At 41.0% G+C, this 72,089-nt stretch overlaps 1 protein-coding gene across 5 annotated transcripts; it reads left to right on the forward strand.

Moving 5' to 3' along the window:
• The first annotated feature begins 23,339 nt into the window (after positions 1-23,339).
• Positions 23,340-50,513, forward strand: LOC110534375 (mucin-5AC). 5 transcript variants are annotated; one of them, XM_036933482.1, is made up of 15 exons: positions 23,340-23,474; positions 23,830-23,915; positions 36,989-37,374; positions 37,980-38,041; positions 38,240-38,400; positions 40,320-40,621; positions 41,226-41,287; positions 41,487-41,647; positions 43,568-44,016; positions 44,615-44,676; positions 44,875-45,035; positions 48,826-49,067; positions 49,209-49,270; positions 49,430-49,584; positions 49,942-50,513. In XM_036933482.1, the coding sequence occupies exons 2-15, from the start codon at positions 23,864-23,866 to the stop codon at positions 50,040-50,042; spliced, it is 2,418 nt and encodes an 805-aa protein (XP_036789377.1). In that variant the 5' UTR covers positions 23,340-23,474; positions 23,830-23,863; the 3' UTR covers positions 50,043-50,513. The 5 variants fall into 5 exon arrangements, with proteins under 5 accessions (XP_036789377.1, XP_036789378.1, XP_036789380.1 ...); XM_036933483.1 differs by having other exon boundaries at positions 40,323-40,621; XM_036933485.1 differs by having other exon boundaries at positions 40,341-40,621.
• Positions 50,514-72,089: the final 21,576 nt, after the last annotated feature.

Below are 72,089 nucleotides of genomic sequence, written 5' to 3' on the forward strand. Positions count from 1 at the left end.
GGTGGCTATTGATTTGTTTAACCCTTTTTTGGTTACTACATGATTCCGTATTTGTTTTTTCATAGTTTTGATATCTTCACTATTATTCTACAATGTAGACAATAGTAAAAATTCAGATGTTTTAAGACTTTTGACCGGTAGTGTATGTATGTCAAATTATTGTATTGATAGAACGTAAGTGGCCTAATCAAAATAATTTGGAAATCTGATCTGAATTCCACAGTCTAAATTAAACAACTACAAAGCTGGACTATTGTGAGACATGTTATTAACATTAATAAAACCATAAATAATCATGTCCCCTGAGGTGTCACAACTTGCGTCATGGATTTTGCATAGGCATTTCTGCTCTAACAGAGGGCAGCAGAGAACTATTTAGAGCAGACAACCTGTTCATCGCCCTTGCTGTCTCTGCCTGGCCGGCTCCTCTCTCTCCACTGGGATTCTCTGCCTCTAACCCTATTACAGGGGCTGAGTCACTGGTTTACCGGTGCTCTTCCATGCCGTCCCTAGGAGGGGTGAGTCACGTGAGTGGGTTGAGTCACTGACGTGGTCTTCCTGTCTGGGTTGGCGCCCCCCCTTGGGTTGTGCCATGGCGGAGATCTTTGTGGGCTATACTCGGCCTTGTCTCAGGATGGTAAGTTGGTGGTTGAAGATATCCCTCTAGTGGTGTGGGGTCTGTGATTTTGCAAAGTGGGTGTGGTTATATCCTGCCTGTTTGGCCCTGTCCGGGGGTATCATCGGATGGGGCTACAGTGTCTCCTGACCCCTCCTGTCTCAGCCTATTTCTCCTGTCTTATCCGATGTCCTGTGTGAATGTAAGTATGCTCTCTCTCTCTCTCTCTCTCAGGACCTGAGTCCACCTGGCCGTGCTGCTGCTCCAGTTTCAACTGTTCTGCCTGCGGCTATGGAACCCTGACCTGTTCACCGGACGTGCTACCTGTCCCAGAACTGCTTTTTTCAACTCTCTAGAGACAGCAGGAGCGGTAGAGATACTTTCAATGATCGGCTATGAAAAGCCAACTGACACTTACTCCTGAGGTGCTGACTTGTTGCACCCTCGACAACTACTGTGATTATTATTATTTGACCATGCTGGTCATTTCTGAACATTTGAACATCTTGGCCACGTTCTGTTATAATCTCCACCCTGCACAGCCAGAAGAGAACTGGCCATCCCTCATAGCCTGGTTCCTCTCTAGGTTTCTTCCTAGGTTTTGGCCTTTTCTAGGTAGTTTTTCCTAGCCACCGTGCATCTACACCTGCATTGCTTGCTGTTTTGGGGGTTTTAGGCTGGGTTTTTGTACAGCTCTTTGAGATGTCAGTTGATGTAAGAAGGGCTATATAAATGTAATTTGATTTGATTTGATCGAGGTGACACCCAGTAAGGCTGAGTCCAGGTGTACTGTAACCTAATATTTAGTGAGGGATTTTTATATTCACTTACTTACACATAAGCTAAACAATAAGTAGGCCTATATGAATATTATATTATCTTATTAGTGAAAGTAAAACCCCTTACTCATCCCTCACTGAAAAAAATATTTGCCTAAATAGAATGTGTTGTATTGACATCAGCTCATAGTTTCCCAAGTGGATAAAATTAATGAAACAATTGTTGTCCGAATTGCATAAGAGCGGTTAATAAACAGTCAGTCCACTTGTCTGAAGGCTTGTCTTAATCTCAGCACATACCGCCAGTAGTGATGAACGCTCACACCCATATCTATATTTAGGTGCGTTCTCCAGTCACACAAAATGCACCAACTCACAACATACAGTATCGCTATCACCACTTTAGGTATATCATAGCATAATTGCTTCATATACGGAGCTAGGATAGGGAAGAACCGTGACGAAAGTAACACTTGTCTTTTTCCTGAAGCGATAAAGCTAGAGACACCTTATTTGATGACAAACTATTTATATACCGTAGGTCCTCTACTATTAGTAACTGTAATTTCATTTTTGGCGTAAATTAGTTGAAATTAAATTTACAATAAACATATTTACTGCATTGTTACTTTTGCACCTGTCAGCGGGGCGAGAGTAACATATCATTGGACGGAAGTAACAGCTGCAGAGAAATGCACAATATCTGTCTAATCTCCATGTTTCTGGTTTGTAATGCTAGTTTCTTTCAGCAAACGTTCTATCAGCCATAATGTCATGTTTGTGTTGATTTGAATAATTCATGAATATTATGGAATATTATGGAAATTAACCACGCGTCAACATGCAATGTTGTGCAATTATGGATGACTAAATAGATATATTCGATATATTAGATATAGATATATTAACCATTATTTTCTCATCTCACTTTAAGGGGAATGTAGTAGGAGATGTTTTTCACCATTTTCAATGACTCTTCATGCTTAGCCCTACCAATTAGGTGCGCTCCAGCTGTCCTTCTCATGTGCACTCCACTCCTCAAGTCTTGATGGTATAAACTGCTTCAAGTATTTAGACCTTTTGCTATGAGACTTGAAATTGAGGTCAGTTGCCATTGATCATCCTTGAGATGTTTCTACAACTTGATGGGAGTCCACCTGTGGTATATTCAATTGATTGGACATGATTTAACTAGACGATACTATAGTGGTAGGCTTGATTACCAATATCGACGAGATGGCCTACAGGGAGGAGGTGAGGGCCCTCGGAGTGTGGTGTCAGGAAAATAACCTCACAATCAACAAAACAAAGGAGATGATTGTGGCCTTCAGGAAACAGCAGGGGGAGCACCCCCTTATCCACATCGACAGGACAGTAGTGGAGAAGGTGGAAAGTTTTAAGTTCCTCGGTGTACACATCACGGACAAACTGAAATGGTCCACCCACACAGACAGCGTAGTAACGAAGGCGCAACAGCGCCTCTTGATCCTCAGCAGGCTGAAGAAATTTGGCTAGTCACCTAAAAACCCTCACAAACTTTTACAGATGCACAATCGAGAGCATCCTGTCGGGCTGTATCACTGCCTAGTGAGGTCTGCACAACGTATCACCGGGGGCAAACTACCTGCCCTCCAGGACACCTACACCACCCGATGTCACAGGAAGGCCAAAAAGATCATCAAGGACAACAATCACACGAGCCACTGCCTGTTCACCCCGCTATCATCCAGAAGGTGAGGTCAGTACAGGTGCATCAAAGCAGGGACTGAGAGACAGAAAAACAGCTTCTATCTCAAGGCCATCAGTCTGTTAAACAGCCATCACAAACATTGAGTGGCTGCCGCCAACGTACTGACTCAAATCTCTAGCCACTTTAATATCTACTAATTGGATGTAATAACTTATCACTAGTCACTTTAAACAATGACACTTTATAAAATGTTTACATACCCTACATTACATCTAATATGCATATACTGTACTCTAAACGATCTACTGCATCTTGCCTATGCTGCACCACCGCTCATCATTATATTTAAATGTAGATTTTCTTATTCATTCTTTACACTTGCGTGTATAAAATAGTTGTTGTGAAATTGTTAGATTACTTGTTAGATATTACTGCACGGTCAGAACTAGAAGCACAAGCATTTCGCTACGTTCGCAATAACATCTGCTAACCATGTGCACGTGACCAATAAAATTGAATTTGAAAATTTGAAAAGGCACACACCTGTCCATGTAAGGTTCGACAGTTGACACTGTATGTCAGAGCAAATACCAAGCCATGAGTTCGAAGGAATTGTCTGTATAGCTCCGAGACAGGAATGTGTTGAGGCACAGATCTGAGGAAGGGTACCAAAAAATGTCTGCAGAATTGAAGGTCCCCAAGAACACAGTGGCCTCCATCATTCTTAGATGGAAGAAGTTTGGATCCACCAAGATCTTTATAGAGCTGGCTGCCCGGCCAAACTGAGTAATCGGGGTTGAATGGCATTGGTCAGAAAGGTGACCAAGAACTCGCTGGTCACTCTGAAAGAGCTCCAGGGTTCCTCTGTGGAGATGGGAGAACCTTCCAGGAAGACAACCATCTCTGCAGAACTCCACCAATCAGGCCTTTATGGTATAGTGGCCAGATGAAAGTCACTCTATAGGAAAAGGCACATGACAGCACGCTTGGAATTTGCAAATAGATACCTAAAGGACTCTGACCATGAGAAACAAGATTCTCTGGTCTGATGAAGCCAAGTGTCACATCTGGTGGAAACCTGGCACCATCGCTACAGTGAAGCATGGTGGTGGCAGCAGCATCATGCTGTGGGGATTTTTTTCACCGGCAGGGACTGGGAGACTAGTCAGGATCGAGAGAACGATGAAAAGAGCAAAGTACAGAAAGATGCTTGACGATAACCTACTCCAGAGTGCTCAAGAACTCAGACTGGGGCGATGGTACATATTCCAACAGGACATCAACCTTAGCACAGCAAAGTTAGTGCAGCATTGGCTTCAGGTCAAGTCTCTGAATGTCCTAGAGTGGCCTGCCAGAGCCCGGACTTGAACCCTATCGAACATCTCTGGAGAGACCTGAAAATAGCTGTGCGGCGACGCTCCTCATCCAACCTGACAGAGTATGAGAGGATCTGCAGAGAAGAATGGGAGAAGCTCCGCAACAAACAAAAAATATATTTGTTTGTTTTGTCATTATGTGGTATTGTGTATAGATTTATGAGAAAAAAGGCTCCTTGAAAAAGTCAAGGGGTCTGAATACTTTCCGAATGCACTGTATGTTTGGAACCATAAACAACTAAACAACTCTACAACTGAAAACACTTCAGACTCTGTTTTTTACACACATCGCTAAATTTGAAAACGCTGTGCATACATGCTAACATACAGTTGAAGTCGGTTACATACACCTTAGTTAAATTCATTTAAACTCAGTTTTTCACAATTCCTGACATTTAATCCAAGTAAAAATGATCTGTCTTAGGTCAGTTAGGATCACCACTTTATTTTAAGAATGAGAAATGTCAGAATAATAGAAGAGAGTGATTTATTTAAGCTTTTCTTTATTTCATCACATTCCCAGTGGGTCGGAAGAATACATACACTCAATTAGTATTTGGTAGCATTGCCTTCAAATTGTTTGGGTCAAACGTTTAGGGTAGCCTTCCAAAGGCTTCCCACAATAAGTGTGAAGTGGGTGAATTTTTACCCGTTCCTCCTGACAGAACTGGTGTAACTGAGTCAGGTTTGTAGGCCTCCTTCCTCGCACGTGCTTTTTCAGTTCTACCTACACATTTTCTATAGGATTGAGTTCCGGGCTTTATGATGGCCACTCCAATACCTTGACTTTGTTGTCCTTAAGCCATTTTGCCACAACTTTGGAAGTATGCTTTTGGTTGTTGTCTATTTGGAAGATCCATTTGCGACCAAGCTTAATATTCCTGACTGATGTCTTGAAATGTTGCTTCAATATATCCACATAATTTTCCTGCCTCATGGTGCCATCTATTTTGTGAAGTGCACCAGTCTCTCCTGCAGCAAAGCACCCCCACAACATGATGCTGCCACCCCCGTGCCTCACGTTTGGGATGATGTTCTTCGGCTTGCAAGCCTCCCCCTTTTTCCTCCAAACATAACAATGGTCATTATGGCCAAACAGTTCTATTTTTGTTTCATCAGACCAGAGGACATTTCGCCAAAAGGTACAATATTTGTCCCCATTTTCAGTTGCATACCGTAGTCTGGCATTTTTATGGCGGTTTTGGAGCACTGGCTTCTTCCTTGCTGAGCGGCCATTCAGGTTATGTTTATATGGGACTCATTTTACTGTGGATATAGATCATTTTATACCTGTTTCCTCTAGCATATTAACAAGGTCCTTTGCTGTTGTTCTGGGATTGATTTGCACTTTTCGCACCAAAGTACGTTCGTCTCTTGGAGTCAGAACGCATCTCCTTCCTGAGCGGTATGACGGCTGCGTGGTCCAATGGTGTTTATACTTGCGTACTATTATTTGTACAGATGAACGTGGTACCTTCAGGCGTTTGGCAATTGTTCCAATGATGAACCAGACTTGTGGAGGTCTACAATTTTTTTTCTGATGTCTTGGCTGATTTCTTTTGATTTTCCCATGATGTCAAGCATAGACGCACTGCTTTTGAAGGTAGGCAATGAAATACATCCACAGATACACCTCCAATTGACTAAAATTATGTAAATTATACTATCAGAAGCTTCTAAAGCCATGACATCCTTTTTTCCCCCCAAGCTGTTTAAAGGCACAGTCAACTTTGTGTATGTAAACCACTGACCCACTGGATTTGTGATACAGTGATTTTTAAGTGAAATAATCTGTCTGTAAGCAATTGTTGGAAAAATTACTTCTGGGTAATTACCGCTGGGTTGGTTATAGCATTTCTTTCACATGACCCATTTCTTTCATATGACCCATACATTTATTAAATTGTGTCTGAGTGAGCATAATCTAATAATTAAAAAATATTTACAAAATATTTTTATCTTGACACTTTAGAGTTTTTATATTGCTACTAAACCATTTCTCACCTTCAGTATTATTTGCATGTGGCAAATAAAACACACATTTATTTGATTTAGTCTGTGTTTACCAGAGACGATAATGTGAAGAACAACATGAACTGCACCAAAGTCAGATTAGGATATAGGCCACAGACTAGATATAGTGTATTTATACCTGGAGTTGTACCTTATTGTAGGCTACTACTTTCACCACTTTTAGTCTTGAAATCTTTGGTTGTTTACAACACTACCTTACTCGCTCTGTTTAACACATGTTCTCACATGTGAATCCTTAAAGAGATGGGAGGGGCTAAAGCTTAAGAGGGTGTGAACGATGCTGAATAGGTGTTGAAGAGGAGCTCTCCAGTATGTGTACCAAAACATTCATGGGCAATTTAAAAGTGGGGATACAAGTTTATCAACTTTCAAAGCGGAATGTCTTTCCCATTGTTCCTCAACTGCATTGTATGATGTATCATTTACTATCTCTGTCTCTACTTTTATAAAACAACAATGCATTCGGAAAGTATTCAAACCCCTTGACTTTTTCCAGTTGTGTTACCTAACAGCCTTGTTCTAAAATGGATTAAATAGTTGTTTTCTATTTTTTTGTGAATTTATAAAAAATTAAAAAATTAAATGAAATATTATGTTTAAGTAAGTATTCAGTCCATTTACTCCTTTGGCAATGATTATTGCCTCGAGTCTTCTTGGGTATGACGCTACAAGCTTGTCAAACCTGTTTTGGGGAAGTTTCTCCCATTCTTCTCTGCAGATCCTCTCAAGCTCTGTCAGGTTGGATGGGGACTGTCGCTGCACAGCTATTTTCAGATCTCTCCAGAGATGTTCGATAGGGTTCAAGTCCAGGCTCTGTCTAGGCCACTCAAGGACATTCAGAGACATGTCTATAAGCCACTCCTGCGTTGTCTTGGCTTTGTGTTTAGGGTTGTTGTCCTGTTGGAAAGAGAATAACGCCGCTCTGGAGCAGGTTTCCAACAATGAACTCTCTGTTTTTTACTATTTTCATCTTTCCCTCGCTCCTAACTAGTCTCCCAGTCCCAGACGCTGATAAACAGTCCCACAGCATAATGCTGTCACTGCCATGCTTCAACGTAGGGATACGTGACATTCAGGCCAAAGAGTTAAATCCTGGTTTCATCAGACCAGAGAATCTTGTTTCTCATGGTCTGAGAGTTCTTTAGGTGCCTTTTGGCAAACTCCAAGCGGGCTGTCGTGTGCCTTTTAGTGAAGAATGGCATCCATCTGGCCACTCTACCATAAAGACCTGATTGGTGGTGTGCTGCAGAGATGGTTGTCAAACCTGGAATGTTCTCCCATCTCCACAGAGGAACTCTGGAGCTCTGTCAGACTGACCATTGGGTTCTTGGTCACCCCCCTGACCAAGGCCCTTCTCCCCGGATTGCTCAGTTTGGCCGGATGGCCAGGTCTAGGAAGAGTCTTGGTGGTTCCAAACTTCTTCCATTTAAGAATGATGGAGGCCACTGTGTTCTTGGGTTACTTCAGTGCTGCAGACATTTTTTGATACCCTTCCTCAGATCTGTGCCTCAACACAATCCTGTCTAGGAGCTCTACAGACAATTCCTTCCACCTCATGGCTTGGTTTTTGCTCTGACATGCACTGTCAACTGTGTTACCATATACTGACAGGTGTGTGCCTTTCCAAATCAAGTCCTATCAATTTAATTTACCAGAAGTGGACTTCAATCAAGTGATATAAACATCTCAAGGATGATCAATGGAAACAGGATGCACCTGAGCTAAATTTATAGTCTCATAGCAAAGGGTCTGAATACATATGTACAGTGCCTTGCGAAAGTATTCGGCCCCCTTGAACTTTGCGACCTTTTGCCACATTTCAGGCTTCAAACATAAAGATATAAAACTGTATTTTTTTGTGAAGAATCAACAACAAGTGGGACACAATCATGAAGTGGAACGACATTTATTGGATATTTCAAACTTTTTTAACAAATCAAAAACTGAAAAATTGGGCGTGCAAAATTATTCAGCCCCCTTAAGTTAATACTTTGTAGCGCCACCTTTTGCTGCGAGTACAGCTGTAAGTCGCTTGGGGTATGTCTCTATCAGTTTTGCACATCGAGAGACTGACATTTTTTCCCATTCCTCCTTGCAAAACAGCTCGAGCTCAGTGAGGTTGGATGGAGAGCATTTGTGAAGAGCAGTTTTCAGTTCTTTCCACATATTCTCGATTGGATTCAGGTCTGGGCTTTGACTTGGCCAATCTAACACCTGGATATGTTTATTTTTGAACCATTCCATTGTAGATTTTGCTTTATGTTTTGGATCATTGTCTTGTTGGAAGACAAATCTCCGTCCCAGTCTCAGGTCTTTTGCAGACTCCATCAGGTTTTCTTCCAGAATGGTCCTGTATTTGGCTCCATCCATCTTCCCATCAATTTGAACCATCTTCCCTGTCCCTGCTGAAGAAAAGCAGGCCCAAACCATGATGCTGCCACCACCATGTTTGACAGTGGGGATGGTGTGTTCAGCTGTGTTGCTTTTACGCCAAACATAACGTTTTGCATTGTTGCCAAAAAGTTCAATTTTGGTTTCATCTGACCAGAGCACCTTCTTCGTGTCTCCCATGTGGCTTTTGGCAAACTTTAAACACTTTTTATGGATATCTTTAAGAAATGGCTTTCTTCTTGCCACTCTTCCATAAAGGCCAGATTTGTGCAATATACGACTGATTGTTGTCCTATGGACAGAGTCTCCCACCTCAGCTGTAGATCTCTGCAGTTCATCCAGAGTGATCATGGGCCTCTTGGCTGCATCTCTGATCAGTCTTCTCCTTGTATGAGCTGAAAGTTTAGAGGGACGGCCAGGTCTTGGTAGATTTGCAGTGGTCTGATACTCCTTCCATTTCAATATTATCGCTTGCACAGTGCTCCTTGGGATGTTTAAAGCTTGGGAAATATTTTTGTATCCAAATCCGGCTTTACACTTCTTCACAACAGTATCTCGGACCTGCCTGGTGTGTTCCTTGTTCTTCATGATGCTCTCTGCGCTTTTAACGGACCTCTGAGACTATCACAGTGCAGGTGCATTCATACGGAGACTTGATTACACACAGTTGTATTGTATTTATCATCATTAGTCATTTAGGTCAACATTGGATCATTCAGAGATCCTCACTGAACTTCTGGAGAGAGTTTGCTGAACTGAAAGTAAAGGGGCTGAATAATTTTGCACGCCCAATTTTTCAGTTTTTGATTTGTTAAAAAAGTTTGAAATATCCAATAAATGTCGTTCCACTTCATGATTGTGTCCCACTTGTTGTTGATTCTTCACAAAAAAATACAGTTTTATATCTTTATGTTTGAAGCCTGAAATGTGGCAAAAGGTCGCAAAGTTCAAGGGGGCCGAATACTTTCGCAAGGCACTGTAAATATGGATTTTCAGTTTTTTTTTATTTATACATTTGCAAAAGTTTCAAAAAAATTGTTTTCGCCTTGTCATTTTGAGGTATTGTTTGTAGATTGACGAGGAAAACATTTAATTTAATCAAATGTAGAATAATGCTGTGATTTATCAAAATGTGGAAAAACTCTAGACATCTGAATACTTTCCGAATGCACTGTATATGGAGACTGTTTAGTGCCAAAAGTAAGAGGTTAATTACAAATGTTTACTGATGTTTCTCATGCTTCCAGATATACGACAGACACCTCCGTTAGATCATTTTTGGGCCTATCTGTCGTTCCTTGTAGTAAATCTGTTATTCAACGCGTTTGTATGGGCTAATAGCAGTAAAGAACAAGAAGGCCCGCACACTGTCAAAGCTCCCAATTCACCACTTTATTGACAACGTTTTGAGCTGAAACAGATCTTCATCAGGTCAAACAAACAAACTGAGTGCTCACATCCCAAAAAATGACACTTTTCAACATACATGACCATTACACAAATGACGCATGGTGAGTGAAAAAACCATGGGTGTCTCTAATAATTTGATTTTAAATGAGATTGGCACATGTAGTAGTTCCATAAAGTTATACACATTTACAAAAAGACCAAGACTAATAGCAGTAAGGCCCCAAATAATGTTTCATAAAAAAATGTATATATTTTTTTGTTATATGCCAAGGGGTCTTAAAATTCAAATGATCCTTGGTATGACCTTTTTAAAACAATTCCAAATAGCTTTAAAGAACCCCCCCCCCCCCCCCCCCCCCACGCCGGCTTCAACATGGCTTAGACTCTGTGTTAACCTAATTAACAATTAACGTCCCTCCACCCACTACATGGTAGGCAGGTAGGTAGGGCACACTTGAATCCTGACCTAGAGTCTAATGTGTGTTTGAGTGACATCGGCAGAATGGTTGAGGCTAGAAACAAAACATGCATGGGATCGTTCAGCAGACTCTCCCGATGAACGCAAGCCTAAATCGGAACATTGGAAATAAACTCTTCACAGTGAAAACTTGGTCCCACAGACAACAAGGCGTTCCTCCATAGAAAAGCATTACATACAGCCCTCAAAAAACCATATCACCCCCGTTTACTGTGATCCCCCGTTGACTAGCTATCCATCCTGGCACACATCCAATCGTGACCTTATAGGGATGCCCTGTTTGTAGGTTCAGCTTCCTGTTTATGTGACAAAACAAGCAAGTTTAGTGTAGAGAATCATTGTGCCATCTAAACCACTGTTAAATATACACTGCTCAAAAAAAATAAAGGGAACACTTAAACAACACAATGTAACTCCAAGTCAATCACACTTCTGTGAAATCAAACTGTCCACTTAGGAAGCAACACTGGTTGACAATAAATTTCACATGCTGTCGTGCAAATGGAATAGACAACAGGTGGAAATTATAGGCAATTAGCAATCAGCCTGTAGTGTGGTTTTCCACTTTAATTTTGAGTGTGACTCCAAATCCAGACCTCCATGGGTTGACAAATTTGATTTCCATTGATCATTTTTGTGTGATTTTGTTGTCAGCGGATTCAGCTACATAAAGAAAAAAAGTATTCAATAGAATATTTAATTCATTCAGATCTAGGATGTGTTATTTTAGTGTTCCCTTTATTTTTTTGAGCAGTGTATTTTCCATAACCAAACATATTTTATTTACATCTGTTTGAAGCTGGTGTAAAAAGTTAAAGAAGCAAAAACTAAACTTAAGAACAGGAAGCATAGAAATAACGCGCATAGAACAGATCTACCGCTTCTAAGACTTGCTTTCAATGAGAATGATAGAGCAATTTTTTTGTTCGTGTTGCCCCAAAAAATACATATTGCAGCTGGGGGTAATAGGGACGGCTTCAAATGGTGAAAAATATGTAATCTTCTCAAATGTTACATATTTGTGAACCGGGGGGGGGGACCAGGTATCGTAAATTTGAAAGTACTTTGACCTCCATTGGACAAAATGGTCGTGCAGTTCTAGAAACTAAGAGCCTTGTTATGAATTCTTGAATGAATTCTGAAGATTTGTTTGTTTTAGATTGACTTGAAAATGTCTGTGTCTGTCTGTGTCTGTTTTGTTTGTCTGTGTATAAAGTGTAGGGTGAGAGAGAGGAGGGAGAGGGATAGCGAGAGATGAAAGGAGGGGAGGCATGGAAATAAGGAGGGAGGAGGAGGGAGAGAGAGAAAGAGGGAGAGTGAGGGAAGTGGAGAGAGAGAGGGGAGGGTGATAGAGGGACAGGGAGAGAGGAGGGAGAGAGGAGCGAGAGGGGGAGAGAAATGAAAAGTGCTGGAGGGGGAAGGAGGGTGAGAGACAGAAGGGGGTAGAGGGGAGAGAGCAATGGAGAGGGTGAGAGAGGGGGAAGGGTGGAGTGGTGGGGGGTGAACAAAGGGGGAGGGAGAGAGAAGAGAATGAACGGGGGATATTTTTGTTGTCATTGGCGCTATTACTTAGCATTGCTGACGCAACTCACGTGGTACACAGAGAAGGAGAGCTGTGACACACTGGTCTGGACAGGAGCCCGTTGTTAGTGCAGTATTTGTGCAGGAGAAGGCATAAGCTTCAATTTTTATCTGGGGGGTTGAGACATTTCGTTGTATTGAAAATCTAACAGTTGTATTGGAATCGGGCAGTGCTATGGGGCTTGTGTGTGTGGCTGTCCATGTGGGTGTTTGAGTGAGAAAGACACAGAGAAGACCATCACTGAAACAGCACTGCCCCATTCATTATCAACACACCTTGCCTACATCATAATCGAGCCTTTCCAGACTCTCAGGTTAGGAAGATTTCAAGTTAGGTGTCAGCAAGACTAACTATTACTGGCATTAAGAACATGTAAAATGGTTCCCATATTGTAACTTACACATCTAGGCCTACTGTACCATTGAGCAACTAGGAGTGACTAGGAGTGTTCTTTTTATGACATACAATGTCTTCGGAAAGTATAATTCTAAAATTGATTAAATATAATTTTTTTCCTCAGCAATCTACACGAAGCGAAAAAAACATTTTTTTAGAGGACCTTAATTACATAAGTATTCAGACCCTTTGCTATGAGACTCGAAATGTAGCTCAGTTGCATCCTGCTTCCATTGATCATCCTTGAGGTGTTTCTACAACTTGATCGGAGTCCACCTGTGGTAATTTCAATTGATAGGACATGATTTGGAAAGGCACACAATTGTTTATATAAGGTCCCACAGTTGACAGTGCATGTCAGAGCAAAAACCAAGGCATGCAGGGGAAGGAAATGTCCGTAGAGCTCCAGGACAGGATTGTGTTGGGGCAAAGATCTGGGGAAATGTACCAAAAAATGTCTGGTCCCCAAGAATATAGTGGCCTACGTCATTCTTAAATGGAAGAAGTTTGGAACCACCAAGACTCTTCCTAGAGCTGGCCACCCAGCCAAACTGAGCAATCCGGGGAGAAGAACCCAATGGCCACTCTGACAGAGCTCCAGAGTTCCTCTGTGGAGATGGGAGAACCTTCCAGAAGGACAACCATCTCTGCACCACTCAACCAATCAGGCCTTTATGTTAGAGTGGCCAGGCGGAAGCCACTCCTCATTAAAAGACACATGACAGCCAACTTGTAGTTTGCCAAAAGGCACCTAAAGACTCCCAGACCTTAAAAAACAAGATAATCTGGTCTGATGAAAACAAGATTGAGCTCTTGAACTGAATGCCAAGTTTCACTTCTGGAGGAAACCTGGCACCATTCAGTGTCGTGCTGTGGTGATGTTTTTCTGATGCAGGGACTGGGAGATTAGCCAGGACTGAGGCAAAGATGAACGTAGCAAAGTACAGAGAGATCCTTGATGAAAACCTGCTCCAGATCACTCAGGAACTCAGACCCGCACACAGCTAAGACAAAGCAGGAGTGGCTTCGGGACAAGTCTCTGAATGTCTTTGAGTGTCCCAGCCAAAGCCAACATGAGGCAGCAGGGTAGCCTAGTGGTTAGACTGTTGGACTAGTAACTGGAAGGTTGAAAGTTCAAACCCCCAAGCTGACAAGGTACAAAGCTGTCATTCTGCCCCTGAACAGGCAGTTTATAACAGTTTACACTGTTCCTAGGCTGTCATTGAAAACAATTATTTGGTCTTAACTGACTTGCCTAGTTAAATAAAGGTAAAAAACAAACAAAAAACAATAATGAACATGAGCCTAATGCATCCTCTGGTTTCACCATACAGTCAAAATAAATGATTGACTGTATAGACCTGCAAAACTAAGTTTAAACCAATCTTACATGGACCTGACCCATTTATTATCAATGTTCATTAGGCCTATCCAGAGTGTTCAGACCTATATTCAGAGTGTTCAGACCTACAGTACCAGTGAAAGGATTGGACACACCGACTCATTCAAGGGTTTTTCTTTATTTTAACTATTTTCTACATTGTAGAATAATAGTGAAGACATCTAAACTATGAAATAACACACATGGAATCATGTAGTAACCAAAAAAAGTGTTTAAAAAAAATCAAAATATATTTTATATGACTTATTTATATTATTTATATAACTAGCCACCATTTGCCTTGATTGCAGTTCTGCACATGTCACGCTGGTATGAAGGGATTCAGGAGACAGGTGCAGGAATGCGCAATAGGGGTTTTTATTTCCCAAATTACAGTGTGCCGAGTATGCACGGGAATGAAGACCAAACAGACATATATTCAAAACACGGGGTTGAAACCCAAACAAAAGAGCAAGGAGTACCTTGAATACATACACCGGAGCGAGACCCGTAACATATACGCACATAATGATTATCCCACAGGAGGAGACCCGTAATCATCTGCGCAATCCACAAGGAAACGAAAGCCCAAAAACACAGCACAGGTTCTCACACCCACCAACAGACATAGTAACAATAACCGACAGCAAAAGGTGAACACAGGGCACACTTATACAATTGCTTATCACTGGGAATAGGGGGCAGGTGTGCTCGATGAAAGTTCCGGAGGCAGCATACTCCTAGCATTCTCTCAACCAGCTTCATTAATTAGTCACCTGGAATGCATTTCAATTAACAGGTGTTCATTTGTGGAAGCTCTTTTCTTAATACGTTTGAGCCAATCAGTTGTTCTGTGACAAGGTGGGGTTGGTATACAGAAGATAGCGCTGTTTGATAAAAGACCAAGTCCATATTATGGCAAGAAAAGCTCCTCACAGTCCATCATTACTTTAAGACATGAAGGTTAGTCAATCTAGAAAATTTCAAGAACTTTGAAAGTTCCTTCAAGTGCAATGGCAAATACCATTAAGCACTATGATGAAACTGGCTCTCATGAGGACTGCCAAAGATAAGGAAGACCTAGAGTTACCTCTGCTGCAGAAGATGAGTTCATTAGAGTTAACTGCACCTCAGATTGCAACCCAAATAAATGTTTCACAGAGTTCAATTCACAGACAGATCTCAACATCAACTGTTCAGAGGAGACTGCGTGAATCAGGCTTTCATGGTCAAGTTGCTGCAAAGAAACCACTACTAAAGGACACCAATAAGAAGAAAATACTTTTGGACATTAGACTGGTGGAAATGTCTTTTGGTCTGATCAGTCCAAATTTTTGATTTTTGGTTCCAACCACTGTGTCTGTGAGATGCAAAGAAGGTGAACAGATGATCTTTGCATGTGTGGTTTCCACTGTGAAGCATGGAGGAGGAGGTGTGATGGTGTGGGGGTGCTTTGCTGGTGACAGTGTCAGTGATTTATTTAGAATTCAAGGCATACTTAATCAGCATGGCTTCTACAGCATTGTGCAGCGATACGCCATCCCATCTGGTTTGCGTTTAGTGGGAACATAATTTGTTTTTCAACAGGACAATGACACAAAACACACCTCCCGGCTTTGTAAGGGCTACTTGACCAAGAAGGAGAGTGATGGAGTGCTGCATCAGACGACTTGGCCTCCATATTCACCTGACCTCAACCCAATTGAGATGGTTTGGAATATGTTGGTCCACAGAGTGAAGGAAAACAGCCAACAAGTGCTCAGCATATGTGGGAACTCCTTCAAGCATTCCAAGTGACTACCTCATGAAGCTGGTTGAGAGAATACCAAGAGTGTGCAATGCTCTCATCAAGGCAAAGGGTGACTACTTTGAAGAATCTCAAATATAAATGTATTCTGATTTGTTTAACACTTTTTTGGTTACTACATTATTCCATCTGTATTTTTTCGTTGTTTTGATGTCTTCACTATTGTTCTACAATGTAGAAAATAGTAAAAAAATAAAAAAAAAACCTTGAATGAGTAGGTGTTTCCAAACTGTTGACTGGTATAGTGGTTCATTTCTTTACTATCAAATAAGGAGAGACAAAATTATCACACAAGTCAGAGTTAAACTTAAACTAAGTCTTTAAGAGTGAGATCTTTGCAATAGTGAAGGCTGGTTGATGAATTACCGTCTCTGATGATCCGTTGAGAGCGCCGAGACAAAGGTACAAAGGTCTTTTATAGCCAAGATACACCCCATTCAACCTACATGACAAACAACCAATATATAGAATGGGTCACAAGGTTAAGATTTATATGAAAGATACCTATAATACATAGCAGACAGTATCTGCTGTGTCAACAGTTTTCATTGTATATACCAGTGTCTGGCCCTCCGACTCCAAACTGGAACAATCTCTCCCTGGTATGCTATAGAACAGAAACATTGACTCATGCTCTGGAATGCTCGTTAAATTTTATCTCCCAAAGTACATCGTTAATCTCCTAAAATGTGTTATCTCCCAGAGGCCCATCCTCAGTAGAACACACAAACAATAGTTAAGAATACTCTATTCTGTTGAAATAAAACAACCATTTGATGCAATAAAAGTATTATAACATAATCTTGCAATTTTTGCCACCAAACTGGTACTGTATATTCCTAGACAAGTGCTTATTGTTTCCTGTGAGACTTACCGACAGTGAAAACAATGACTTGAAAACAACTCCGTGCCCATAGGAATGAGGAACGGATCGGTTTCAGTCGATAAGAAAGCAGTGTTCATGAGATAAATATTTCCTGTTGCTTTCCTGCAAGTCATGGAGGGGAAAACTGGTACTGTGCTTGATACATTTACTAAAGTATTACTGGTATGGAACTCTGTAATCACCACAACCATTACCATCATCAATTCTGCCTCTACCATCCAACTTTGCTGCCAGAAGGATGCCTTCACCAGGAGCAGACAGTCTCTGATACTAGAGCACTAATGCTTCCCATTAATTTTTTCTTCAACTGTTCTCTCTTTTTATTTTTTGGGGGTGGAAAACTGCAATTCTTTTGCTGTGAATATGTAAAAGATATGAGTTGGAAGTTTACATACACCTTAGCCAAATACATTTAAACTCAGTTTTTCAAAATTCCTGACATTTAATCCAAGTAACAATTATCTGTCTTAGGTCAGTTAGGATCACTACCTTATTCTAAGAATGTGAAATGTAAGAATAATAGTAGAGAGAATTATTTATTTCAGCTTTTATTTCTTTCTTCACATTCCCAGTGGGTCAGGAGTTTACATATACTCAATTAGTATTTGGTAGCATTGCCTTTAAATTGTTTAACTTGGGTCAAACGTTTCGGGTAGCCTTCCACAAGCTTCCCAAATCAGTAACTGAGTCAGGTTTGAAGGTTTGCTTGCTCGCACACGATTTTTCAATTCTGCCCACAAATTTTCTATGGTATTGAGGTCAGGGCTTTGTGATGGCCACTCCAATACCTTAACTTCGTTGTCCTTAAGCCATTTTGCCACAACTTTGGAAGTATGCTTGGAGTCATTGTCCATTTGGAAACCCATTTGCGACCAAGCTTTAACTTCCTGACAGACTGATATGTTGCTTCAATATATCCACATAATGATGCCATCTATTTTTGAAGTGTGCCAGTCCCTCGTGCAGCAAATCAACCCCACAACATGATGCTGCCACCCCCCGTGCTTCACTGATGGTATGGTGTTCTTCGGCTTTTAAGCTTCCCCCTTTTTCCTCCTAACATAACAATGGTCATTATGGCCAAACAGTTCTATTTTTGTTTCATCAGACCAGAGGACATTTCTCCTAAAGTACAATCTTTGTCCCAATGTGCATTTGCAAACTGTCGTCTGGCTTTTTTATGGCGGTTTGTAGCAGTGGCATCTTCCTTGCTGAGCGACCTTTCAGGTTATATCGACATAGGACTTGTTTTTACTGTGGATATAGATACTTTTGTACCTGTTTTCTCCAGCATCCTCACAAGGTCCTTTGCTGTTGTTCTTGGATTGATTTGCACTTTTCTAGAACAAAGTACGTTCATCACTAGGAGACAGAACATGTCTCCTTCCTGAGCGGTATGACGGCTGCGTGGTCCCATGGTGTTTATACTTGCATACTATAGTTTGTACAAATGAACGTGGTACGTTAAGGCATTTGGAAATTGCGCCCATGGATGAACCAGACTTGTGGAGGTCTACAATTTTCTTTTTGAGGTCTTGGCTGATTTCTTTTGATTTTCCCGTGATGTCAATCAAAGAGGCACTGAGTTTAAAGGTAGGCCTTGAAATACATCCACAGCTACACTTCCAATTGACTCAAATTATGTCAATTAGCCTATCAGAAGCTTGTAAAGCCATGATATTATTTTCTGGAATTTTTCAAGCTGTTTAAAGGCACAGTCACCTTAGTGTACGTAAACTTCTGACACACAGGAATTGTGATGCAGTTAATTATAAGTGAAATGATCTGTCTGTAATCAATTTTTGAAAAAATGACTTGTGTCATGCACAAAGTAGATGTCCTAACCAACTTGCCAAAGCTATGGTTTGTTAACTTCTTTGTGGTACCCCCCCCCCCCCCCCCCCCCCCCACCCTTCTTCTCAATTTCCCGCCAATTTCCCGCCTACCCAAATCTAAATGCCTGTAGCTCAGGGCCAGAAGCAAGGATATGCATATTCTTGGTATCATTTGAAAGGAAACACTGAATTGTGTGGAACTGTGAGTTGAATGTAGGAGAATATAACACAATAGATCTGGTAGAATAAAATACAAGGAAATAAACATACGTTATCTGTTTTTTATTGTTGCTGCATCATCTTTCAACTGGCCAAGAACAGCCAAACATACATATAGGATGCTGGGGATGATTTGAATGAAGAACATAAGATGGCAACAATAGCTGAGCAAAGTTTAAGACAGATAATCAAAAATGAGCGAGCTACATGACATTGAGTATGAAGTCACCCAGGTGTCCCACACAAATGTACCCAAATGTACCACCCCCCCCAAAAAATCTATATGAAATAAATAATTAAATAAATAAATAATAATAATAAACAAACATAACAAGGGTAACTATTTACACATTTTCTATTTACAATATTGTGAAGTCCCTCAGTCCTCTACACAATATTGTGCTGCTGGTGCCATGGCCCATAGCAGTCTCTTTCTGTTGTAAAGCAGAGGCTTACTGAACAGGTGGTGCAGGTGATGGGGCATTTCCTGTGACAAAGGGCACAATGACGTCTCCCTACTGTGCCCTTTTTGCCCTGAGGCACATTCATGCCTGCAGAGATTAATCTGGGCAGGTGAACACCACTGGTTGGAGCAGAAGGTGCTGCAGTGGACTTGCTGTAGCTAGCAAGCTCCTGGATGAGCAGCTCCTTGAAGGCTAGCTGTGAGATGGTGGGCTATCCACAGCTCTTGGCCATTTCCTTCTTGAGAATGAAGGAATTCACCACAGCAATGTCAATGAAATGATAGAAAAATATTTTGTACCATTTCATGGTCTTGTGGATACTGGAGCACATGACAACCTCTCTGGTATCCATCTACTTCACAAACAGCAGGACATCTTCACGGATCCATCGCATGGTACCCCACTCAGCCCGCTTAGGCATGTCGTTCACCTTGGTCTTTGGAAATCCCACCCCGTTGGTACAAACTCCATAACGGAATCATAACTCAGTCCATTACCGGTAGCAAAACAGTTTTTCCCCTCATAAACAAAAAAATTGCAAGTGTAGGCACACACAGAATCAGCCAAAACAAACAGCTTGTAGCCCCATTTGGTTGGTTTGTTACGCATGTATTGTTTGAGGCTGATTCTGGCCTTTGAGGCTACCATCCTCTCATCGATGGACAAGTTCTGGGCGGGCTGAAAATAAGTCTTGCAGGCATCAATGATGCTGGGGTAGAGAGGCTTTATTTTACAGAGCCTATCAAACCTTGGTGTGCCTCTCTTCTTGTCATTCTCCCCATCAACTTCTGGGTCACTGTTGTGAAGTGCCCGTGAGATGGTCAGAAACCTTTCAGAAGACATGACAGTCATGGGGAAAGGCACTTGATAGAGAGCTGACGTTTTCCAGTAGTCCCTTAGAGTTTTCAACTTCACCAGCCCCATGTAAATGACCATTGAAAAGTAGCAGAAAAGGTCTGACATGGAAATGGTCTTCCATGCCTCTTTCTTTCCTGCCTGCTTCTTAGCCCCGTACTTATTGTTGTTCGCCACCAGGGAATCAACAACTGACGAGGTGAAAAACAGTTGAAAAAGTTGAAGGGGGCTGTACTTTGCAGTCATGTCTAGTGGAGGTCCTGGCTGCCTTTTGGGTCTAAAAACTGGTGGATTTGGTTCCGCATCATCTTCTAACACAGAGTGCCAACGACCCTCTGGCCCTCTGTCTGCAGGTTTCTCTCTTCTCCACCTCCTCTTCTTTGTCACTGACTTCACAACTCTAGATGGCCGGGTAGGTGTGGAGCCGGAGACAGCGAGGTTCTGGCTGGATGAACCAGCTTCAGAGGGAGATGGACACCTAGACATTGGCGGCTCATAATCAGAATCACTGCCACTGTGAAAGATTTAAAAAATCAGTAACAATGCTTTCACGTGTGAGCCCTGTATCAACACGTAAAATAAACAGATATATATATAGAGTACAGGGAACATAATCACTATGGTGAAGAGCTGTTCCATTCCATGTTTATGTCAAATAAAAAATATATATATATCACACACACACACAGTATTGCCAATGTGTACTTTACACATTTCATTACAGATGATATTTTTATATATTGCAAATAAAATAAGAAAATCTAAAAAATAATCTCAAATGAATAATATTTCTTATTCATTTCAAACAATGACATTAGCATTACAGTTTACCAATCCAGCATGGCATCCTCGCCATGCAGAAACATTTCTTCCGCCTGGGAGTCAAAACTAGCTTCGCTGAAAGATTCATCTTCCTGAAGAAACTCGGTCTCGCTGTCTCGATCAATTTCCTCTATAATTGGGTTAAATCTGTATACCTAGACTTTGTTTTAGCTTTTCCTGATTTATTTGCCATAATTTAAATATATAAACTTGTTGAAAATGCTATTGAATATGTACTGCTATGCGTAACACTCGTGGCTCCGTCAAGTAGGATTTGCAATGGCGAATGAACCTCTTTTACGCCAGAGTTTACGCCAAAGGCTGGTCTTCGAACGTATAACCATTGCATATTGCCGTTTACCTCAACTCATTGGCTATCTTCCAAGCTAGATTTCAAGATGATCAGTGGTCATTGGGCCAAAATACAGTCAATCAACGATAGACCGGTCCTACCATTGAGGTCATTGATTGGTGTCTTCAAATCGTTTTGTTTTGGTCAATACTTCCTGGGAAAATAACCCTCATGTATGGTTGTGTTAGTAACAACCAGAGGATTGCAATGAAATCAACCATGACTGGAAAAGTTTAGTGTGTGTAATTACCATGAATGCTTTGTCCAAAGTTGAATGAGACGGAAATCACGACGCAACGGCGTTAACAAATGTTTCGTGTTTGATTTTATCAAACAAAACGAACATACACTGTGTAGTTAGGACACTTGGCATTGCCACCAGAGGAAGATCTTCAATGCTTGGTTGGAAAATGCTCGTAATACTTGTGTGTGTGGGGCGCCGTCCTCAGAAAATCTTGTGTTTCCTTTTGCAGTAAACCTTTTTGAAATCTGACACAGCGGCTGGATGAATAAGACGTTCATCTTTTAAATGATGTAAGATACATGTATTTACAAAAATGTTTAATACGACGAATGGTGTATTTAAATTGTTAGCTCTCTGCAGTTTCGCCGGATGTTGACCTGGTGGGACGTTAGCGTCTCCCCTACCCTAGAGAAGTTAACAAGAAATTTGTGGAGTGGTTGAGAAACGACTTTTAATGGGTGTATGTGAACTTCCGACTTCAACTATAAGTTGACGGTGCACGTCATGAGAAACAAAGTTCTCCGATCTGATGTATCCAATATTGAACTCTCTGGCCGACACGTCTGGAGGAAACCTGGCACCATCCCTACGGTGACGCATGGTGGTGGCAGCATCATGCTGTGGGGATGTTTTTCAGGGGCAGGGACTGGGAGACTAGTCAGGACTGAGGGAAAGATTAACTTAGCAAAGTACAGAGAGATTCTTGATGAGAACCTGCACAAGAGCACTCAGGACCTCACACTGGGGTGAAGGTTCACCTTCCAAAAAGACAACAAGCTTAAGCACACAGCCAAGACAATGCAGGAGTGGCTTTGGGACACGTCTCTGAATGTCCTTGAGTGGCTCAGCCAGAGCCCAGACTTGAACCTGATCGAACATCTCTGGAGAGACCTGAGAATAGCTGTGCAGTGACACTCCCCAACCAACCTGACAGATCTTGAGATGGTCTGCAGAGAAGAATGAGATATGGGACCTCCCCAAATACAGGTGTGCCAGGCTTGTAGCGTCATACCCAAGATGTCTCAAGGCTGTAATCTCCGCCAAAGGTTCTTCAACAAAGTACTGAGTAAAGGGTCTGAATAATTATGTAAATGTGATATTTTATTTTTTCAAATGTAATTCATTTTAGAATTAGGCTGTGACATAACAACATGTGGAAAAAGTCTAAGGGTTTCAATACTTTCCGAATGCACTGTATCCCCATTGACTCCTGAAGAATATAACATTTAAATGCCTCATGAGCGTACTTCCACTGTCGTACTCAATCAGAACACAAAATATAAGCTTGTTTTACTCCAATGTTTGTAAACAAAGTAAATGTTAACAAACAACGTATAGCCTCAGAACATGGTTAAAACACAAATGTTGATTTCATGGATGGGATCCTGCTCTGTTTATGAATTTCAGACTGCTTACATTTCTCCAGCCCCATCCCTAAATGTTTTACCGAAACGTTGGGCGGAGAAATGTGTTAGGGAATGCTTCTGATAATCAGCTACTCTTTCTGGTGTCTGATGTCACACAGATGTCTAGACCTTTAATTAATCAAATGACATGTCCTTTTTTGTAATTCACCAGGGTTTCCGCGTTGTTTTGCCAGTTTGTTGAGAAACTCTGCATAAAAATGTTGTTTGGCCATTCAGGTTTTAGGAATGATGAAGTGATGGGAGTGTTTATGTCATAACCCAATTACTTCCTCTCCTTAAATGCTCCCACATCTACACTCCCAAGTTAGTTGTTATTTGGCTGCGAGGCAGATAATTCTACATCTAGAAATCAGTCAATTCATTATCATTCTATTGTGGAAAGAAAGTAACAGGACTCCTCTACGTGGTAAACATAGTTATATTTCTAAAGGTGAGTGATGGATGTCATGATATCTGTTCTTTGATTGAACATTAATAGTCTCTTCTCACACACCTGAATGCATGAGAGTTGGTCTGCTCTTTGGTTTGACTATAGGCAGTCAAGCATATGAACACTTCTGACTACCGATGCATGTGTTGATTGATTTTACACTTTCAAATCACCTAGATTGTTAAATTAGCCAACATCGATAACATTTTTTTTTAAAACTACATTTAAAATACAATATTGGCTGGTTATTTCAGTGATCAAATTCCACAAATCTTCCTTTTAATTGTCTGGTCCTATAATATTTTATTTGATAATTTGCTTCCAACTCTTCAATTTGTTCTCTACTCATTTGTAGGTGTTTCCAGGTAGCGGTAGCATTAAAAGGTGACATGTATTGGAAGATTTTGACAGCAGTTCTCTGCTTCTATGCAGTTGTTCCTGGTAAGTTTCTCCTGTTATTTACTCCTCTCTTGAGGAGCCATGTAATGCATCTCCTCTGTCTCCTGTGTGACGGCAATGACATCAAAACAAGTTGATGGTGTTGAAAGTTACTGTGTCATCAATATTGTTATTGCCAATCCCTGTCAATGTCAATTAAATAGTTGTTACTGGTGAATTACTGTATATTTTATTGCGATTTTGTTCAAAATAAAACTGAAATATCACAGTCCTGTTGGAAGGTGAACTATCGCCCCACTCTGAGGTCCTGAGAGCTCTAGAGTAGGTTTTCAACATGTATCTCTATCTCTATGTACTTTGCTCCGTTCTTCTTTCCCTCAATCCTGATTAGCCTCCCAGTCCCTGCCAATGAAAAACATCCCCACAACAAGATGCGGCCACCACCATAATTCACCGTAGGGATGGTGCCAGGTTCCCTCCAGACGTGAAGCTTGGCATTCAGGCCACAGAGTTCAGTCTTGGTTTTAACAGACTAGATAATCTTGTTTCTCATGTTCTGAGAGTCTTTAAGGTGCCTTGTGGCATACTCCAAGTAGGCTGTTGTGGACCTTTTCCTGATTAGCGGCTTCCGTCTGGCCACTGTACTATAAAGGCCTGAAAGGTGGAGTGCTACAGAGATGTTTGTCCTTCTGGAAGGTTCTCCCATCTCCACAGAGGAACTATGGAGCTCTCTCAGAGCTAACATTGGGTTCTTGGTCACCTCCCTGACCAAGGCCCTTCTCCCCCGATTACTGTTAGGCTGGGCAGCCAGCTCTAGGAGGAGTCTTGGTGGTTCCAAACTTCTTCCATTTAAGAATGATGTAGGCCACTGTGTTCTTGGGGAACTTCTCGTTAAGCATTCAGCAGGAGGAGGTCTGGCCGTGCCCAGTTGTATGGGCTACAGAGGAAGTGAGTCGAGAGCCCTCTGTGATTTCCGAGGGATCGCGGGTGACATCGGCTTCTCCCGGGATCTTCCGGGATTCCTTGGAGGCGAGGTGGGTGCTGTGGATGAGCGAGTGTGACCGGGAGCAGATTTCCTCTCCCTCCTACGTTCCCGTAGCCGCCCATCAATCCGTATGGTCAATGCTATGAGCGAGTTGAGATCCATGGGAGGCTCCCCGGCTGAAAGCACGTCTTTAACCACCTCCAATAATCCATGCATGAACGTGTCGAACAGAGCTTCCGGGTTACAGGCACTCTCGGTGGCCAAAGTGCGAAAATCTACTTCGTAGTCTGCCGCACTACGGGAGTCTTGACTCAGTTGCAGTAGCTGACGATCAGCCTCTCTCCTGGACAATGGAGAATCAAACACCTTTCTAACCTCCGCCACAAACTCCTCCAGACTGAGGCAAACGGTGGATTGTTGCTCCCACACCACCACTGCCCAGGTGAGAGCCCTCCCAGATATCAGCATTATCATGTACGCTTTCCTTGAGCGAACCGAGGGAAACAAAGAGGGCTGCAGCTCAAAGATGAGAGAACATTAGGAGAGATACACCCGGCTGGATCTCCAGCGTAGTGCTCCGGAGGAGGTAAGCGGGGTTCTCGGGAAGCCGGGGTATATTGGGGAGAAGTGCTGTTGGTAGAGGGGTAACTGACAGTCGGGGGGGTTACTGTTGTCGCTTGCTGCTTAGTAGATAACCTATGGAATTGCTCCAGCAATGTGATGAAAGCGTGGTCGTGACATTCCACCAAGGTCTGCGTTCTTTCCATAAGATCTTGAAGTACTTCCTCGTGTCCACCAATGGCAACTCCTTGGACGGAGACAGCGTTGTGGAGCTGGTCTGAGTCTGCTGGGTCAGTCATTGCCAGTTCATACTATCACAACTCAGGATATGACCCAGATGCAGACACAGGAGGTGGATGGTTCAGTTCTCAGATAATTTATAATAACACGGGGCAGGCAAAGGGCAGGTTGAGGACAGGCAGAGATTCGTAATTCATAACTAGGTCAGATTCCGACAGGTACAGGACGTCAGGCAGGCTCAGGGTCAGGGCAGGCAGAATGGTCAAAACTGGGAGGACTAGAAAAGAGAAACTAGAGATACTGGAAAACGGGAAAACATGCTGGTAAGACTTGACAAGACAAGACGAACCTGCAACAGACCACCAGAAAATGTGGAGATAATGGGGGAAAATGGGAGACACCTTCTGGGGGGTGGAGACAAGCACAAGACAGGTGAAATAGATCAGGGTGTGACATGTTGTATGCTGCATAAGTCAATACATTGTATTCAAAGCAAAAAAGTTAGTAATAATGCTGCAAAGTGTAAACAAACAAGACAGACAGACAGACATATATCAAGCAGATAGACAGGCAGACATGTCTGTCGGTTTTCATATCTGTTCTCTCTCTGTTCTCTCAGTTCTCTCTCTCACACTCTCTTCTATAATCCCTCCTCTCCCTCTCTCTATCTCTCTAACTCTCTACCTCATAGTTATCCCCCTCCTTCTCTTCTCTCTCCCTCCCCCTTCTTTCATCCCCTTCACCCTCTTTGTCCTTTCTCTCTCACTCTCTATGCTCTCTCACTCCCCTCTCCCCCTCCCTCACTCTACCCCTTCTCTCACCCTCCTCCCAGGACAGACAGATAGACAGACTGACCGACTGACAGACTGCCAGGCAGGCAGACATATCCACTCACAGACAGACATGTCTTTTGGTTGTTATAGCTGTTCTCGTTCTCTCTCTATTATCTCTCTCTCTCTCTCAGATATTTTTTCAACCTCTGCCATATTGTGGATTCAGCGCTATCTATCTAATAGAACTCAAAGGGTTCTATTCAATGGAATCTTCTCTAATGTCAAACTCTTTTCTATTTTTACAAGTGACCTGCCACTGACATTACAGTTTTTCTCAATTGCTAAAAAACTAAAACCCATTGGCTGAACAAAGTTCTCAGTTGCCTGGACTCATTGAGCTAATTATGCAGACTGTTGTCAATACCTTAAACCATTTCACATGGTAAAACACAATTTCCAGATCTCACTTAGACTTTTTTACCAAAACTCTAAACACATTCTCATTCTCAAAACACATTCTGCGCTCTAATGCACATGTCATCCATACTGGTAAACACAAGTGGCCACAATCAAATACAAATAGGGAACATACAGTGGGGCAAAAAAGTATTTAGTCAGCCACCAATTGTGCAAGAGAGGCCTGTAATTTTCATCATAGGTACACTTCAAATATGACAGACAAAATGAGAAAAAAATATATCCAGAAAATCACATTGTAGGATTTTTTATGAATTTACTTGCAAAGGATGGTGGAAAATAAGTATTTGGTCACCTACAAACAAGCAAGATTTCTGGCTCTCACAGACCTGTAACTTCTTCTTTAAGAGGCTCCTCTGTCCTCCACTCGTTACCTGTATTAATGGCACCTGTTTGAACTTGTTATCAGTATAAAAGACACCTGTCCACAACATCAAACAGTCACAATCCAAACTCCACTATGGCCAAGACAAAAGAGCTGTCAAAGGACACCAGAAACAAAATTGTAGACCTGCAGCCGGCTGGGAAGACTGAATCTGCAATAGGTAAGCAGCTTGGTTTGAAGAAATCAACTGTGGGAGCAATTATTAGGAATTGGAAGACATACAAGACCACTGATAATCTCCCTCGATCTGGGGCTCCACGCAAAATCTCACCCCGTGGGTTCAAAATGATCACAAGAACGGTGAGCAAAAATGCCAGAACCACACAGGGGGACCTAGTGAATGACCTGCAGAGAGCTGGGACCAAAGTAACAAAGCCTACCATCAGTAACACACTACGCTGCCAGGGACTCAAATCCTGCAGTGCCAGACGTGTCCCCCTGCTTAAGCCAGTACATGTCCAGGCCTGTCTGAAGTTTGCTAGAGAGCATTTGGATGATCCAGAAGAAGATTGGGAGAATGTCATATGGTCAGATGAAACCAAAATAGAACCTCAACTCGTCGTGTTTGGAGGACAAAGAATGCTGAGTTGCATCCAAAGAATACCATAACTACTGTGAAGCATGGGGGTGGAAACATAATGCTTTGGGGCTGTTTTTCTGCAAAGGGACCAGGACGACTGATCCGTGTAAAGGGAAGAATGAATGGGGCCATGTATCGTGAGATTTTTAGTGAAAACCTCCTTCCATCAGCAAGGGCATTGAAGATGAAACTTGGCTGGGTCTTTCAGCATGACAATGATCCCAAACACACCGCCTGGGCAACGAAGGAGTGGCTTCGTAAGAAGCATTTCAAGATCCTCGAGTGGCCTAGCCAGTCTCCAGATCTCAACCCCATAGAAAATCTTTGGAGGCAGTTGAAAGTCCATGTTGCCCAGCAACAGCCCCAAAACATCACTGCTCTAAAGGAGATCTGCATGGAGGAATGGGCCAAAATACCAGCAACAGTGTGTGAAGACCTTGTGAAGACTTACAGAAAACATTTTACATATGATACAAATTATAGGCCTCTCTCATATTTTTAAGTGGGAGAACTTGCACAATTGGTGGCTGACTAAATACTTTCTTGCCCCACTGTATGTCATTGATTGAACACAACCACTCAAAATTGATTTAACCTGTTTCAAATCATGCGACACAACCAATATAAGCCATTTCAGAGAGCACACAGGTTGTTGAACGTGGGAAGGAGAAAGTCTGAGAATGGATACTGTAGTACAGTGCATTGTAGGCTGTATACTGTACAATGGACAAACTGTATGGCCCTGAACATTGTGCTTTCCATTTATTAACAGTACTGACTGCTCAATAGATTTTGACTGGTTGCGGGTTCATATCAACAAAGAACAAGAATTACAGTATCACAAGGACATCACAAGTAGAGGCGTTACACAAGTCAGAAATAACGATAAAATGAATCACTTACCTTTGATGATCTTCACATGGTTGCACTCACAAGACTCCCATTTACTCAATAAATGTTTGTTTTGTTCTATAAAGTCCCTCTTTATATCCAAAAACCTCAGTTTTGTTCGCACGTTCAGTATTGTTCAGTATTCCACAGGCTCAAAGGCAGTCACAACAGGCAGATGAAAAATCCGAAAAGTATCAGTAAAGTTCGTAGAAACATGTCAAACGATGTTTATAATCAATCCTCGGATTGTTTTTAGTCATAATAATCAATAATATTTCAACCGGACAAAAGATTTGTCAATATAAAAGAAAGGTGCGCTCTCGGTCGCACGCATGAAAAACCTCATTCAGAGTGGGCTTAGTCCCTCAATTTTCAGAATACAAGCCTGAAACAATTTCTAATGTCTGTTGGCATCTAGTGGAAGCCATATGAAGTGCAATTTGAGTCCTAAGTCATTGGAATCTGTATAGGCAGTCAATGGAAAACTACAAACATAAAAAATTATTATCAGGTTTTTGCCTACCATTTCAGTTCTGTTATACTCACAGACATTTTTTTAACAGTTTAAGAAACTTTGGATTGTTTTCTATCCAAATCTACTAATTAGGCATATCCTAGCTTCTGGGCCTGAGTAGCAGGCAGTTTACTTTGGGCACACTTTTCATCCGGAGGTGAAAATAGTGCCCCCTACCCTAGTTGTAGTCTGTTTTGGAATGGGTGGCCAGTAATAAACTGGTCCTGAACATCTCTAAAACTAAGAGCATTGTATTTGGTACAAATCATTCGTTAGGTGCTAGACCTCAGCTGAATCTGCTAATGAATGTTGTGGCTGTTGAACAAGTTGAGGAGACTAAATTACTTGACGTTATCATAGAATGTAAACTGTCATGGTCAAAACATATACAGTTGAAGTCAGACGTTTACATACACCTTAGCCAAATACATTTAAACCCAGTTTTTCACAATTCCTTACATTTTATCCTAATAAAAACAATTGGTCAGTTAGGATCACCACTTCATTTTAAGAATGTCAGAATACTAGTAGAGAGAATGATTTATTTCAGCTTTTATTTATTTCATCACATTCCCAGTGGGTCAGAAGTTTACATACACTAAATTAGTATTTGATAGCATTGACTTTAAATTGTTTAACTTGGGTTAAACGTTTCGGGTAGCCTTCCACAAGCTTCCCAAAATACGTTGGGTGAATTTTGGCCCATTCCTCCTGACAGAGCTGGTGAAACTGAGTCATGTAGGCCTCCTTGCTCGCACACGCTTTTTAAGTTCTGCACACACATTTTCTATAGGATTGAGGTCAGGGCTTTGTGATGGCCACTCCAATACAGTCGTGGCAGAAAGTTTTGAGAATGACACAAATATAAATTTTCACAAAGTTTGCTGCTTCAGTGGTAGAAGTTGCTCTCGGAGGATGTGTTGGTACCATTCTTTATTCATGGCAGTGTTCTTGGGCAAAATTGTGAGTGAGCCCACTCCCTTGGCTGAGAAGCAACCCCACACATGAATGGTCTCAGGATGCTTTACTATTGGCATGACACAGGACTGATGATAGTGCTCACCTTGTCTTCTCCAGACAAGCTTTTTTCCGGATGCCCCAAACAATCGGAAAGGGGATTCATCAGAGAAAATTACTTTACCCCAGTCCTCAGCAGTCCAATCCCTGTACCTTTTGTAGAATATTAGTCTGTCCCTGATGTTTTCCTGGAGAGAAGTGGCTTCTTTGCTGCCCTTCTTGATACCAGGCCATCCTCCAAAAGTCTTCGCCTCACTGTGCATGCAGATGCACTCACACCTGCATGCTGCTATTCCTGAGCAAGCTCTCAGCCCCGATCCCGCAGCTGAATCAACTTTAGGAGATGGTCTTGGCTCTTGCTGGACTTTCTTAGGCACCCTGAAGCCTTCTTCACAACAATTGAACCGCTCTCCTTGAAGTTCTTGATGATCTGATAATTGGTTGATTTAGGTGCAATCTTACTGGCAGCAAATTCCTTGCATGTGAAGCCCTTTTTGCTCAAAGCAATGATAACGTCACCTGTTTCCTTGCAGGTAACCATGGTTGACAGAGGAAGAACAATGTTTCCAAGCACCACCCTCCTTTTAAAGCTTCCATTCTGTTATTTGAACTCAATCAGCATGACAGAGTGATTTCCAGCCTTGTCCTCGTCAACACTCACACCTGTGTTAACGAGAGAATCACTGACATGATGTCAGCTGGTTCTTTTGTGGCAGGGCTGAAATCAGTGGAAATGTTTTTGGGGGATTCAGTTCATTTGCATGGCAAAGAGGGACTTTGCAATGAATTGCAATTCATCCGATCACTCTTCATAACATTCTGGAGTATATGCAAATTGCCATCATACAAACTGCTGCAGCAGACTTTGTGAAAATGTATATTTGTGTAATTCTCAAAACTTTTGGCCACGACTGTACATTGACTTTGTTGTCGTTAAGCCGTTTTGCCACAACTTTGGAAGTATGCTTGTGGTCATTGTCCATTTGGAAGACCCATTTGCGACCAAGCTTTAACTTCCTGACTAATGTCTTGAGGTGTTGCTTCAATATATCCACATAATTTTCCAGCCTCATGATGCCATCTATTTTGTGAAGTGCACCAGTCCCTCCTGCAGCAAAGCAACCCCACAACATGATGCTGCCACCCCTGTGCTTCATGGTTGGAATGGTGTTATTCGGCTTGTAAGCCTCCCCTTTTTCCTCCAAACATAACAATGGTCATTATGGCCAAACAGTGCTATTTTTGTTTCATCAGACCAGAGGACATTTCTCCAAATAGTATGATCTTTGTCCCCATGTGCAGTTGCATACCGTAGTCTGTCTTTTTTATAGCGGTTTTGGAGCAGTTGCATCTTCCTTGCTTAGTGGCATTTCAGGCTATGTTGATATAGAACTTGTTTTACTGTGGATATAGATACATTTGTACTTGTTTCCTCCAGCATGTTCACAAGGTTTGTTGCTGTTGTTCTGGGATGGATTTTCACTTTTCACAACAGTGTGCATTCATCTCTAGGAGACAGAACGCATCTCCTTCCTGAGCGGTATGACGGCTGCGTGGTCCCATGGTGTTTATACTTGCATACTATTGTTTGTACAGATGAACATGGTACCTTCAGGCGTTTGGAAATTGCTTCCAAGGATGAACCAGAATTGGTCTTGGCTGATTTCTTTTGAATTTCACATTGATGTCAAGCAAAGAGGCACTGAGTTTGAAGGTAGGCCTTGAAATACATCCACAGGTACTCCTCCAATTGACTCAAATTATGTAAATTAGCCTATAAGAAGCTTCTAAAGCCATGAAATAATTTTATAGTATTTTCCAAGCTGTAAAGGGCACAGTCAACTTTGTGCATGTAAACTTCTCACCCACTGGAATTGTGATACTTTGAATTATAAGTGAAATAATCTGTCTGTAAACAATTGTTGGAAAAATGACTTGTGTCATGCACAAAGTAGATGTCCTAACCGACTTGCCAAAACGTTAGTTGGTAACAAGAAATTTGTGGAGTGGTTGCAAAATGACTCCAAATTGTGTATATGTAAACTTCCGACTTCAACTGTAGATAGAATGGTTGTAAAGATGGCCGTAATAAAGAGATTCTCTGCTTTTTTGACACCGTACTCAAAAAAGCAAGTTCTACAGGCTACAGTTGCTTTTTATTGTAATCAGAGGGCTGTTATAAGTACTATGCACATCAGTCTCTCTAGGCTAAGAGTTGAGGAGAGACTGACTGCATCACTTCTTCTTTTGATAAGAAACATGAATATGTTGAGATTGTTTTTGCATAGTCAACTTACACACAGCTCTGACACACACACACTTAACCCACCAGACATGCCACCAGGGTTCTTTTCACAGTCCCCAAATCCAGAACAAATTCAAGGAAACGTGCATGGAACTTCCTTCCATCTCGTATTGCTCAAATATACATCAAATCTGGTTTCAAAAAACAGACAAAGCAACACCTCGCGGGCACAACGCCTCTCCCTTATTTGTCCTAGATAGTTTGTGTGTATGCATTGATATGTAGGCTACGTGTGCCTTCATTTTTTTTTTACGTAGTTCTGTCCTTGAGCTGTTCTTGTCTAATGATGTTCTGCATTATGTCATTCTTTATTATGTTTCATGTTTTGTGTCGACCCCAGGAAGAGTAGCTGCTACTTTTGCAACAGCTAAAGGGGATCCTAATAAAATTCCAAATACCAAATACCCCGACAGACAGGCAGTTTCAAGTTTCAAGATCTTCTCAAAATATTTGACTGATATTCTCTTCAGAATTAATTCTAACAAGGCAGTTTGTTTATTGTGTTATTTTTTGCCCCACTGTAAATTTTTTCGGCCTGATTGACTTAAATTGTCATATGCTGGTGATTTGGAAAGGTTCAACCTTTTTAACCCCTCAAAACTGTTCCAATGACCCCCAATTAACTCACTTCCTATAATCACAGGAAGCTGATATTGAATGTATGACTTCCTGGGGACACCTTTTAAAAATGTACCGAATTTGAGTCTTTACGTTAAGAATTGACTGTTCTACAGACGATGGAAGACAGTATTTTTGTGTAACCTCAGGGAGAGAATGAAGGACCATGTCGAGAATGAATTAAGTCACCTCCTATTTCCACAGAAGCTGAACCTTAACACAGGCAATCCCTATACAGTCAGAATGGATTTTGTGAAAAGACAGTTAGCTAGCTCAATCGAGTCCACGGGGCGTCATGGATATGTAAGGGATGTAGGGAATGCTTTTCTATGGAAGAAAGGCCTTGTTCTCGCTGTAAAGAGTTCATTTCACATGGTCAGCTGTAATCTTGCGTTCATCGAGAGCTTCTGCTGAACGATCCCAAATGTGAATTGTCTTTCTAGTCTCAACCATTCTGCAGATGTCACTCACAGCCCTAGCCCTAACCACTAGCAGACCGGACACTCCCGCATCCCCTGCAAGGCCGGGCCCATGCGCCCGTCATCTATGTCTATTTTCTTTTATAAATAAATATTTTTTTGTTTCATACAGCTTGTTTCACTCCAGATACAAATGTATTCATACGAAAAACAACTTACATAAGCACACAAACAATGACTACATTTCATCAGCCCAGACGTGTATGCTCACACCCCCATCCCTAGTGCCTGCATTATTGTTAGCCACATGGCCTTAAATTGCACAGATTTGTTTTTCCTCTGTCAACCATGCTTTTTCAATATTTTAATACTAATCATTTGATTTTACATTGTGTTAATGATGGCGGATTGATTGATTTCCAAGTTTTTAGTCTAACGTTTTCTTGAAATGTGTAACGATCGTCGTTGGAATGAGGTGAGGACCAATGTGCAACGTCGTAAGTGTCCATCGTTTTAATAAAGTAAATGAACACAGAACAAAAACAACAAAGTGAGCGAACGAAACCAGAAACAGTTCTGTCTGGTGCAGATACAAACACTCAACAGAAAACAATCATCCACAACTCAAGGGTGAAAACAGGCTGCCGAAGTATGGTTCTCAATCAGGGACAACGATACACAGCTGCCTCTGATTGAGAACCATACCAGGCCAAACACAGAAATACCAGATCATAGAAAAAGAACATAGACCGCCCACCCAACTCACGCCCTGACCATACTAAAACAAAGACATAACAAAATAACTAAGGTCAGAACGTGACAAAATGAGTGATGAGAAGAGAATCGTCCAGCCCATTGGGTATCTCACTATATCCCCATATGCCATGTCTTGAAATATGTAGACAAACAGATTAAAAGTAAGTTTACAATGTAATACTTCTGATAGTCAACTTTCTAGCTCCGCCCATAATTGTTGGACTTCATAGCATCCCCAGAAAACAGGGATATTGAGTAATTATTAGTTTTACACTTAAGACATAACTCTGCCGTTCTGCTGTAAATCATTTTGAAAGTAACCCTCCAAAAAGTAATTCATAAACCTTTTTATTTTATACGTAGGAAGTTGTGTTTTTCAATAATCTACATGGGTAGTAGGTGCATCAGAGACAATAGGCCTATCATTGCCATGCATCTAATTGGCCTCTTGCTCAGCCCCGGCCTCCTCACTTAATTGGCTATCAAGTTTTTTTTTAAGTAAATTGGATCAGCAGGTCGGACTCGGATACGGAGAGTGAGATGGATAAACAAAAGGCGAGACCAAGTGGTGCACAAAAATGGCAAGAAAAAGTATTATCTGATTAAGCTCGTACCAAACTATCGAAGATCATTCAGACCAGTCAGCGAAGCCACCTCGTCCTCGACTGACGCAACACCATTGCATGTGGAAGAAGCTAGTACTTCTGCAGCAGCTTTCGATAGCAGCCCCCCAATCCCAACAGATACCTCACTGCCAGCAATGACAGCAATGGCAGTGGCCTTGCTCCTCTTCCTCTCCACGAGAATAGTCACAGTTCATCTAGTGAGAGCACTGGCTCTCCATCTCCTCCTCCTTCTCTCCCATCAAACCAAGCTGATGACCAGAGACCCTGCAGTGCTAGTGAGTGAGATTATCCTTCTCTGACCATTGGTAGGCCTGCTACGAGTGAGTTATGTACTGACAGGGTCAATTTCCCCATTGATGTAAATTATGACAACATTAAATCAGTGTCAATATAAATAGTCCGGGTGGCCACTTGATAAATTGTTCAGCAGTCTTATGGAATGGGGGTAGAATCTGTTAAGGAGCCTATTGGTCGTAGACTGCATGCCATGCGGTAGCAGAGAGAACAGTCTATGAAGTACTGGAGTCTGACATTTTTTTGGTCTTTCCTCTGACATTGCCTAGTATATAGGTCCTGGATGGCAGGGAGCATGGCCCCAGCGATGTACTCGGTCGTACGCACTATCCTCTGTAGTGTCTTGCGGATGGAGGCCGAGCAGTTGCCATACCAGGCAGTGATGCAACCCGTCAGGATGCTCTCAATGGTGCAGCTGTTAAAACTTTTGAGGATCTGAGGATCCATACCAAATCTTGTCTGTCTCCTGAGGGGGAATAGGTTTTGTCGCGCCCTCTTCACGACTGTCTTGGTGTGCTTGGACCATGTTAGTTTGTTGCTGATGTGGACACCAAGGAACTTGAAGCTCTCAACCTGCTCCACTACAGCCCCGTCGATGAGAATGGGGGAGGGCTCGGTCCTCCTATTCCTGTCGTCCATAATCATCTCCTTTGTCTTGATCACATTGAGGGAGAGGTTGAGTCATTGCACAACACGGTCAGGTCTCTGACCTCCTCCCTATAGGCTGTCTCATCGTTGTCGGCTATCAGGCCTACCACTGTTGTATCATCAGCAAACTGAATGATGGTATTGGAGCCTGAATGCCAAGCGTCACGTCTGGAGGAAACCTGGCACCATCCCTTAGGTGAAGCAAGTGGTGGCAGCATCATGCTGTGGGGACATTTTTCAGTTGCAGGGACTGGAAGACTAGTCAGGATCGACAGAAAGATTAATGCCGCAAACTAGAGAGAGATCCTTGATGAAAACCTTTTCCAGAGCACTCAGGACCTCACACTGGGACGAAGGTTCACCCTCCAACAGGAAAACGACCCAAAGCAAAAAGCTAAGACAATGCAGGAGTGGCTTCAGGACAAGTCTCTGTATGTCCTTGAGTGGCCTAGCCAGAGCCCGGTCTTGAACCCGATCGAACATCTCTGGGAAACCTGAAAATAGCTGTAGAGCGAAGTTCCCCATCTAACCTGACAGGGCTTTAGAGGATCTGCAGAGAAGAATGGGAGAAACTCCCCAAATACAGGTGTTCCAAGCTTGTAGCGTCATATCCAAGAAGACGCGAGGCTGTATTTTCTGCCTGAGGTGCTTCAACAAAGTACTGAGTAAGGGTCTGAATACTTTTGTAAATGTGATATTTTTTTATTTTATTTTTAATACATTTGCAAACATTTTTAAGAACATGTTTTTACTTCGTCATTATGGGTGTTGTGTGTAGAAATATTGCGTGGGGAAAACTATGTAATCCATTTTAGACAAAGGCTGAAATGTAACAAAATCTGGAAAAAGTCAAGGGGTCTGAATACTTTCCAGAAGCACCATAAGATTTCAACACTATGCTGCACCAATGTGTGTTGTCATCAGCAAGAAATTAGTTTTCTACTGAAAAAATATTATGCACGAGATTATTACACAAATGTAATACAGATATTGGTTCATTATATAAATGCATTCACTGTTTTTCAGTAGAACCTACTGCATCCCCAGCAGCTCCCACAACAACTGGAAATGCAACAACAACAGCCACAGCTGCCAACACCACAATCACAGCTGCCAACAATATCACCAGATCTGCCAACACTACAACCACAGCTGTCCCCACAACAGCCACAGCTGCCAACACTACATCCACATCTGCCAACAATATCACCACATTTGCCAACACTACAACCACAGCTGTCCCCACAGAAGCCACAGCTGCCCCCACAACAACCACAGCCGCTCCATCTACAACGCCCTCGCCCCCAGTTGTTTTGGACCTGGTATTCAGCTCAGATGATGTTTTCAGTCCTGCTCTGACAAATACCTCTTCACCTTTGTTCCAGAGTCTTGTAACGAAGACAATTCAAGCGGTAAGATCCTCGTTTACCATGCAATAGGAAAGTACCAGGTATCTACAGTAATGATTTAAATTAAAGGCAGCTAATCTGGGCCACTGAGCTTGCTTTAACAACCAATTTCAAATTAAATTAAAAATAGGAATTTTGTTTGGCACATTTTGATAATCTCAACAAATTACTTTTAGTGAAATTATCATGTGGATTTCATTATAGGAACCCTGTATTTTTTAAACACACATTCAAAAATTCATACCATGAAGTGAAAGTTTGCTAAACAGAATATAATTTATCACAGACAACAGTACCAATTGTGCATAACATGGGAAATCACAAGACTATAAAATGTTGTTGACCTCTAAAACAGCATTTTAGAATAATGAAGTTATTGAAATATTGTTTTATATTTTTTAGAATTTCTTGAAAAATATCCTCTACCAGGCGGATGAGTTGCCCATTAATTAGAGGAATGCTGTTTAGTCAATGCTAGCTTTTATGGATAATGGAGAAATGTTGCTCTGGGATTTGTTTTGGACAAATAGAACAATATTTTCATATTCATATCAGTATTTACTGTCTCACATGTCACTGAATCACTCTTTATAATTTTTGTTTTTCAGCTTGAGCCTCTGTTTAAGGAAAATTTCCCAAACTTCATAAGAATGATTGTGGTGGGTTTCAGGTCAGTAAGCTGTAACACTCAATATACCAAGTCAGTAACATTTATAAGCCTTTTGTATACCCAGTGTAATTTATTTCTAAATCAGTATTACCATTAAACAGTGTTAAATAGCCAGTACAACAGTTTACTGCTATCAACAACCACCAAACTAATAATAAAAATAAAATATTCGGTCTATGCCTTGTTTTGTCATCCCAGGAGGGGTTCCATCATCACAGACGCCCAGCTGGAGTTTGCTGCCGCTAACACAACTGCTAATGCGACCACACCTTTTGCTGATGCAGTGGCTACTACTCTGAAGGCTGCGATCACCAATGGAAGTTTGAGTATCAACATCTCAGCCAATTTCAAGATTACTGGTCAGTTCTTGCACACTTCAACATTATGCATTTAAGCAATAAGGCACGAGGGGGTGTGGTATATGGCTAGTATACCACGGCTAAGGGCTGTTCTTAAGAACAACGCATCGTGGAGTGCCTTGACACTGCCCTTATCTGTGGTATATCAAATTCAAATCAAATTGCATTTGTCACATGCGCCATACAGTGAAATGCTGTAAGGCGCCGGTACAGAGTCAATGTGCAGGGGCACCAGTGTTGAGGTAATATGTAAATGTAGGTAGAGTTATAGATAATAACAGAGAATAGCAGAATTGTTCCAGGGGTGGGGGCAATGCTAACAGTCTGGGTAGCTATTCAATTTGCTGTTCAGGAGTCTTATGGCTTGGGGGTAGAAGCTATTTAGGAGCCTCTTGGATCTAGACTTGGCACTCCATGCCGCTTGCCATGCGGCAGCAAAGAGAACCGTCTATGACTAGGGTGGCTGGAGTCTTTGAAAATTTTTAGGGTATTCCTTTGACACCGCCTGGTATAGAGGTCCTGGATGGCAGGAAGCTTGGCCCCAGTGATGTACTGGGCTTTACGCACTATCCTCTGTCGTGCCTTGCGGATGGAGGCCGAGCAGTTGCCATACTAGGCAGTGATGCAACCCGTCAGGATGCTCTCACTGGTGCAGCTGTTAAACCTTTTGAGGATCTGAGGACCCATACCAAATCTTGCCAGTCTCCTGAGGGGGAATAGGCTTTGTCGTGCCCTCTTCACGACTGTCTTGGTGTTCTTGGACCATGTTAGTTTGTTGGTGATGTGGACACCAAGGAACTTGAAGCTCTCAACCTGCTCCACTACAGCCCCGTCGATGAGAATGGGGGCGGGCTCGGTCCTCCTATTCCTGTCGTCCATAATCATCTCCTTTGCGTTGATCACGTTGAGGGAGAGGTTTGTCATTGCACAACACTGTCAGGTCTCTGACCTCCTCCCTATAGGCTGTCTCATTGTTGTCGGTGATCAGGCCTACCACTGTTGTATCATCAGCAAACTGAATGATGGTATTGGAGCCTGAATGTCAAGCGTCACGTCGGGAGTAAACTTGGCACCATCCCTTAGGTGAAGCAAGGTGGTGGCAGCATCATATTGTGGGGATGTTTTTCAGCGACAGGGACTGGAAGACCAGTCAGGATCGACAGAAAGTTGAACGCCGCAAACTAGAGAGAGATCCTTGATGAAAACCTTCTCCAGAGCACTCAGGACTTCACACTGGTACGAAGGTTCACCCTCCAACAGGACAACGACCCTTAGCACAAAGCCAAGACAATGCAGGAGTGGCTTCGGGACATGTCTCTGTATGTGCTTGAGTGGCCCAGCCAGAGCCCGGTCTTGAAACCGATCGAACATCTCTGGGAGACCTGAAAATAGCTGTAGAGCAAAGCTCCCCAACTAACCGTACAGAGCTTTAGAGGATCTGCAGAGAAGAATGGGAGAAACTCCCCAAATACAGGTGTTCCAAGCTTGTAGCGTCATATCCAAGACAAAGCAAGGCTGTATTTTCTGCCTGAGGTGCTTCAACAAAGTACTGAGTAAGGGTCTGAATACTTCTGTAAATGTAATATTTAAAAAAAAAAAATTTAATACATTTGCAAACATTTTTAAGAACATGTTTTTACTTCGTCATTATGGGGTGTTGTGTGTAGATAAATCGTGTGGGGAAAACTATGTAATCCATTTTAGACAAAGGCTGAAATGTAACAAAATCGGGAAAAAGTCAAGGGGTCTGAATACTTTCCGAAAGCACCACAAGATTGCAACGCTATGCTGCAACAATATGTGTTGTAATCAGCAAGAAATTTGTTTTCCACTGAGAAAATATTATGCACGAAAATGGTGTACACGGAAATGTAATACAGATATTGGTTCATTATATAAATGCATTCACTGTTTTTCAGTAGAACCTTCTCCATCCACAGCAGCTCCCACCACAACTGGAAATTCAACAGCAACAGCCACATCTGCCAACACTACAACCACAGTGGTCCCCACAACAGCCACAGTTGCCAACGCTACAACCACAGCTGCAAAAACTACAACAGCAGCTGCCCCCAAAACAACCACAGCTGCTCCAACTACAACTCCCTCGCCCCCAGTTATTTTTGACCTGGAATTCAGATCAGATGATGTTTTCAGTCCTGCTCTGACAAATACCTCTTCACCTTTGTTCCAGAGTCTTGTAACGAAGACAATTCAAGCGGTAAGATCCTCGTTTACCATGCAATAGGAAAGTACCAGGTATCCACAGTAATGATTTAAATTAAAGGCAGCTCATCTGGGCCATTGAGCTTGCTTTGACAACCAATTTCAAATTAAATTAAAAATAGGAATTTTGTTTGGCACATTTTGATAATCTCAACAAATTACTTTTAGTGAAATGATCATGTGGATTTCATTATAGGAACCCTGTATTTTTTAAACACACATTCTAAAATTCATACCAGGAAGTGAAAGTTTGCTAAACAGAATATTTTATCACAGACAACAGTACCAATTGTGCATAACATGGGAAATCACAAGACTATAAAATGTTGTTGACCTTTAAAACAGCATTTTAGAATAATGAAGTTATTGAAATATTGTTTTATATTTTTTGAATTTCTTGAAAAATATCCTCTACCAGGCGGATGAGTTGCCTATTAATTAGAGGAATGCTGTTTAGTCAATGCTAGCTATTATGGATAACGGAGACATGTTGCTCTGGGATTTGTTTTGGGCAAATAGAACAATATTTTCATATTCATATCAGTATTTACTGTCTGCCACATGTCACTGAATCACTCTTTATAATTTTTGTTTTTCAGCTTGAGCCTCTGTTTAAGACACATTTCCCAAACTTCATAAGAATGATTGTGTTGGGTTTCAGGTCAGTAAGCTGTAACACTCAGTATACAAAGTCAGTAACATTTATAAACCTTTTGTATACGTAGTGTAATTTATTTCTAAATCAATATTACCATTAAACAGTTTTAAATAGCTAGTACAACAGTTTACTGCTATCAACAACCATCAAACTAATTATAAAAAATAAAATATTCGGTCTATGCCTTGTTTTGTCATCCCAGGAGTGGTTCCATCATCACAGACACCCAGCTGGAGTTTGCTGCCGTTAACACAACTGCTAATGCGACCACACCTTTTGCTGATGCTGTGGCTACTACTCTGAAGGCTGCGATCACCAATGGAAGTTTGAGTATCAACATCTCAGCCATTTTCAAGATTACTGGTCAGTTCTTGCACACTTTAACACTATACATTTAAGCAATAAGGCACAAGGGGGTGTGGTATATGGCTAATATACCACGGCTAAGGGCTGTTCTTAAGCACGACGCATCGTGGAGTGCCTTGACACTGCCCTTATCTGTGGTATATCAAATTCAAATCAAAGTGCATTTGTCACATGTGCCATACAGTGAAATGTTGTAAGGCGCCGGTACAGGGTCAATGTGCAGGGGCACCGGTGTTGAGGTAATATGTAAATGTGGGTAGAGTTATAGATAATAACAGAGAATAGAAGCATTGTTCCAGGGGTGGGGGCAATGGTAGAAGTCTGGGTAGCCATTAGATTTGCTGTTCAGGAGTCTTATGGCTTGGGGGTAGAAGCTATTTAGGAGCCTCTTGGATCTAGACTTGGCGCTCCATACCGCTTGCCATGCGGTAGCAAAGAGAACCGTCTATGACTAGGGTGGCTGGAGTCTTTGACAATTTTTAGGGTATTCCTTTGACACAACCTGGTATAGAGGTCCTGGATGGCAGGAAGCTTGGCCCCAGTGATGTACTGGGCTGTTCGCATTATCCTCTGTAATGCCTTTCGGATGGAGGCAGAGCCGTTGCCATACCAGGCAGTGATGCAACCCGTCAGGATACTCTCAATGGTGCAGCTTTTAAACCTTTTGAGGATCTGAGGACCCATACCAAATCTTGTCAGTCTCCTGAGGGGGAATAGGTTTTGTCGTGCCCTCTTCACGACTGTCTTGGTGTTCTTGGACCATGTTAGTTTGTTGGTGATGTGGCCACCAAGGAACTTGAAGCTCTATACCAGCTTACACTACTGCCCCGTCGATGAGAATGGTGGCGGGCTCGGTCCTCCTATTCCTGTCGTCCATAATCATGTCCTTTGTCTTGATCACGATGAGGGAGAGCTTGTGTCATTGCAAAACACGGTCAGGTCTCTGACCTCCTCCCTATAGGCTGTCACATCGTTGTCTGTGATCAGGCCTACCACTGTTGTATCATCAGCAAACTGAATGATGGCATTGGAGCCTGAACGCCAAGCGTCACGTCGGGAGGAAACCTGGCACCATCATTAAGGTGAAGCAAGGTGGTGGCAGCATCATGCTGTGGAGATGTTTTTCAGCAACAGGGACTGGAAGACTAGTCAGGATCGACAGAAAGTTTAACGCCGCAAACTAGAGAGAGATCCTTGATGAAAACCTTGTCCAGAGCACTCAGGACCTCACACTGGGACGAAGGTGCACCCTCCAACAGGACAACAACCATTAGCACAAAGCCAAGACAATGCAGGAGTGACTTCGGGACAAGTCTCTGTATGTCCTTGAGTGGCCCAGCCAGAGCCCGGTCTTGAACCCGATCGAACATCTCTGGGAGACCTGAAAATAGCTGTAGAGCAAAGCTCCCCATCTAACCTTACAGGCATTAGAGGATCTGCAGAGAAGAATGGGAGAAACTCCCAAAATACAGGTGTTCCAAGCTTGTAGCGTCATATCCAAGAAGAAGCGAGGCTGTAGTTTCTGCCTGAGGTGCTTCAACAAAGTACTGTGTAAGGGTCTGAATACCTCTGTAAATGTGATATTTCAATTATTATTATTTTTATACATTTGCAAACATTTTTAAGAACATGTTTTTACTTTGTCATTTTGAGGTATTGTGTGTAGATTGATGGTGGGGGGAAAACTATGTAATCCATTTTAGAATAAGGCTGAAATGTAACAAAATCGGGAAAAAGTCAAGGGGTCAGAATACATTCCGAAAGCACCACAAGATTGCAACACTATGCTGCAACAATGTGTGTTGTAATCAGCAAGAAATTAGTGTTCTACTAAGAAAATATTATGCACGAGATGGTGTACACGAAAATGTATTACAGATGTTGATTCATTAAATACATGCATTCACTGTTTTTCAGTAAAACCGACTCCATCCGCAGCATCTCCCACCACAACTGGAAATGCAAAAAAAACAACCACACCTGTACCTACAACAACCACAGCTGTCAAAACCACAACCACAGCTGCCAACACTACAACCACAGCTGTCCCCAAAACAGCCACAGCTGCCAACACTACATATACATCTGCCAAAACCACAACAAAAGCTGCCAAAAATATCACCACAGCTGCCAACAATATCACCACAGCTGCCCCCACTACAACCACAGCTGCCAACACTGCAACCACAGCTGTCCCCAAAACAACCACAGCTGCCCCCACTACAACCACAGCAGCTCCAACTACAACACCCTCGCCAGCATTTGTTTTGAAGCTGGTATTCAGATCAGATGATGTTTTCAGTCCTGCTCTGACAAATACCTCTTCACCTTTGTTCCAGAGTCTGGTAATGAAGACAATTAAAGCGGTAAGATCCTCGTTTACCATGCAATAGGAAAGGACCAGGTATCCACAGTAATGATTTAAATTAAAGGCAGCTCATCTGGGCCATTGAGCTTGCTTTGACAATCAATTTCAAATTAAATTTCAATTTTGTTTGGCACATTTTGATAATCTCAACAAATTACTTTTAGTGAAATGATCATGTGGATTTCATTATAAGACTCCTGCATTTTTTAAACACACATTCAAACATTCATAGCAGGAAGTGAAAGTTTGCTAAAACAGAATATCATTTATCACAGATAACATTACCAATTGTGCATAACATGGGAAATCACAAGACTGTAAAATGTTGTTAACCTCTAAAACAGCATTTTAGAATAATGAAGTTATTGAAATATTGTTTTACATTTTTAGAATTTCTTGAAAAATATCCTCTACCAGGCGGATGAGTTGCCCATTAATTAGAGGAATGTTGTTTAGTCAATGCTAGCTATTATGGATAATGGAGAAATGTTGCTCTGGGATTTGTTTTGAGCAAATAGAACAATATTTTCATATTCATATCAGTATTTACTGTCTCACATGTCACTGAATCACTCTTTATAATTTTTGTTTTTCAGCTTGAGCCTCTGTTTAAGGCACATTTCCCAAACTTCATAAGAATGATTGTGTTGGGTTTCAGGTCAGTAAGCTGTAACACTCAGTATAGAAAGTCAGTAACATTTATAAACCTTTTGTATACGTAGTGTAATTTATTTCTAAATCAATATTACCATTAAACAGTTTTAAATAGCTAGTACAACAGTTTACTGCTATCAACAACCACCAAACTAATAATAAAAATAAAATATTCGGTCTATGCCTTGTTTTGTCATCCCAGGAGGGGTTCCATCATCACAGACGCCCAGCTGGAGTTTGCTGCCGTTAACACAACTGCTAATGCGACCACACCTTTTGCTGATGCTGTGGCTACTACTCTGAAGGCTGCGATCACCAATGGAAGTTTGAGTATCAACATCTCAACCAATTTCAATATTACTGGTCAGTTCTTGCACACTTCAACATTATACATTTAATAAGCAATAAGGCACGGGAGGGTGTGGTATATGGCTAATATTCCACGGCTATTGGCTGTTCTTAAGCACGACACATCGTGGAGTGCCTTGACACTGCCCTTATCCGTGGAATATCAAATTCAAATCCGGTACAGAGACAATGTGCAGGGGCACCGGTGTTAAGGTAATTTAGGTAGAGTTTTAGATAATAACAGAGAATAGCAGCTATGGTCCAGGTGTGGGTTCAATGCTAATAGTCTGGGTAGCCATTTGATTAGCTGTTCAGGAGTCTTATGGCTTGGTAGAACCTATTTAGGAGCCTCTTGGACCTAGACTTGGTGCTCTGGTACCGCTTGCTGTGTGGTTGCAGAGAGAACAGTCTATGACTAGGGTGGCTGGAGTCGTTGACAATTTTTAGGGTCTTCCTTTGACACCTTCTGGTATAGAAGTCCTGGATGGTAGGAAGATTTGCCCCAGTGATGTACTAGGCCATACGCGCTATCCTCTGTAGTGCCTTGCAGATGGAGGCCGAGCAGTTGCAATACCAGGCAGTGATGCAACCCGCCAGGATCTCTGGTCTCTGACCTCCTCCCTGTAGACTGCCTTATCATTGTCGCTGATCAGGCCTACCACTGTTGTGTTATCAGCAAACTTAATGATGGTGTTGTAGTCTTGCCTTGCTGTGCTGTCATGAGTTAACAGTGAGTACAGGAGGGGACTGAGCACGCACCCCTGAGGGGCCCCCGTGTTGAGGGATAGAGTGGCAAATGTGTTGTTACCTACCCTACCACCTGGGGACGGCCCGTCAGGAAGTCTTTGATCCAGTTGCAGAGGGAGGTGTTCAGTCCCATGGTCCTTAACTTAGTGTTGAGCCCTCAAAGAACCGTAGTGCATTCAAATCAAGATGATGCCGGAGAACAAGGCTGACGTTTTACGTATTCCTAAACAGTTGTGTTTTTATGTTTGTTTCTTTGCTTTGTTTGTAACTTATTTTATTTATTTTGTTCATAATGTTGCTGCTACCATCTCTTATGACCATAAATAACTGCAATTACTCACCACGGACTGGCAGAATCCTTTTTTCCCTTTAACCTCTCTAGGGTAGGGAGCAGCATTCGGAATTTTGAATGAAAAACATGCCCACATTTAACGGCCTGCTACTGAGGCCCAGAAGATATGATATGCATATACAGTGGGGCAAAAAAGTATTTAGTCAGCCACCAATTGTGCAAGTTCTCCCACTTAAAAAGATGAGAGGCCTGTAATTTTCAACATAGGTAAACTTCAACTATGACAGACAAAATTAGAAAAAAAATCCAGAAAGTCACATTGTAGGATTTTTAATGAATTTATTTGGTTTTGCAGTTTTCTATTCAATGCCATTACAGTATCCATTGACTTAGGACTCCATTTGCAGTTTCTATGCCTTACACTAGATGTCAACAGTCTTTAGAAATCGTTTCAGGCTTGTATTCTTATAAATGAGGGGTAAGACCAATCTGAACGAGAGGACCCTAACGCGACGCAGAGTTTTTTCAGGCGCATGTACATTTCTTGCTTACCTTTTACAGTGCCTTGCGAAAGTATTCGGCCCCCTTGAACTTTGCGACCTTTTGCCACATTTCAGGCTTCAAACATAAAAGATATAAAACTGTATTTTTTTGTGAAGAATCAACAACAAGTGGGACACAATCATGAAGTGGAACGACATTTATTGGATATTTCAAACTTTTTTAACAAATCAAAAATTGAAAAATTGGGCGTGCAAAATTATTCAGCCCCCTTAAGTTAATACTTTGTAGCGCCACCTTTTGCTGCGATTACAGCTGTAAGTCGCTTGGGGTATGTCTCTATCAGTTTTGCACATCGAGAGACTGACATTTTTTCCCATTCCTCCTTGCAAAACAGCTCGAGCTCAGTGAGGTTGGATGGAGAGCATTTGTGAACAGCAGTTTTCAGTTCTTTCCACATATTCTCGATTGGATTCAGGTCTGGGCTTTGACTTGGCCAATCTAACACCTGGATATGTTTATTTTTGAACCATTCCATTGTAGATTTTGCTTTATGTTTTGGATCATTGTCTTGTTGGAAGACAAATCTCCGTCCCAGTCTCAGGTCTTTTGCAGACTCCATCAGGTTTTCTTCCAGAATGGTCCTGTATTTGGCTCCATCCATCTTCCCATCAATTTTAACCATCTTCCCTGTCCCTGCTGAAGAAAAGCAGGCCCAAACCATGATGCTGCCACCACCATGTTTGACAGTGGGGATGGTGTGTTCAAGGTGATGAGCTGTGTTGCTTTTACGTCTTGCATTGTTGCCAAAAAGTTCAATTTTGTCTTGGTAGATTTGCATTGGTCTGATACTCCTCCCATTTCAATATTATCACTTGCACAGTGCTCCTTGGGATGTTTAAAGCTTGGGAAATATTTTTGTATCCAAATCCGTCTTTCAACTTCTTCACAACAGTATCTCGGACATGCCTGGTGTGTTCCTTGTTCTTCATGATGCTCTCTGCGCTTTTAACGGACCTCTGAGACTATCACAGTGCAGGTGCATTTATATGGAGACTTGATTACACACAGGTGGATTGTATTTATCATCATTAGTCATTTAGGTCAACATTGGATCATTCAGAGATCCTCACTGAACTTCTGGAGAGAGTTTGCTGCACTGAAAGTAAAGGGGCTGAATAATTTTGCACGCCCAATTTTTCAGTTTTTGATTTGTTAAAAAAGTTTGAAATATTCAATAAATGTCGTTCCACTTCATGATTGTGTCCCACTTGTTGTTGATTCTTCACAAAAAAATACAGTTTTATATCTTTATGTTTGAAGCCTGAAATGTGGCAAAAGGTCGCAAAGTTCAAGGGGGCCGAATACTTTCGCAAGGCACTGTATATAGGCGACGTTATTGTCCGGTTGAAATATTATAGATCATTTAGGCTAAAAAACAACTTGATGGTTGAATATAAACAATGTTTGACATGTTTCTATAAACTTTACGGCTACAGTTTGGATTTTTTTGTCTGATTGTTTTGACTGAGTTTGAGCCTGTGGATTACTGAAGAAAACGGCGCTAACAAGTGTTTTGGATATAAAGAGACTTCATCGAACAAAAGGAACATTTATTGAGTAAATTAATGTCTTCTGATTAACACAATATGAAGATCATCAAAGGTAAGGGATTCATTTTATCTCTATTTCTGAGTTTTGTAAGGCTTCTGCTTGGCTGGTTACTGTTCTGGGCTAGGTATGTTCTGGGCTAGGTATGCTTTCCCTGAAAAGCATTTTATAAATATGACACTGTGGTTGGTTTAACAAGAATTTAATCTTTAAACCTATTTAAAATATGTTTTGTTTTCTGAATTTTTATAATGATCACAGCAACATTAATTGTATTTGTTTATTTACAGGGGACAATTACACAGCCACAATACAAATACTCACTAAAACAATACAAAATAGTCATTAGGATATTTTAGCCATCCGCATTAGGAGACGTCCTAAATGCCTCCTATGATGAGTGAGTGTGATGTTGCAAAAACAAAAACAAATTACATTTGGGACGTCTGCCCTGAAAGGCCTGTGCGCAGCCCTGACTACGGCACATCAACACATACAATTATGCACTACTGTGCTGCAAAACTGTGTGTGGTAATCCGCAAGGAATTTGTATCTACAAAGAAAAAGATTATGCACAAGATGTTAGAAATGGTATACATTCAAATTAAATACAGATGTTGATTCATTATATGAATGTATTGATTTGTTTTTCAGTCCTAGCTAATCCAACGACAGCAGCTCCCACAACAACCACAGCTGCCCCATTAACTACCACAGCTGCTCCCACAACTACCACCCGTGCACCAACAACAACTACAGCTGCCGTTGCCCCGACGACCACCGCAGCCCCAAATGTTTTGCTTCTAGAGTTCAGTTCAGATGAGACCTTTACCGAAACTCTCTCAAACAACGCCTCACAAGCTTTCCGGGATCGGGCTACTACTATAAAAAACGAGGTAAGGTAATTTTTTGCAATCAAGCAGCAAATAGAGTTTGTAACGTTAGTTGATTTCAAATTTCCCAGCTATGAACCTTCTAAGGTCTGTGATTTCTGTCTTGATCCTGAAGTCTTCATACCATCTCTGTTTGCTTTTCAGATTGAGCCAGTCTATCGCAAAGTCTTTAGAAGTTTCATTCAGCTTGTTGTGTTGAGTTTCAAGTGAGTGGCAGTCTGAGTTCAATAATGATCTGGGTGTTCTTCTAATAGATGTACAAATTGTCATTTTTCCAATTTACTTCAGCCAGTGTTTTTTTCTGACTTTTAAGGGACTGTACCACTTTTTTTACCTTAGCTTTGTTCCTTGTTTTGCATTCACAGACGTGGTTCCATCATCACAAGCTGCAGAATGGAGTTTGGACTTACTGGTAACGGGATTGCACCCACTGCTGATATGGTGAAAAAGGTTCTGGTGGATGAAGTCAACAACGGGAATTTAAATATCCGTGTCAATGCCAGCTCCATCGTTGTCAACGGTCAGTTCAACACATCACCTACTGATATTTCTGACATGTCACGCTCAACATTTGACCACAATCATAGCTGCCCATCTTCATTCTGCGTCACTTCTCTATACCATGCACTTGACATAAGGTGGCACAATGTCACTCTATTCAGAGCAACACATAACAAGTCAGACAGGGACAGAGTTGAACCTAAATAAACGTCACCATTTACACCAATTACGGCAGAAAGGACTAATGTCTAGTGTTCTTTTCCATCACCTTTGTCTTAAACTCACCCAGGCAACTCGTGTTCAGATAGTGATGATGATTATAAATTGTACATGTGTTTCAAGTGTTTTAACGGGAATCCCATTTTTATATCCACAGTTCTCAGCTCATCCATGTCTCCAGTGGTAAACAGTGTGTTCTCCTCTTTTGGAATGACCCTGGTTTTCCTGCTGCTGTCTGCTGCAATGCACAGACTTTAAGACCAGGACAAACCATTTTTCCAGTGAAATTTGTCTATAGCATATGCATATTAGGATCCAGCCATCAGCTGTTGTTATGTGAAGTCATCACATCAAAGAGAAAAGAGCTCTATCATTCAAATGAAATTATATTAGTTTAATCCTAGATGCTCTTTAAAGTAATGTTAAACCTATTGTACAGGAATGGATGCGTAAGTAGACTTCGTTTGTTTGGTTATAGCCCATAGTAAAATATGATGTAGAGCACGTTTGAAAATACATTGAGTGTGTGTATAGAGTAAACCTTTTTAGTGGATTGAATTTCAATATGGAGTTAATGAAGGAAGGGCCAACAATGAAACCCGACCTGAAGATAATCCCAATCATCAAAATCACCCATTATCGCTATTGTGAGAATATGTCTGCGTTAATACAATTATCCCTTGTGTTTACTGTTGATTTGATTAAAATAAAAAGGAAACTTTGGAAGAACTTTCACTTGTCAGTTTTTTTTTTAAAAAGCCCCAAACAAATCTAGAAATCTACTCGTTATTACTGTTACGTTCGTCGATGGAAAGACCGGAAGGCGTGGTAGGCGTACATTTTAATTTATTAAATGAACACCGAAAAAACAACAAATACGAAACGTAACGTCTAGTAGGGCTAAACAGCACAGTACCAAAAACAAGATCCCACAAACAGCAGGTGGGAAAAGGCTTCCTAAATATGATCCCCAATCAGAGACAACAATTGGGAACCATACCAGGCCAACATAGAAAATAAAAACTAGAGTACCTACCCTAGTCACATCCTGAACTATCCAAAATGGAGAATAAAAAGGCTCTCTAAGGTCAGGGCGTGACAATTACAGAAGTCGAAAAAAGGCACCGTGATTATGGAATCCGTTCCATGTGAAAAACTGTGTATATTTTCCTGACATTAAGTAATGAAAGAATGAAAATGATATAATTCCGAAGTTAAGTGTTTTTTTTTCTTCAAATTTTAGCCATACCAAGGATGGATGATTTGTCAATTTAATTATGGATTCTGAAAAGTCTTCAAGAAGGCCTGGGTGAACACAAATGATCATATACTGTATATGCCTATCAATAATGTATTCGTAAATACTAATAAAAAATAAAAAGTCAGATAATGTGACCTAAAGCATTAACAACAATAGACATGTCAATGCATTTGTTTTGCTTCATAAATAATTTATTCTTAAATATGAATCAGTTATATACAGAATGTATCATTCTTGTTTTATTCCCAGTATTTTTTCGCATATTGCAACTTGCCCACCGTATGACTTGCAGTAGCATAGCATGTAAACATAGCACAACTTTTCAAAAGCTTACTTTGTTTTCTTCCTATGAAATAATGTCAGAGTTTAGCTGGTGTTTTGGCCATGATTATGTTTGCATGTGAATTTTGTCAGTCACAACTTTTCCTGATTCATCATTATTGCAGATAAAACATGTTGAGCCACTTTAAATGTGAATGTCACTCCCCTCTGGAAAGAATGTATATGGCACACCTAGTTTTTCTCTCTTTTTCCATTCCCTCCAGTACTCACTTTCATAACAATTGTTGTGTTCCTCGTTTAATGTCCTTTAGTTCATAAGGGTTTGAGAAAGCTGACATTCTTTACTTTACAAGGGTTATAGCCAGCTGGACAGTCCTGTTAGCATAGTGAAACTGCAATCATCATGGTGATTTTCAAGGTGTTGGCTCCTGAGGCAATGGTGTCTGCGACTACAGCTGCTGTAGTTGGTGCTGTGGTGGTGGTGGTTGTCAGGGTTTAACAGCGGAAGAGAGTGAAATAACACTAAGATGTATTCCCTTGTATAAAGCTCCATTCGTTTTCATAATAATGGTAATAATGCAACAGCTACATCGGAAACACTATAACATCTTAGAATAACAGGTGGAATTACTTACTTGCTCTAATGGAGGTTGTATCAACAGTTAGGAAGGTGTTCCCCTGAGCCAGAGATTAAGCCAAAACCCTGCTCTGCACTCATTGTATTGGGAACCGCTGTCTAGTTCTTGAAAATAAGGGTCATGTTGACAATAACTGAGCTACTACTGTAAACAATTAAATATATAAATATTTAGTATTTCTTTTGAGGTCAGATACTTAAACAGTTGTTTCCCAAAAAGTATTTAGAAAGATGACAATGTTTATAGTAATTATTTAAAAAAAATCTTACTGTATTATTCAAACTTGCTATTTCTAAATAATTATATTTAAGTGTCGACATTCATACAGTTACAGAATACAATTAATTGTTACTTACGTGAATTTAATGATCTTACACCATAGGTAATTTAAAAGGTAAATAATTTTGTAACCACGATTCACCTGTAAAAAAAAATCTATTAGTATTAATAATTTCAATCAATAATTTCAGCATTATTGTTCAAAGACACGCTACTCACCTCTGTGGTAACATTTGCTGTGTCCGAATAGTCACTTAGGAATGTACAGATCATTCTGAATCCTACTCCCAGTGATCCCTCATTTGCTGTCAGTGCTGCTGTTGAGTCGGTAGTGGTGGTTGTCTCAGCTGTGGTGGTTGTGGGAGAAACTACGGTTGTTGTTAGTGTGACTGTGGTTCTTGTGGTAGAAGCAGTTGTTGTGGTTGTGGCAGCAGCTGTGGATGTCAAAGCAGAAACTGTGGATATTGTGGGTGCAGCTGTGGTTGTTGTGGGGGCGGATGTGGTTGTTGTAGCAGCAGTTGCGGTTTTTGTAGCAGCAGTTGTGGTTGTTGTGGGAGCAGCTGTGGTTGTCATAGCAGAAGCTGTGGTTATTGTGGGTGCAGCTGTGGTTGTTGTAGTAGCAGCTGTGTGTGCTGTGGGTGCAGATGTAATTGTCGTTGGTGTAGCTGGGGTTGTTGTGGAAGTAGCTGTTATTGTTGATGAAGCTGTGGTTATTGTGAGTGCAGCTGTAGTTACTGTAGCTGTGTTAGTTGTTGGTGGAGCTGTAGTTGTTGTGGGAGCAGCGGTGTTTGATGTGGGAGTAGCTGTTGTTGCCGGTGCAGCAGCTGAGGCTGTTTTTGGTGCATCTGTGGTTGTTGTAGCTGCGGATGTGGTTGTTGTTGGTGTAGATATGGCTGTTGATGGTGCAGATATAGTGGTTGTTGCTGCAGCTTTGGTTGTTGTAACTTCGCATGTCGTTGTTGTTGTCTTGGGTGCAGCTGTAGTTGTTTTTGATTGAGCTGTAGTTATTGTGGGAGCAACTGTGGTTCATGTGGTAGTAGCTGTTGTTGTCTTGGCAGAAGCTGTGGTTGTTGTAGGTAACGCGGTGGTTGTTGCTGTTGTTGTCATGGAAGCAGCTGTGGTTGTTGTAGGTGCCACTGTGGTTGTTTTTGGAGGAGCTGTTGTCATGGCAGCAGCTGTGGTTATTGTAGGTGCAGCTGTGATTGTCATGGCAGCAGCTGTGGTTGATGGTGGTGGAACTGTTGCTGTAGTGGCAGTAGCTGTGGTTGTTGTAGGAGGAGCTGTGGTTGTTGTTTGCAGCTGTTTTTGTTGTAGCTGTTGTTGTCTTGGCAGAAGCTGTGGTTGTTGTAGATAACGCGGTGGTTGTTTTTGGTGCAGCTGTAGTTATTGTGGTAGTAGCTGTTTTTGTCTTGGAAGAAGCTGTGATTGTTGAAGGTGCAGCTGTGGTTGTTTTTGGAGGAGCTGTTGTTGTCATGGCAGCAATTGTGGTTGTTGTAGGTGCAGCTATGTTTGTTGTTGCAGCAGCTGTGGTTGTTGGTGGTGGAGCTGTTGTTGTCGTGGCAGTAGCTGTGGTTGTTGAAGGAGGAGCTGTGGTTGTTGTTTGCAGCTGTTTTTGTTGTAGCTGCTCCTGTGGTTGTTGTGGGTATAGCTGTCGTTGTAGTTGCTGCAGCTGAAGTTATTGTGGGAGCAGCTATTGTTGTCATGGCAGCAGCTGTGGTTGTTGTAGTTGGAGCTGTTTTTGTCTTGGCAGAAGCTGAGGTTGTTGTTGGTGCGGCTTTGATTGTTGTAGGTGCATCTGTGGTTGTTTTGCTGTAGTTGTGGCTGTTGTGGGTGAATCTGTTGTTTTCGTGGCATCAGCTGTGGTTATTGTGGCAGCAGATGTTTTTGTTGTGGTGGCGACTGTGGTTGCTGTGGGGTAGGTTGTGGTTGTTGAAGAAGAACCTGTAGTTGTTGCTGCTGAAAATGTGATTGTAGCTGTGGCTGTGGTTGTAGTTTGTGCAGCTGTGTTTGTTGTGATGGCTGCTGTGGTTGATGTGTGTTTCTCGGGGGCGGCTGTGGTTGTTGTTGGAGCAGATGTGGTTGATGCGAGGCAAGCTGTGGTTGCTGAAACAGCAGCTGTGGTTGTTGTGGCAGCTGTGGTATTTTCTTCAGCTGAAATTGAAGTTGATGTCCCTGTAACTCATAAAATGTACCCAATATTAACATGCCATGTGTCAATCTTGAAAGTGATGACAATGCCAACAACGTCAGCAATGATGGCTTTACTTACTTGCAGTAATGGAGGTTGGATCAACGGCGAGAAGGTGTTCCCCTGTGACAGAGAGTCAGTCAATCCCTGCCTTTCCACGGTTGCATTTGGAACCACAGTCTGATTCTTGAAAACAAGTGTCATGTTTACAATCCCTGAGCTACTCCTGTAGGAAAAGATACAGACAAAGAGATGTAGTATTCCTTTCAGGTGAGGTGCTTGAACAATTGATTCAGATTCAATTTGATTCATCCATTGACATCTTTTAAGGAGAGTGCAGTTCTGAACAATGGTTTGTTGGATCAGTCTAAACCTTTGCACAAACACTGCTCCCATCTACTGGCCAAATTCTAAATTGCAGCTGGGCTGTAATAATACATTATGGCCTTTCTATTGCAATTAAAAGAGGATGGTACAAAAAAAAATACAAATTAATGGTTGTTTTTTTCTTTGTGTTGTCTTTTACCAGATCTTTTGTGTTAAATTCTCCTACATTTATTTTACATTTCCACAACGTGTTTTCTTTCAAATGGTATCAAGAATATGCATATCCTTGCTTCAGATATTCTTGCTACAGGCAGTTAGATTTGGGTAGGTCATTTTAAGCGAACATTGAAAAAAGTGTCCGATCCTTTAAAACAGTGGTTTCCAAACGTTGTATAGGCTGGTACCTCTTCAAACATTCAACCTCCAGCTGGTAACCCCTCTAGCACCAGGATCAGTGCACTCTCAAACTTTGTAATCCTACCACACACACACTATACAATACATTTATTAAACATCAGAATGAGTGTGAGTTTTTGTCACAATCTGGCTCGTTGGTATTGACAAAGAGCTGTTTATAGGACCAGGGCACAAATAATAATATTATAATAATCAATAATTTTGCTCTTTATTTAGCCATCTTATATATAAAACCGTATTTGTTCATCGAAAATTGTGAAAAACGCAGGTTAAAGAGAAGGGTGTGCTTGAAGGGATTTTATTTGTATTTTTTTTATTTAACCGTTATTTAACCAGGAAGGACTCATTGAGATTTGAAATCTCTTTTTCAAGAGTGTCCTGGCCAAGATAGGCAGCACCAAGTGATTACATAATTACAGACAGACAACATGAAAAACTACAGGTAATCTAGTAAAAAAAACATAGAATTCACAAGAGTATAACAAAATCATAAAACAGCTAATTAAAAACATTGCCAGGTCAGGGAATCATCCTCCACATCCTTTATCAATTATTTAAAAACACCAATTGGGATAAATTCTTCCAGATTAAAAGTATTTTTTAAGGTGTTCCAAGCCGATGGTGCAGAGTACAGAAAGCCCCTCTTACCATATTCAGTTCGGACATTTGGAACAGTTAGCAGGATAAAGTCCTGCGAACAAAGAGAGTACCCACCACATTTCTGAACAATAAAAATGCCCAAATTAAATGGCAGTAAACCCAAAATGGCTTTGTAAATAAAAGGTATACCAGTGACTGAGCCTACGATTGACTAGAGAAGGCCAGCCCAACCCTTGTATATAAAGTGCAGTGGTGCCTAAGGGTTTTGTAGTTTAAAATAAATCTCAATGCTCCATGGTAAAGGGTGTCAATTGATCTCTATCACTGAGAGGAAGCATTCATATTTAAATTATCCCCATAGTCTAGTAAAGGCATAAATGTAGCTGATATTAGCCTCCTTCTGGCTTCAAAAGAAAAATAGGCCTTATTCCTCAAATAAAATCCCAACTTCAGCTTCATTTTTTTTTGTAAATTGTTGAATCCTCAATTAAAATTCCAGGATATTTATTTGAGGTTACAGTCTCAATCTCATTGTCCTGACAGTAATATGTGAAAGGTTCAGAGGTCTGTTTTTTGCTTTAGAAAACACCATTAGTTTAGTTTTGTCAGTATTGAAGATAAGCCTCAATCGACACAAGGTATGTTGAACAGTATAAAAAGCAGTTTGCAAGTTCTGGAAAGCATTTGTGAGAGACGAGCACAGCAATAAATAACAGTATCATCAGCATGAAAGTGAAGTTGCGCATTCTGCACATTTCTGTCTAAAGCACTTTTTAAATAGTCAATAAGAGGGGACCAAGTACAGAGGCCTGGGGCACACCATTACAGACAGACAATGTAACAAACATGAGCCCATCAAATTAAGTGCACTGAGTTCTATCAGACAGATAGTTATCAATCTGTCTCAGTATAGCATGATCAACTGTATGAATAGCCTTAGAACAGGGGTGGTCAATTCCAGTCATCGAGGGCCCGATTGGTGTCACAGTTTTGCCCCAGCCCCAGCTAACACACCTAACTCCAATAATCACCTAATCATGATCTTCAGTTTAGAATGCAATCAGCTGTGTTTGCTAGGGATGGATAAAAAGTGTGACACCAATCAGGCCCTCTAGGACTGGAGTTGCCCACCCCTGCCTTAGAGAGATCAATAACAAATGACACACAGTGCTGTTTTTTGTCAAGGGCTTCAGTGAGTATGCACATAACTCTGCAATGTTGGGTTGTATTGGAGAGAGTCTCAGTCTTAAATCCTTTTCTACACACAGTCTGTGCCTGTATTCAGTTTTCATGCTAGTGAGAGGCGAGAAAACACTCTCACATAGGTACGTGGTTGCAAAGGCATCCGTTCCTTAACAGAGCGATTTGCCAAGGCAGGATTCTCAGAGCGCAGCCAAATCCAGAAATCTGGCAGTGTCTTCTGATTAAATTCAATTTTCACAGAACCGCTTGTTGCAATTTTGATGAGGCTCTCTTGTTCAGATATTGGTAAGTGGACTGAAGGCAGGGCATGAAAGGGATAACGAATCCAGTTGTTTGTGTCAACCGTTTCGGGAAAGTACCTGCGTAATTGCACAACCAACTCACTCAGGTGCTTCGCTACATCATATTTGACATTGTCCGTAAGCTTGTGTTAATTTGCAGACAAAAATGCATACAATGATGGAAAGACCTGTGTGTTTTCCTTGCTAATGCAGACAGAGAAGAGCTCCAACTTCTTAACCATAGCCTCAATGTTGTCCCGGACATTGAATATAGTTGCGGAGAGTCCCTGTAATCTTAGATTCAGATCATTCAGGCGAGGAAAAACATCACCCAAATGTATAGCCCCGTTGGAAAATATGACTGTACTGTTAGAAAATGTGAAGAAGAATAAATACTACTTTAATATATCACTAAGATAAACATTGCCCTTTTGTCAATAAAGCGATTTCTACTGCTCACCATCGTGATGCTAAGGATTCCTTTTTGGGCCAGAATGGTAGCAACAAATCGACTAATCATTTTTATTTCACCTTTATTTAAACAGGTAGGCCAGTTGAGAACAAGTTCTCATTTTACAACTATGACCTGGCCAAGATAAAGCAAAGCAGTGCGGCACAAACAACAACACACATGCTTTGGAATAAACAAACGTACTGTCAATAACACAATAGGAAAAACAATCTATATACAGTGTGTGCAAATGAGGTAAGATTAGAGAGGTCAGGCAAACAATAGGCCGTAGTGGCGAAGTAATTACAATTTAGCAATTAAACACTGGAGTGATATATGTGCAGAAGATGAATGTGCAAGTAGAGATACTGGGGTGCAAAGGAGCAAAAAAATAAATACATATCAATATGGAGATGAGGTAGTTGAATGGGCTATTTACAGATGGGCTATGTGCAGGTGCAGTGACCTGTGAGCTGCTCTGACAGCTGATGCTTAAAGTTAATGAGGGAGATATGAGTCTCCAGATTCAGTGATTTTTGCAATGCATTCCAGTAGTTGGCAGCAGAGAACTGGAAGCAAAGGCGGCCAAAGAAGGAACAGGCTTTGGGGGTGACCAGTGAAATATACCTGCTGGAGCGTGTTCTACGGGTGGGTGCTGCTAAGGTGACCAGTGAGCTGAGATAAGGTGGGGCTTTACCTAGCAGAGAGTTATAGATGACCTGGAGCCAGTGGGTTTGGTGACGAATATGAAGTGAGGACCAGCCAACGAGAGCATACAGGTCGCAGTGGTGGGTAGTATATGCGACTTTGGTGACAAAACGGATGGCACTGTGATAGACTGCATCCAATTTGCTGAGTAAAGTGTTGTAGGCTTTTTTATAAATGACATTGCCGAAGTCAAGGATCGGTAGGATAGTCAGTTTTACGAGGGTATGTTTGGCAGCATGAGTAAAGGATGCTTTGTTGCGAAATAGGAAGCCGATTCTAGATTTCATTTTGGATTGGAGATGCTTAATGTGAGTCTGGAAGGAGAGTTTACAGTCTAACCAGACACCTAGGTATTTGCAATTGTCCACATATTCTAAGTCAGAACCGTCCAGTGTAGTGATGCTGGACGGGTGGGCAGGTGGGGGCAGTGATCGGTTGAAGAGCACACATTTAGTTTTACTTGATTTTCCACTATCCAACTTTCCGACGATCACAGTGGGGAGGTGAGAACTACAGTATTTGTGCCAATTTGAAACTGGGGTTGACAAAAATAGCCATTACAATGTATGTTTGGGACTACATTAAGCCCTGAAAGTACTTGTGGAGATTTGATAGGATTAGTGTAGTCAGTAAGCAATATGGTAATAGCTACATTTAGCGATCTGAATTTGTTGTTTTAGGCTTAGACCTATCTAAATACAGTATAATAATATGTCTGGAAGTGCAAAGGTTATAAGGGCTAATACTCTTTGCCTAGCAGTGCGATTGAGGTAACCTTCGTTTAGAGAGAAGAGTGTCCTCTACTGGCCCTCCAACACTACTTACTTGTACAGCAACCGTAATTATCCAAGGTTTCTCTGTCCTATGTACCGACCAGGCCCAACCCTGCTTAGCTTTAGCTGAAAGCCAGGAGAGTGATCCAAGGTGATATGTCAATTTATAAGAAACAAGAATCTCCATCACCTTGAATCTACGTAAATGTTGTTATTGTTCTTTGAAGGGTCAGGAAGTTAATTGACAACACCTATGCCATCAGTCTTGGACTTTCATGCTGAGTAATCGGCAGAATGAGGTTTACTCTGGAAGCTAAGGCTACTGTAATGGTCAGTCATACATTTTACCCCCTATCAAACTTCAGGACTTGGGGAGCAGTGGGGGAAAAAGTACCCAATTGACATACTTTAATAAAAGTAAAGATACATTAATAGAAAATTACTCAAGTAAAATTGAAAGTCACCCAGTAAAAAACGACTTGAGTTTTAAATATATTTAAGTATCAAAAGTAAATGTAAATGCTAAAATACATTGCATTCGGAAAGTATTCAGAACACCTGACTTTTTCTAAATGTTGTTACGTTACAGCCTTATTCTAAAATTCATGAATTTGTATTTTTTTTCTCCCTCACCACCTTGGCACAATACCCCATAATCACAAAGTAAAAACAGGATTTTAGAAATTGAAATATCACATTTACATAAGTATTCAGACGCTTTACTCAGTACTTTGTTGAAGCACATTTGGCAGCGATTACAGCCTTGAGTCTTCTTGAGTATGAAGCTTGGCACCTGTATTTGGGGAGTTTCTCCCAGTCATCTCTGCAGGTCCTCTCAAACTTTGTCAGGTTGGATGGAGAGCTTCGCTGCACAGCTATTTTCAAGTCTCTCCAGAGATGTTCGATCGTGTTCAAGTCCGGGCTCTGGCTTGGCCACTCAAGGATATTCAGAGACTTGTCCCAAAGCCACTCATGCATTGTCTTGGCTGTGTGTTTAGGATTGTTGTGCTGTTTGAAGGTGAACCTTTGCCCCAGTCTGAGGTCCTGAGTGATTTGGAGCAGGTTTTCATCAAGGATCTCTGTATTTTCTCCGTTCATCTTTCCCTCAATTCTGAATTCTCAATTCAGCTATTCTCAAGTCTCCCATTCTCTGCCGCTGAAAATTAGCACCACAGCATGATGCTGCCACCAACATGCTTCACCGTAGGAATGGTGCTAGTTTACCTCCAGACTTGACGCTTAGCATTCAGGATAAAGAGTTCAATCTTTGTTTCATCAGACCAGATAATCTTGTTTCTCATGGTCTTAGAGTCCTGTAGGTGCCTTTTGGCAAACTCCAAGCGGGCTGTCATGTGCCTTTTAATGAGGAGTGGTTTCCATCTGGCCACTATACTATATAGTCCTGATTGGTGGAGTGCTTCAGAGATGGTTGTTATTCATGAAGGTTCTCCCATCTCCCCAGAGGAACTTTGGATCCATGTCAGTGACAATTGGGTTCTTGGTCACCTCCCTGACCAAGGACCTTCTCCCCGATTGATGAGTTTAGACGGGTGGCCAGCTCTTGGAAGAGTCTTGGTTGTTCCAAACTTCTTCCATTTAAGAAAAATGAAGACCACTGTTTTCTTGAAGACCTTCAATGCTGCAGAAATGTTTTGGTACCCTTCCCCAGATCTGTGCCTCGATACAATCATGTCTCGGGGCTCTATGAACAATTCCCACGACCTCATGGCTTGGTTTTTGCTCTGACCTGAACTGTCAACTGTAGGACCTTATATTTATATATACCTTCCAAATCATGTCCAATCAATTGAATTTACCACAGGTGAATTCCAGTCTAGAAACATCTCAAGAATGATACATGGAAACAGGTTGCACCTGAGCTCAATTTCGAGTCTCATAGCAAACGGTCTGAATACTTATGTAAAGAAGGTATTTCTGTTTTTATTTTACTTTTAATTTGCAAACATAAAAAAAAACTATTTTGACTTTGACTTTACAGAATGCAGATTGATGAGGGGAAAATTTTATCCATTTTAGAGTAAGGCTGTAACGTAATAAATGTTTGAAAAGTCAAGCGGTCTGAATTCTTTACGAATGCACTGTGTACTTATTAAGCATAAAAAGTAAATGTATAAAAGTAAATGTCATTTCAAATTCCTTATATTAAGCTAATGTTTTTTAATTTACATATAGCCAGGCCAAACTCCAACACTCTGAGATAATTTATAAACAAAGCATTTGTTCTTTGTGAGTCCGTGAGTCCACCAGATCAGAGACAGTAGGGATGACCAGGGATATTATCTTGATTAGTGTTTGATTTGGACCATTTTTCAGTCCTGATTAGCATAAAAAATATAATACTATTAGGTGTCAGGGAAAATGGACATAATTTCTTTAGGAATGTAGTGAAGTGAAAGTAATCAAAAATAAAAATTGTAAAGTCCAGTACAGATACTCAAAAAAACGACTAAGTAGTAATTTTAAGTACTTTACACCACTGTTGGGGAGTATACGTTGATCCTAAATCTGACTGATGAATAACTACCCAAAGAGCAAAGTAAACATACCTACAAAAATGTAAATAATGTGTCAAAAAAATTGTCACATACACAGGATAGGTGCATGGATAGTGGCCATAGTAGTACAGAGCCCCTAATGCAAATGAAGTGCCTTGCTCAAGGGAATGTCATCAGATTTTTCACCTTGTCGGCTCGCGTATTCAAACCACCAACCATTCGGATATTGGTCCAACTGTAACGCACTGCGCGCAGGAGGCAGGAGATACAGAGTAGCGCTTTAATACGCACCGGGAAAATGTACTCCCCAAGACACTGGGCGCACATAAATAATCGCCCAAAACCAGGACCACACCAGTCCGGAGGGAAATCTAAAACAATCAGCACTACTACACAAAATACACAGTGGGAAACAAATATAAGCCTGCACAAAGAGCAGGCGGGCCAACCGGCTTAAATAGTCCAACTAAACCTAAACAAGAAACAGGTGTACTAATCAGACAAACACAATAGAAAGGGGGAAAGGGGATCGGTGGCAGCTAGTAGGCAGGTGACAACGACCGCAGAGCGCCACCCTTCGGTAGGAGTCGTGACACCAACGCTCTAACCGATACACAATACTACCTGCCGCCACTGAAAGGGGAAAAAGGGCATAGTAAATTCACAAATAAATGCTTTATCTAAAAAATGCTAACTACTCAAGAATTACTCAACTGCTTGACAAAAAACACAATGAAAAAATAAAACTTAATTGTGATAATATCAACTGAACAAACAATAAGCAAACTCCTCCCTTACACTTTAAACACTCTTCAATTAATTTCAGCTGCCTTGAGTCAATTTCCACTTCCCCTCAAAAATTGAATTAGCATCATAAAAAGAATCCCATAAAATCCATCTGTTTAAGATAGAGATATCTGCATGGGCTGCCTCTCAACCCACCGCATCCGCCGATATCGACCTGCCACATCTGCGGCGAAAGGTGTTCGTCAGACCATGAGACATCCCAAAAATCTGTCTTCTCACAAAAACGTGTGTGGTGTCTGAAAGGTTTGGCCTACACAATGATATGACCCCTCAATGGAAGGTGAGTCTCTCAGGAACACATACATGTCAGTTGTTTTAGGAAGTATATATGGAAGTAGTTTAGTGCCTAAAAACTTTGAGAAATATTTAAAACATTGTTTCCCTGATCTGTCATCAAAGCAAAGGGTGGTTACTTTGAAGAATCTTGATTTGTTGAACACTTTTTCAGTTACTACATGTGTTATTTCATAGTTTATATGTCTTCACTTCTACAATGTAGAAAATAGTCAAATAAAGAAAACCCCTTGATTGAGTAGGTGTGTCCAAACTTTTGGCTGGTACTGTATATAAAACAGGAATATACTGTATCTTGATTACAGAGGTATTCAACTTACTGCTAGAATCATTGTTTAGCAGTGATTACAGTTGTTGGTCTTTCTGGTTAAGTCTCTAAGAGCTTTGCACACTTGGATTAAACAATATTTAGAAATTATAATGTAAACATTTCTTCAAGGTCTGTCAAGTTGTTGTTCATTACCAGGCAGCCATTTTCAAGTCTTGCCATACATTTAAGTCAAAACTGTAACTAGGCCACTCAGGACCATTTAATTCCAGTGTATATTTTACCTTGTATTTTAGGTTATTGTCCTGCTGAAAGGCAAATTTGCCTCCCAGTATCTGTTGGAAAGCACACTCAACCAGGTATTCTTCTAGGATTTGCTAAGTTCTATTCCATTTATTTTTATCCAAAAACCCTCCCTATTCCTTGACGATGACAAGCATATACATAACATGATGCAGCCACCACAATGCATGAAAATACTGTATGACGAGTGGTACTCGTGTTGTGTTTTGTTGGATTTGACCAAAACATAATGCCATGTATTCAGGATATAAAGTTAATTTCTTTGCCACATTTTTTGCAGTTTTACTTCAGTACCTTATTGCAAACAAGATGCCTGTCATGGAATATTTTTCATCTGTGCAGGCTTCCTTCTTTCCCCTCTGTCATTTAAATGTATATTGTTGATCCATCCTGAGTTTTCTCCTATCACAGCGATTCAACTCTGTAACTGTTTTAAAGTCACCATTTGGCCTCCTTCCTCTCGTGCATCTGAGTTAGCAAGGACACCAACTTCAGATGGGCCTGGACATGTACTGGCCTGGACATGTACTGGCATGTACTGGCTTAAGCAGGGGGACACGTCTGGCACTGCAGGATTTGAGTCCCTGGCGGCGTAGTGTGTTACTGATGGTAGGCTTTGTTACTTTGGTCCCAGCTCTCTGCAGGTCATTCACTAGGTCCCTCCGTGTGGTTCTGGGATTTTTGCTCACCGTTCTTGTGATCATTTTGACCCCACGGGGTGAGATCTTGCATGGAGCCCCAGATCGAGGGAGATTATCAGTGGTCTTGTATGTCTTCCAATTCCTAATAATTGCTCCCACAGTTGATTTCTTCAAACCAAGCTGCTTACCTATTGCAGATTCAGTCTTCCCAGCCTGCTGCAGGTCTACAATTTTGTTTCTGGTGTCCTTTGACAGCTCTTTGGTCTTGGCCATAGTGGAGTTTGAAGTGTGACTGTTTGAGGTTGTGGACAGGTGTCTTTTATACTGATAACAAGTTCAAACAGGTGCCATTAATACAGGTAATGAGTGGAGGACAGAGGAGCCTCTTAAAGAACAAGTTACAGGTCTGTGAGAGCCAGAAATCTTGACCAAATACTTATTTTCCACCATAATTTGCAAATAAATTCAAAAAAAAATCCTACAATGTGATTTTCTGGATTTTTTTTTCTCATTTTGTCTGTCATAGTTGAAGTGTACCTGTGATGGAAATTACAGGCCTCTCTCATCTGTTTAAGTGGGAGAACTTGCACAATTGGTGGCTGACTAAATACTTTTTTGCCCCACTGTATCTCTCTGTAATACTACCCAGAGAGGTTCCCAATCTCCCAACCTCATAACTAGCTACCAAAAAGCCATTTCAGGATATCAATCAAGTTAGAGTAGCTACCTTATCTAATGATCTTCGCTGGCATGGCTGCTGGCAAGGTTGGTAGACTTTAGAAATGCGGGCAATAACTAAATGTACTGGATAAGACTCACATTCCTTTACATTTTTTTACTCAAGAGTTTAGCAGAAATGCAGAGAAGCATATTATGTATAGTTTCTTTAAAAATACAACCACCAGTCAGGTGCATACAGACAGCTCAAGAGTTAGTCTTAGATATGCAGAAAAATCCAAATCTTTTTTTTTAACATCAAATCAAGCATTACAATTATGGCTATAGGTGTTTGATTAAGTTTGAGAATTTAGCATTTTTCAATCAATGAACATGAAAAAACACATATATTGTGATAAACAATTCTAAAAATCAAACTGCAATAGAGCATGCCTGGAAAAGGGATAATGATGGGCGTGGTTGAGTATTTTACAGTACACAGAGTAAAAATGACACCAACACCGTTAATTTCACTCTTAGCAGTGTTAGTTTAAATCTTTTCGAGTAAGCAAAATAGTAACTCTGCTGTAATTAATCTCCATTATTTCCTTGGTACTTATGTTACTCCATACTGTTTTCCACTCAATGTCTCCCTCTAGTGCTGGAAAATCATTCTTCATCTTTAGAGGTTTGATTTTATCATCACCAATCTTCTCATAAACAACAGACACAATTCACTTGGATTTACATGTTGCATACATCGAGCCAGTAAATTGGTGTTTACATAAATTAGAAGACCAACGAACACCATAAGCCTTTATGGGAGCACGTAACTGAAGGTAAAGAAAAATATATAAAACTGGCATATTACATGACAATTTGTCTGCTTCATTGCTGATTTCCCATATAGACAGAACATTAGAAATGATGTGTCCATAATGAAGTCAAGCTTGTTTCACAGGAGTAATGTAATCCTCCAATAAATGACATATAACTAGTTTCTCCTCAATTGAACCCCAAGCTCTGTCAGTAATGGGTCTATCCATATAAGAAATGTACAATTCAAAACCCCAACATCCACCAGCAGACTTGGGTCTTTTTAAAGTTGATTTGTTAAAAAGACAGAAATGCCAATGGTGGAGGTGTTGCTGTTATTCAGAACCACATTCCTGTAAAAGTTAGAGATGATCTCATGTTAAATACTGTTGAAGTAATATGCCGACAGGTTCATCTGCCTCACATGAAGCTCATTCTGGTGGGAAGCTGCTATAGACCACCAAGTGCTGACAGTCAGTATCTGGACAACATGTGTGAAATGCTTGATAATGCATGTGATATCAAGAGAGGTATATTTTCTGGGTGATGTAAGTTTGGTTGCAAAGTAATTGTTGCATTAGTAGGTGAGGAAGTTGTATCGGTGTGTGGTTGTGGGGAAACGATAACATTCAGTGTTAATGTAGTATTCATATCTGGTGGCAATGTAGTCATATTGGATGGCACAGAAGGGATGCTGCTAATTGGTTGACGTGTTGTCACATTTCAAGACAATGAAGCTGTGTTGGTATCTGGTTGTGGTGGTGTGCAAGTTCTTCATTTGAGCCTGCTGGAACAGGATCCGCCACCTCTCAGTTTTGGACTGTTTCGTTCCGGAACCAATTGCCAGGATCCAGTACCTCTTGTGGCATGAAAAATAATTTTCACTGTTTGCAATGTAAAATGTATAATAAAAGCAATCATAGTTCATTCAAGTTTCCTCCTCTGTATTTCTCCTGCCCCCTAAAAAACGTAACGTGAATATGTGCCTGATATTCTAAGAATTGGTTTGTTTTGATGATGATTTGTGCAACATTGTAGCCTATAGACCAATGCCTTGCCATTGCTGTGGTGAGAGAGAAGCACACCTGTATCTCTCACAGAACTAGAATGAGATTCACTTTCTATGCTCTCTCCCTCTCTGTGACCCTGCAACTTAATTTATTTCCTTATACAGCATAAGAACCCCTGATGAAATGAAATACATCATATTGTATTATTTATTGTATACAGTATCTTCGACATGTTTGACATGTTATGACAATTCCTGAAACTTTCCTAAAGTACAGGTAAATTGCTGACAAACTAGGAATATTCCCTCCCTTTGCAAACCTAGTTACTGCTTACAAACTGCAAACAGGTAGTACAGTTAAAAAAACCCTACAATGTAATTACATTGTACGTAACTACAATGTAAATGCAAAGGTATTAGGGACATTTATTGTTAAGTTGGACCCAAAGTAAACCAGGAACTTTGCATGCAAAGACAGGCCAAGTACTCCAGCTACCAACTATTTTCTCCAAGTGTTTAAGTACTGCTGGTATCTGGTGGCAGTAGAGTCATATTCAACCTGAAATCACACCACCCACAAGTGGCAATTAATTGAAAGAAGGCAAGTTTTTTTTGCGTGGTTTTGTTTTCTAAGTTTACCTAACCACTTAGTAGCATCTGTTTGTGGCATTGTTCTGTAGCTGTGTTGCCATTCGAAATGTTCTGAGGCAGTGATTTTGACTGCATCTAGTGTGGTCTCAATGAACATTCAATCTGTTTCTGTTTGTTGCAATGGATTGTGTTGAAGTCGTTGGAATGCTGATTCATATGAAAGTGCATTACCCATTATAATGGGTAAACAATTTAGAAAAATATAACACAAGACTATACATTCCAGTCCAATATCCATCCCCCTTATACACTGTACAATAAACATCAAGTAGGCAAAAGAAAAAAGTCATAACTTATTATTTCCAACAATAGTGGTAAAAACGTGGCTGTGCAACGCTTCATGAGCAAATAGCTATTTTAACCTGCGAGGTTAACCCCTGAGGAACACACCAACACACAAAAAACACAGACACGCAGTGTAAACCTGCTAGCAGAAGGAGAATCGGAGGCTCCATATCCGTCACGTTCCTGTCAAGGTACACAACATCAATCCATGCACATCAAACCTTAAATGAAGCCCATTACATCTCACGTTAACCCACATTTCTGTGTTATTATTGTTGGACATAAGACTGTAATAAGAACACCAGCAAATCAGCTCCAAGTGATTTTGATTTAGGAAATCTGTTCCAAAGTATTCACTACCAGAATAGAGAAATATATGTGATTGTGTACAAATGTAAGCAAGGCTTGAAGTTATTGTTTTATTCAAATATTATATCTGTTTGGCATACCGGCGGTCAATTTGCAATTTAGATCTAGTGGATGATCCCTGATATAGACTAATATCAATTAGTCCATTAAGTGAATTGGGACCTGGTGGTTAGAGCATTGGGCCAGTAACCAGAAGGTTGCTGGATCAAATCCCCGAGCTGACAAGGTAAAAATGTGTCATTCTGCCCCTGAGCAAGGCAGTTAACCCACTGTTCCCTGGGTGCTGAAGATGTGGATGTCGATTAAGGCTGCCCCCCCCCACCTCTCTGATTCAGAGGCACATTTCAGTTCAATACATTCAGTTGGACAACTGACTAGGTATCCCCTTTCTCTTTTCCCATAATTAGTCCATATCCCAAAATTGTATACTGTTAGTTGGTATTAAAAAGCAATCCCCTAACTACTTTCAGTTGTGTTAACAGTATCCCTATGCATTAACTAGTAGGCCCATGTCTCATAAGCTTGATAAATGCATTCAACCCTGTTCTCAGCTTTTAGTGTAGATTTGTGTATTGTCCTAAAATCCATAAAAAGAAGTGTTGCTAAAGTTAGCAGCAATCAAAGTGTGTGGCTTTCTTTTGACAACATTGTCAATCTATCAAAGGTGTGACTGGATCTACTCAAAATGTAGTGATTTTAACCAAAGCCACGATGGCCCCATCTAGCTCACAAGGGCTGGGTTTAGACAGGCAGGCCAATTATTATATTTTTTCCACTAAATGGTCTTTTGACAAATCACATCAGATCTTTTCACATCAGATCTTTTTCAGAGTGGATCTGATTGTTTAAAAGACCAATTAGTGAAAAAAATATCAGAATTTGGCTGCCTGAGTAAACACAACGGTACTTCAAATGGGCTTTTACAGTAAGCACTCTACAGTTAGCCATGACCCAACCTCTAAATGTGTAAATCCTAATTATCTTAAAATATTATGCCAAAAATACGTAACTTCAAGGCCTACAACACCTAAGGGTGACAGCTCAGAATTCCAACAGAGAATTTCTACTTACTTCATTTGACAAACCATAGGTTGGAATTTCACTGACAGTAATGTATACACATAGCGATGAGTCTATCCAGCCAGATTATAACTTCAAAACATCCATACCTGCGCATCCCCATTCTCTGTTACTGTGTGATCTTTATAGAGGCTGTTACAAGTCCTACATTTAATAGACTCTTTAAAACAGATAAGAGAGATCGACCAAAACCATTACTGTTTTACCTCAGCTCAACGTCGGCCTAACTTTGCATTTCTAGTTCATCTGCCCCTGTCATCTAAATCTGTATTTTCAAACACCAAGTGCTACTTATTCTCTCAGGTGATAACAAAGCAAAGCATCTATGCATCAACTACTACCTGTCGTGTCTGTGTTATCAACCTACTTTAAATCTTAATAGATACATTCAGGTCCAATACTATTGGCACCCTTGATAAAGATGAGCAAAAAAAAACAGTATAAAATGAATAATACCAATACTGAGCTACAGTATATTAAATGCTCAAAAAAAATGGAAATTAAACAATTTTATACTAATACTACTACTAAACTGCTGCCCCCTGTTTTTAATACTCCAGCACCCTCCCTTTGCGATGACAATGACACTGAGGCTTTTTCTAAAATGTTTTATGAGATTGGGGAACACATTGTGAGGGTTCTAAGATCTTTACTCCATACAGACTCTTTCCAGATCCTTGAGATCCTTTTCTTTTTTCTTTTATTTGTTGTTTGTTCTCTGAGCAATTGTACTAGTATAAAATCATACACATTTTTAGGTCTGTAATGATAACATGGTAGAAATGAATACACGAAGCAGGCCTAACTCTTCGGTTCTTAAAAAACCTTCTGAATGTAAAATATTGTGTGCGATCGTTTGGAAAGTAACTAAATATGACTCTGGATGACAACATAATGATTTGTGTTTTGTTTCCTTGCCATGATAGGCTAGTAACTAGACACTGGTATCGTCCCGGCCGTAATAATTGTAAAAAAAAAAAAACACTTTACATGTTTTATTGTTTAAAAATAATAATTTACATGTTTTATTTTGTAGTCTTTTTTGCTCATCTTTATCAAGGGTGGAAATAATTTTGGACTTGACTTTATCTTCAAATCTCTAAGCTTCTGTGAAATATGAACTGTTCCACATTGCATGACCTTCGAGATATTCCTGAATCTGGAATGTACAAAACTCAAAGAACAAGTTGAGAACTTCCTAAATGACTCACACGACTCGACCAAATGACCTCATTAGCATAGGTGTCTGTTTAAGGTGGTTATTTCCTTACTTTGGAGCAGGAAACTGTCAAGTCACTAGCTGTGACAAACCTGAGGGCAGGATATTTGGGGCAGACTTTGAACAAATAAGTTGTGAAACTACTTCTTGCTAAGGTGATGAGCATCATCCTTCTCTATACTAGAATAAGTTTGCTGGCCACTACACATGTTATGCTGCTGAAAGACTCATGCTATTTTATAAATGCTGTCTCTAATGATGCCATTCTATTAGGAATTCAATTGAAATTCTTAACGAACAATAATATTTACTGTCCACAAAATGTAGAAAGTTAAACTTCAGGGTTTATTCAATAATGACAATTGTGAAGCTCACCATTGCAGTAGGATTTTCACTAGTTAATGGATTATTCATCATTCAATGTTTGATGACAAGTTATGAAGTAATTTCTCATGGTGGATGATTAGACTGTCGGATGTCAGGTTAGCTGCTACTGTTTATGTGGAATACATGCAAATTATGCAAATCAATACAGTGGAAGAACTATGCCACTGTTTGCCACTTGCAAATATATACAATTTCAGCAACGCATAAAGTGAAGGTTAATTAACATGCCTAAGCCTGAGTGGGACACACCTTTTCAAACCATTAGGATGGAATGGAAAATATGGCGCTGTACAATGTGACGGTCGGGAGTACAGTACTGGGCTATGTCGCTAAAGATTCCTGTGTCATACGGGCACGCGGAACACCGAGGATCAATTCCCCTGACAGGGAGGAATGACGTGACTCTCCACCAATAATTACATATAGAGGATTGGAGGATATTCCTGTAATTCAGTGATATTTATTTCCATAGTAATTCGTTATGGATCCATAACTAAAGAAACATTGGCATTTTGAAAAAGTATTTTTATCATTATTTTATTAACAAAAGCATAAAGATGCCATTATTAGTTACATTGTTTTAGTTTGAACGTGCAGACTGGCACTAAGAACAGAACAGCGGGAACGTTTCCCTAGTCACGCCATTATTAGTGCAATGCCCCTTAAAGTGTTGCCAATGCCCCTCCCCCTCCCTCCTTCCCCATGGGCTAGGTCAGTCTTCTATGCGCAGCTCTGAGACCCATCCCGTGCCCCCTGCCCTCGTGCCTTGAACCTCACACACTTTCAGTGGATACAGCTAGAGAACTGCTAGGCAGTCCCATTGTGCGCCACTCGGGAGCCATGACCAATATGACCAATATATATTGTCCTGCTAATAACACGGTTAACAATATATCTGTGAGAATATCCAATGGGCTTTTATATAATTCTAAATGAATAATAATAATAATCACCTTGTTTAAAAAAATATATTTTGGAGATGATTTCATTTTCAAATAACGTAAAATGAGTGAGGAAAAAGGCCATGAAAATGGGGTGAGACATTGTTACTAATTTGTAAATAAAGACAGTTTGTTATTTAGAATAATTTATTAATGTTTTTAGAAGGAGAGAAACCCAAATCCTCCTTTCCCTCTCATGGGTCTCCCGGTTGAGGTATTGAACCAGCATCTGCAGCAACACAGCTTGCACTGCTATGCAGTGTCTTAGACCGTTGCACCACTCAGGCGCTGTATACTATGCCTGGTCGGGAGTGGACTACAGTACTACAGAAAGTGAAAAATAATCCTAGCAAAATGAAATAAAAACCTTAGTGTAACAACAGTTTTAGTAAGTAATACTGAAGTCGTGCACAATTATCCATATCTATTTAGGTTTATGTTGCCCATTCATTGTCAGTTAGAGAAAGAGTAGGAACCAGAAGCATAATCAGTGTTCTAACTCCCCCTTGCGCTGGTCTGGAGCAATGAAGTGGTGACGCAGGGTACCGTACTAAACCACAAATTACATCTAAATACCGCAGCATAATCGCAAATATTTGAGTGGAGAAACCACTGTATGTCCCCATTGGCTAGACATACCAATGGGTCAAATAG

This window comes from Oncorhynchus mykiss, chromosome 10, assembly GCF_013265735.2.
Source record: "Oncorhynchus mykiss isolate Arlee chromosome 10, USDA_OmykA_1.1, whole genome shotgun sequence".
NCBI classification, from domain to species: Eukaryota; Metazoa; Chordata; class Actinopteri; order Salmoniformes; family Salmonidae; genus Oncorhynchus; species Oncorhynchus mykiss.

What these genes read in the sequence shown, in the direction of transcription:
- LOC110534375 (XM_036933482.1), top strand. Translation starts at nt 23,864, where the DNA reads ATGTATTGGAAGATTTTGACAGCAGTTCTCTGCTTCTATGCAGTTGTT. An exon ending in AGCCATTTTCAAGATTACTG is followed by an intron (nt 41,648 to 43,567) that starts GTCAGTTCTTGC and finishes ACTGTTTTTCAG; the next exon opens with TAAAACCGACTCCATCCGCA. An exon ending in CAGCTCCATCGTTGTCAACG is followed by an intron (nt 49,585 to 49,941) that starts GTCAGTTCAACA and finishes TTATATCCACAG; the next exon opens with TTCTCAGCTCATCCATGTCT.